The sequence below is a fragment of the Scyliorhinus torazame genome, chromosome 3 (assembly GCF_047496885.1).
Source record: "Scyliorhinus torazame isolate Kashiwa2021f chromosome 3, sScyTor2.1, whole genome shotgun sequence".
Lineage (NCBI taxonomy): Eukaryota > Metazoa > Chordata > Chondrichthyes > Carcharhiniformes > Scyliorhinidae > Scyliorhinus > Scyliorhinus torazame.
The window spans coordinates 183,979,176-184,039,382 of NC_092709.1; the positions used below are offsets into that span (position 1 = coordinate 183,979,176).

The 60,207-nt window shown below is 51.9% G+C and overlaps 1 protein-coding gene across 1 annotated transcript; it reads left to right on the forward strand.

Moving 5' to 3' along the window:
* Nucleotides 1-371: 371 nt before the first annotated feature.
* Nucleotides 372-48,639, forward strand: LOC140409403 (nucleosome assembly protein 1-like 1). Its single transcript, XM_072497847.1, has 2 exons — nt 372-473; nt 47,914-48,639. Exons 1-2 carry the CDS (start codon nt 372-374, stop codon nt 48,637-48,639), a joined length of 828 nt encoding a protein of 275 aa, XP_072353948.1.
* Nucleotides 48,640-60,207: the final 11,568 nt, after the last annotated feature.

Below are 60,207 nucleotides of genomic sequence, written 5' to 3' on the forward strand. Positions count from 1 at the left end.
CTCACCTGACTGTCATCAAAGCATGTAAAGAGACATTCTCACGGCATGGCATCCCAAACATCGTCATGAGCGACAATGGCCCGTGCTTCCACAGTCGTGAATGGTCCACGTTTGCCAAGAGCTACAAATTCAGGCATGTCACCTCCAGTCCGCACTATCCGCAGTCCAATGGCAAAGTCGAAAAAGGGGTGCACATCGTTAAGCAGCTCATCCGCAAGGCCACGGACTCCGCTTCCGACATTCACCTTGCACTACTTGCATACCGGGCGACCCCCTTGACGCCAGCTCAACCGCTGATGAACAGGGACCTGCGGACGATGCTTCCAGCCATACACATGCCCAACCTTGATCACATCCCGGTGCTGCAGAAGATGCAGCAGCTTCACGACAGCCACAAGCAGGGCTGTGACACATATGCCACCGATCTGGACGGCTCTCCCTGGCAGACATGGTCAGGATCAAGATACCGGATGGTAGGTGGTCTGCTCAGGCTGTCGTTGTTCGACAGGCCGGGCCCAGATTCTATGTCATACGTATGGCTGAGGGCTCCATTGTGCGAAGGAATTGAAGGGCACTGCGAAAAGTTGCTTGCCCACAACCACTTTCCCCTCCATTTCCACATGTCGAATTGCCACTTCGAACCATGAGGCCACCAGACGTGCCTCCCACTCACCTGTCAAGACACCGTCATCCCCTCCACCACCTCTCCGGCGGTCGACGAGGATCAGACGCAAGCCTCAGAGACTGGACTTATGAGCATTTGTTTTGTTTGTTCTGTTCTGTATTCCTCAGTCAGTCACATTAGACAGACACATTCACATGTATATCTAAAAAAAAAATTTTTTAAAGGGGGGGGCGTGTCATGATATGCAAACATGCAACCAATGAACACTCAGAATAGGAAACAACCCATGGGCTGTCAGGACTCAGAGGTGGCATCACCACAAGGGGGCAAGAAATAAACACTATAAAAGGGATGAGGCACTCACACCCTGCCTCTTTCCACAGACAGACATCTAGAGAGTTAGACAGGGATGATCAGCAGCAACACACCCCAGCACGTGGCTTAGGGCAAGCTGGTACAGTTAGACTGAGTTACTACAGTTAGATTCGCAGAGAGTCGAACACATTTGAAAACTGTGTTAATAGTTCAATAAACATGTTGAACTCATTTCAGAGTCTGGAGCATCCTTTAGTTAAGACTGCATCAAGTAGCAGCCTGTGTTACCCGAAGCAGCATAACACAACACTCAGGTCCCAGGTGAAATTACAACGGGAATCTGCTAGAGCATCTGAGAAAATATCTTTGCTGTGGTTGAATGTGGGGTTCACTGTGGGCGGACACAACATTGTATCTCTTAACTCCCAGTAACTGCTTTTTGTACTATTACCTTCCCCACCAATAATTCAGTCATGTTCCGACTGCCTGACTGAATGAATCAGAGGGATTCCCTAAGTAGTGTGCATGATGCTTTTCAGATGCTAGTCACAAACCATCTGTATTTTAGGGACAGGTTAACCGTGCTTATTTATTTCTGAGCTGCATGAATGTGGAGGATATGCCAGTTGGGAAAAAACAAGCAACTTTTGCTCCAGTTGCTTATGTCCAATGGTGATTTAAACAAATTGATATACCTTCTGTACAGAGGCTCCATCAAACTCACAAATGCAACAGGTTAATGCACTTGATTCCTATAAAGTCAGAGTTGGATGTCTGGAAGATACTGATGACATTAAAAAAATGATTTCCACCAACAGCTTTATTGCTCTTGTTTGCTGCAAATCTGCTCACATTAATCGAGGGAACTCTGTGACATCTTCTATCGTCGCCCATGATTTTTGTTAAGAATGTTAAGGATTACAAAACCAAGGCTGACAGATATGTTTAAGATACAGATTGGCTAAGCGGGTGTTACCACAAACTTTGGGGCAGGCATCGATTTCCCTGTTGCGTAAGAAAGATAAGGATCCGATGGAGTGTGGGTCATATAGGTCCATATCACTTTTAAACGTGGAGGCAAAGATATTGGCGAGGTACTGGCAGGTAGGCTACAGGAGTGCCTCCCGAAGGTGATAGGTGAAGATCAGACGGGGTTTGTGAGAGGGAGGCAGCTCTTTTCAAACATTAGGAGGGTATTGAACGTGGTTGTGGTACCGGCGGAGGGGAAGTCAACAGAGGTGGTTATGGCATTGGACGCCGAGAAAGCGTTTGACCGGGTAGAATGGGGGTACTTGATGGCAGTTCGAGAGCAGTTTGGAATTGGACCCAGATTTGTGGACTGGGTAAAGCTATTATATAAGGGGCCGAGGGCCAGCATCCTCACAAATAACATCAGCTCAGAGTACTTTCCTCTCCACCGTGGGACTAGGCAGGAATGTTCTAAGTCCCCCCTGCTGTTTGCACTCGCGACTCAGCCACTGGCCATCGCATTAAGAAGTTTGGGGGTATGGAAAGGGATAGTGCAGGGGAGGGGGGCGGATGGAGCATAGGGTGTCCTTATATGCCGATGACTTGTTATTATACGTGTTGGAACCAAGTGTGTCAATAGGGGGAATACTGGAGCTGCTTCTGGTGTTTGTGTCTTTCACAGGGTACAAATTAAATCTAGACAAGAGTGAATGTTTTGTGGTGTCTCAGCCAGGGGTGGGGGCAGGGATGGGGTGGTTGCCACTCCGTAAGGCAGAGACTCACTTTGGATACCTGGGGGTGCAGGTTGCCGAGATTGGGGGGGGTGGCTCCATAGGTACAACATTTCTAGTTTGGTGGGGAGGGTGAAAGCTGATCTGGCAAGGTGGGATGGTCTCCCTCTGTCACTGGCTGGTCGGGTTCAGGCGGTTAAAATGAATGTGTTGCCGCGATTCCTGTTTATTTTTCAATGCCTGACGATTTTCCGGCCAAAGGCATTTTTTAGAAAGATTGAAGGGATGATTACCTCATTCATATAGGGAGGGAAGGTGGCCAGAAATAGAAAGGTGCTACTACAGAGAGGACGGCAGGCAGGGGCTTTGGGTCTTCCGAACCTGATGTATTATTACTGGGCGGAGAATGTGGAGAAGGTATGGAGCTGGGTCAGAGGGGTTGACTCCCAATGGGTCAGAATGGAGGAGAGTTTGGGTAGGGGGTCAGGATTGAAGGCGCTAGTGACAGCGCCGCTCCCGATGGCCCTGGGGAGATACTCAGGGAGTCCGGTAATAATAGCTTAGTTGAGAATTTGGAGACAGGTTCGACAGCGCTTCTGGTTGGGGGCAGGGTCAAGGGAAATGCCGATTCGGGGGAACCATAGATTTGAGCCAGGGAAGTGGGATGGAAATTTTCGGAGATGGGTGGAGAAAGGAATTAAGACACTAAAAGATTTGTTTCTTGCGGATCGTTTTGCGGGATTGAAGGAGCTGGGAGCGAAGTATGGGCTGGAGCAGTGGGAAATATAAAGATACATGCAGGTTCGAGACTTTGCCAGAAATGAGATACAGAGCTTCCCAGTAGAGCCGGCTTCCACATTGCTGGAGGAGGTGCTGACGACAGGGAGAATAGAGAAGGGGGTAGTAGCGGCGGTTTACAGGGTTTTTTAGAGGAGGAGAAGGTGTCACTAGAAGGGATCAAGGCAAAGTAGGAGGAAGAGTTGGGAGAGGGTTTGGAGGAGGGGTTCTGGTGTGAGGTGCTCCGGAGGGTGAACGCCTCCACCTCGCGTGCGCGGTTGGGGCTGATACAGCTGAAGGTGGTGTATAGAGCGCACCTTACAAGGGCGAGGATGAGCCGGCTCTTTGAGGGGGTAGAAGATGTGTGTGAACGTTGTGGGGGAGGCCCCGCAAACCACGTTCATATGTTTTGGTCCTGTCCAAAGCTGGAGGATTACTGGAAGGAGGTGTTTAGGGTAATCTCTAAAGTGGTGCACGTGAAACTGGACCCGGGATCTCGGGAGGCCATATACGGGGTGTCAGGCCAGCCAAGGTTGGAAACGGGCGCAGAGGCAGATGTAGCCTTCGCCTTGTTGATCGCCCGAAGGCTGATCCTGTTAGGGTGGAGATCAACCTCTCCACCCTGTGCCCTGGCGTGGCGGGGGATCCTGCTGTAATTCTTGACGCTTGAAAAGGTCAAATTTGAACTAAGGGGAAGGATGGAGGGGTTCTACAATTCATGGGCGTTATTCATTATGCACTTTCGAGAATTGGACCACATCGAACATTAGGGGGGTTGGGGGCTGGTAGGGTTGGGGGGAGAACTATATGTGTTAATGGTGACTATGAGTGATTCCTAATTCCTCTTTGTCATTTGTTTGTGTTAACATGCGGGATAATGTTTGGGGGTTTGGTGGGAGGATGGGATCGTTGTTATTGATATGAACAGTTATGTTATTGAATCAAATAGAACCGAGTAAATCAAGATTGGGCAACCATGAGGCGCTGTGGGCCATCAGCAGCAGCAGAATTGTACTCAACCATAATTGTAACTCAGCATATCCCCCCACTCTGTCAATACCACCAAGCCTGAGTCAATGAAGAGTGCAGGAGGGGATGTCAGGAGCAGCACCAGACAGACCTAAAAATGAGGTGCCAACGTGGTGAAGCTACAACACAGGACTCATGAATGTCCAGCAGCATAAACAGCAAGCAATAGACAGAGCTAAGCGATCTCACAACCAACAGTTCAGATCTGAGCTCAGTAGTTCTGCCACATCCAATCATGAATGGTGGTGGGCAATTAAACAACTAACAGGAAGAGGCGGCTCCACAAATATTCTGATCCTCAATGATGCTGCAGCCCAGCACATCAATGCAAAAAAATGAGGATAAAGCATTTGCAACAATCTTCAGCCAGAAGTGTTGAGTGGATGGTCCATTTCAGCCTCCTCTGGAGGTCCCTGGCATAAAAGATACCAGTCATCAGACAATTTGATTCACTCCATGTGATGTCAAGACACAGCTAAAAGCAGTGGATACAATAAAGGCAATGGGGCCTGACAATATTCCGGCAATATTACTGAAGACTCGTGCTCCATAACTTGCGGCACCCCAAGTGGCTCCACTGCAGCTACAACATTGGCATCTACCCAGCAATGTGGAAAATTGTCCAGATATATCCTGTACCCAAAAAACAGGACAAATCAAACCCGACCAGCTATCACCCCATCAGTTCCCAATTATCAGCATAGTGATGGAAGGGGTCATCAACAGTACCATTAAGTGACACTTGCTTAGAAATAGCCTGCTCACTGACTCTCAGTTGGGTTTCATCAGAATCATTCAGCTCTTGACCTCATTAGAGCCTTGTCTCAAACATGGATAAATGAGCTGAACGCCAGAGGTGAGATGAAAGTGTGGGAAGAATGTATGAAATTGTCATATTTTATATTTTTGTGCAACAGAGGGAGTGTGGGGCAAAAATTGAACAATAAACACCCTTGTGCACAACCAGTAGGAAGTCTCTGTCACTTTCCTCTGCAATGCATTGCCGCATGCAGGTGATGGATGTGACAGGTAAGGGTCAGACTATGGCATATATTGAGGAGCACAGCTCTCTGCGGGTTTTCATCACCCCTTGCCTTGACAATGACCCACGGACAGTGCGGACACAGACCCAGCACCCTGGAGTGATGTGACACATACCCTGGGAGGGTGGGAAATGGGGATGGCGGGTGGATAAGAATGCGACGATGGTCCAGGCCACGTCCTAGGTGAATTGGACCAGTATGAGGACCTCCCTGGTCCTCCGGACTTGTCGGGCCCTCACTGCTGCCGCCTGTCCTGCAGCCTAGTTGGGCCGCAGGTTCCTTCCCGGCGCCTCATCATCATCTTCATCCCCTTCCCTCTCCCCCTCCTCATCCGAGGTGGCTATATGTTCCTCGTCACCAACCTCCAGCTTATTGTCCCGCTGCTGTGCGAGGTTGTGGAGGACACAGCAGACCACAACAAAACGGGTGATCGTCCGGGCGATGTACTGGAGTGCACCTCGGGAGTGGTCGAGGCATCGGAACCGCATCTTGAGGAGTCTGATGCACTGCTCAATGACAGTCCAGGTGGCAGCATAGGCCTCGTTTCCGCTTCAGTCTCCTGCCTCCGTACTGGGTCATTAGTCAGGTCCTCAGTGGATACCCTTTATCCCCCAAGGGCCAGCCACCCTTCCTGGGATGCTCCTCGAAGAGGACAGGGATGATCGACTGCCCCAGGATGTAGCTGTCATGCACACTCCCTGGGAAGTGGGCACACATGCATAATCTGCATCTGGTGGTTACACGCGAACTGTATGTTCAGGGAGTGGAACCCCTTTCGATTAACATAGGACACCCCCAGATGTCCCGGTGAGAAGGGCAACATTCATGGCACCTATGACTCCCTGGACCTGGGGCATCCCAACGATGGTGGAGCAACCTGCTGCCTGGATATGGCACAGGTGTTGCACCATGTCCTTCTTGAGGCGGGGCCTCCTTCGGCATGCACTGTCAGCCATGTGTTTGAATGACCAGCGATGCCTGTACACCCTGGACCATCGCGGGTCACCCCCTCTGGGTCCCTCCCTGGCCTGATGGGCAGTTGGGTTCTCAGGGTGTGGGGCAGGGTCTGGCACATGGCCACTGCCTCGAGCATCTGCAGACACTGCTGCTGCTGCTGCCTTCTCCGGTGTCTGTCCGCATCACATAGCAGCAGCATCTGCGTCCAACATCCCTGCCATAGCGTTCAGTATCTGTAGATACTTGGGAGGGAGTATTAGACCGAGAAACAGTGGTCGCACCCATCCTGGAACCCTCCATTCCCCCATTAATTACCCCCCCCCCCCACCACCCTACTCGGAACGCCCTCCACCGTACCCCAATGGGCCTCCCTCACCTGGCCCCAGACCCTGTACCCCCGACGCCCGCTCACAACACCTTCCGGACCAGATACTGGTCGCCTCCCCGTGGCACTCACCCACCCTCTGGCCGTGGCCATGTCACTGAAGCTATGTCCCATCCCCTGGGTGCTCAGATGTTGGCTCCTGCGTGTGTGGTGTTGCCTCCCACAGTATTCAAGTACACTGTCCAGGCATCACGATCTGTTTGGGATGCCAGGCAATGACTCCCGCATGCTGCATTGCCTGCCCACCCACGGGAATTCACTTGGGATGTGTGAAGTGCTCAGTTAACCACAATTGCCAATTCCCTGTTTGCAATAGCCTTCAGCTGCACGGCCAGAGGCCTCGGCAGCTGGTGGGGGTTTTGGCCGGTAAGGGGGCAGACGGGCAGGGACAAGGGTACACACAATCCAGGGGATGGCATGGAGGTACAGCGAGTGGTTGCCCTCCCAGCAACCTTCCCCCCTCCCATGGCGGCCCAGTCTTGTGGAGGGTCCCCCAACCCCCAGCTGAGGGTCCCCGATTCTCCAGCGAGCACAGGGGCAGCACTTGCTCAAAACCATCATTTCTGCCTTTGCTCAGTTCTAATGAAAGGTTATTGATATAAAATGATAACTCTGGGCGGTTAAATAGTGGGATAGGTCAAAATCAAGATTTGCGCCGGGCAGGAATCAGTTAGTTATCTAACCGGCCTGCTCCCTTGAGGGCGGCACGGTGCGCAGTTGTTAGCACTGCTGCCGACAGTGCTGAAGACCCGGGTTCGATCCTGGCCCTGGGTCACTGCCCGTGTGGAGTTTGCACATTCTCCCCGTGTCTGCGTGGTTCTCACTCTCACACCCCAAAGTTGTACAAGGTAGGTGGATTGGCCACTTTAAATTGCCCCTTAATTGGAAAAAATGATTGGGCACTCTAAATGTTTTTTTAAAATAACCGGCCCGCTCCCAATGGCAAGTTCTGGATCATGCCCAAATATGGAGAGCATATTATTAACCCTCATTTGCACTAATTACCGTCTCATTAACAAGACAACCTTCAGGAAATTAATCAGCTCCGCAACAAGCAATCACACGGGTGTTGTTTAGTACTCATTTTTTAAAAATTGAAGCTGGCACAATAGCTGCTGAGGGGAAGTGAGGAGGTGAGTAGCCATTTCCATTTTCCAGCATGCAGCCCATGGGCACTGGAGTTCTGCCCCAGTGCTCATCTGAGGAGGTGACCAACCAGGAGGGGTTGGAGGACGAACCCGAGGAAGGGCAGGAGGATAGAGGATGGGTGGTGGTGAGGGTCCGAAATGCCAGGAGGGCCAGACAGGCCTTCATTGTCACCAGATTCTCATAGGACAAGACTCAGTCCGTCAGCTCAACCCCACCATCCCCCCTTCCCCCAATTCCCTCCTCCCCTCCCCAATCTCCCCTTCGTCTTTCCTTCCTTCCTTCACCCGAATGCCCCCCTCCATTTCCTGCCTTATCCGCCAATGCTCCATCCCCCATTTCCTTCCTCCCCCCCCAGACCCCCAACGCCCCCAATTCTTTCCGCTCTCTCCACACCACCGCTCCACGACAACCCTGCTCCCCCCACCAAAGGTATGTGTAACATCACCTCAGGGGGATGGGCCTGTGTTGGCACTGTCAGCGGGTTACCATACAAGGCAGGAGGGTAACGATAACTAGCTGTCTGGCAAACTCTGGTGTTCCTCAGGTTCTGCTGACAGCGTGCTCACACCCACCTCTGAACGGTGTCTGTTTTGGGGGCGTTTGATCATGGATGACTGTGCCCAGGGGGTCTGCGTGGGGGGAGTGGAGGGCAACAAGGGGCGGGGGCGCCCGCTGTGAAGATTAACATAACAGAGGGGGACACATATGGGGGGATTCTCTGTTGGCCGGCGCAAAATCAGGAAACGCGACTGTGCGGAGAATCGATTCCGACGCTGAAATCACAGCGGGAGTCGGTTTCACACAAAATCGAAAGTCTCCGTCACCTCGACAACGGCATCAATGCGTACTGGAACGCATGTACAGTAAACACCCTTTACATATCATTAGCGAGCCCGACCCGGTATTCTCCAAGGCCTCCGAATTCTCAGCCTCCGATGGACTGAATTCCCGGTTCACTCGTGCTTTTAAAAATCATGAAACCGGCACCGAGGCTGATGAGGAGAGAGAGGAGGTATGACAGAGTGGCGCGACCCTGGACCGCTGGGCCGGATACCAGCCGGGCTGACTGGGGTGGGGGGGGCCCTGTCAGGGCCAGGGGAGGGGGAGCTGATGAGGGAATGGGCTGTGTGGCTCCGGTGACCCCCACAGGATGGGGGAGGGTCCGCAGTGCCAACCAGGGCCACTGTGTAGCCTGTTGGACCTGGTTAGGCATGTGGGTACGCACCATGCTAAAATGTCAGCCTTGCACCCCCTGCGCACAGTAGATATTGGAATTCAACCAACAATGGGGGCCTTCCTCCTAGTTGCCGCAGCCCTGGGGTTCGCCCTGCAGGTGGAGCTGCTCGCGGAGGATAAAGCTGCAGCAGCGGAGCATGCAGTCGTGGAGAATGCCCCAGAGGAACAGAAGGTAGCTGCTCAGGATGTAGAGCCGGCCGCCCAACAGGCTGCGGAGGAGGAGGAGGTGCCAAGGAGACGTCGCATGAGGCCTCATGTGTACCGGTAGTGTCTGTCATTCAAGGACCTGCCAGACCGGGCATGCTGTTGTAGACTTTGGCTGAGCAGGGAGACAGAGCAACATATCTGGCAGATAATGGCGCACCTGGCATCGGGGGGGAATGAGGAAGGACACCCACTCTCGATGGCCGTGAAGGTGACGGTCGCCCTGAACTATGCAACAGGGTCCTCCCAGGCACTGAGTGGGGACCTGCCTGGGATCTCACAGAGCTAGGCACACAGGTGCATCCACGATGTCATGGAGGCCCTATATGCCCAGTTGGCAAAACACATCCATTTCAATATGGACTGAGCCCACCAGGATGCCTGGGCAGGGGGGGTTCACCGCCATCGACGGGATGCCCTGGGTGCAGGGCTGATCAATGGGATGCATGTCACCCTATGAGCTCCTGCAGATGACAGGCCGCTCTACAAAAACCGAAAGGGGTTCCAGTTGATGAACGTGCAGCTGATATGTGACACCACATCCCATCCTCTCACCACCCACCACCTCCTCCTCCACCCCCCCACCCCCACCCCCCAATCAGCCCCCTGCCTGCAGCCCCCTCCGTGATGCATACCTGCTGCACTACAGGGTGCGGGCCCTGGGCTTGTGGTAACAGCGGGTCTGGCAATGGGACGGAGGATGATGACAACCCGCTCTGCAGTGAACCTGGTGCTCCACATTATTGGACAACGTCTGACTTCTGCCCACGGTAGCACCTTCCACCATCCACCTGGATGATTCTTGCATGCAAGCTGGCCATTCCTTCACACTGGCCCATCGGTGACAGTGGTGGGGAAAGTTGGGGAGGGATAGGGATTGGGAGTGTCCCGGCCACCAACAACATCCACCCATTCCCCACTTCCCACCCCCCCCCAGCTCCCTGCTGGCCAACCCAGACCAGCCCACCCCTCACACCCATCTGACAGAGCACCGAGGCAGTTTGTAACAGTGTTATCAGGTGTTTAATGTGCACAAATATTCAGATATGTACCCTAGCCCCTATCACTAAACTGTGCCCTGCACCTGTGCCAACTTAACTTCTTCACATTAAGCTATGTCTAGATGATCCCCAGATGGTACATCAGGAGTGGAAGTCCACGAATCCGGCTCCGCCGTCAACACTTAATCTCAGGAATGGGGAATCCCGCTCATGGAATCTGGAAGACTCCAACTACTGCTGAGGTGTTCCGGGCTCCAGAATGTCTGGCAGATTCCATCTTGAACTCCAGAGGCAGCCCCAGACTATGTTCAGGTGAGCCTGACTTCTGCATACCACAATGTTCCACCTGGACCGCTCTGGACCGCTGTGTTTTTCTGCTGGAGTTCCAGAGAATCAGGATTGAGGGGAAGGAGCCAGTCAGGACTTCATCTGCATCCCACGAGTGGATGCAAATCGGTTTCACGTCGGCCTCCAGCAGGTGGCCTGATCTGCCATGACAGTAACCTGCGGAAGGTTCCACAGGGGGGGGGAATTCATGTTGGCATGAAGCCAATTTTTGGATTTCTACCAAATATCACCACCCCCCCCCCCCTCCCCCAACACCACCACCCACCAATGAACCCATTGGTGGGGGCATGCGAGAATTCTGCCCAGTGGGTCTTCGGGTGTGACCTGTACTGTGCCGTACAGTTCTATGTTCTATATACTTACCAGCAGGTGTCACTAGTTCATAATCAGAAGCAGCAACCTTGGGTGCAATTTAACGGTACAATTTCAAAGTGTCATCTTGGGCGCATTTGGCATGGTGTTTCTCAACGGCTGTGTTGGCGACATCATGGCTCGTATTCAATGGCAACCTGATGATATTCTCGCCATTACCGACTCCCTCGCCATCTGATTTGCCTTACTCACTCACGCCTCAGCTTCTTGACACTAACAAGAGGGAACTGCTTTCAAACTCGCCCACACCACTCACTCCCAGTCAACACACAAGCATGCCAGCGCGCAGACCTGCTCTTTGCATTGATGATGCCTGTGGTAGTCACCACTGTTTGTATAATACGTATATGAGAGGTAATACGGTAAGGCTCCTGTACTATAGGTACGGGGGTAGATCCCTGCCTGCTGGCTCCGCCCAGTAGGCGGAGTATAAATGTGTGTGCTCACCGAGCTGCAGCCATTTCGGCAGCAGCTGCAGAAGGCAACACATCTCTGCTGAAGAAAGCCTCGATTACACTCTACTCTTGTCTCGTCATAATTGATAGTGCATCAATGCCAACCTGGCCAAGCTTCTCAACACTGTGGATGAGAGGTGGGCTACTCTGTTCCCCGACGGGGTTGGAGGACCAGCAGCGCCAGCAATTCTGCCTGGGAGGCAGTGGCAACGGCTGTGAGCTCGGGCAGCATGACCAGGAGAACCGGTGTCCAATGTCAGAAGAAGACCAATGACCTCCACCAAGCTGCAGAGGTAAGTTAACACCTCTCCCGTGGCATCAGTTCTGCCTGCCACCCCTCAAATTCCCAAACACCCCCCTCCACAAATCACTGGCAGACACCTCGCACCCTCCCCACCTCTGGTTTTCGTGTTTGTTCCTCAGCACCCCCTGGCACCCATCAGCACAAGCCCTTCATGTCCACATGTGGTGCCCACACATGCCACCTGCTATGCCCCGACACATCAAGCTTGAGGATCACAATGCCCTTTCTTTGTCCCCGCAGAAGGTAGCCCATAATAAGCAAAAAAGGGGGCAAGAGGGGGGCCGGACGGCAGAGATTAAAGTGCTCACCCTCTACGAGGAACAGGCCCTGGAAATCGTGGGGTTGTCCGAGGAGATAGCAATCACCGACAACGAAGTTCGCCTGTGCCACAGAGGTGAGGATCCACTGCCCTTCACCCAGATGGCCTCTGTTTTAATTGAGCTGTTCATATTAGAAAGGATGATTTTTTTCCTCTCACTGACCACATGCCCATTGTCTCGCAGGATCTCCATCTGATGAGGCCGGACCATCCGGAGTCGTTCCCCAGGAGACCACTCAGAGGAGAGCTTCGAGGAGACCACTATCAAGGCATCACAGCCATCACTCCCACACTCCACCAGCGCAGGGACACACACCTCAGTAGGAGACATTAATGGACAGGCTTCTGGCACACAATCTGGTGAGCGCCGCACAGTTGCTAATGCACATCAGGAGGAGACAGGAGTGTCCAAGGGAGTTGGAAGTCTACTGGATCCCAGGACAAAGCTGGGTTCCAGTCAGATGTTGAGCATCTGGACAAGATTTTCCTAGAGCTGATGCAGATGATAGGCCAGAGCTGTGACATCCAGGAGGGGATGTCAGTGACATTCCATCAACTGGAAAGCCGATTGGGAGAGTCCTAAAGGCATCAGGTGCAGGGGATGGTGCTGGCAATGCGTGGCACCGAGGCCAGCACTGCGAGGGTGGCGACCGCCGTGGACAGCCTGGAGCGTCTTGAGTGGTGGTTCCCAAGGCATGGCTCAGTCTGTGATGACCATGGCTGAGGGCCTCGGCATCACCTGGCAGTCACTGAGGGACGTGTCCCAGACATAGGTGGACATTGCCGAGGCACTCCAGAGCATGGTCCAGTCACTGAGGAGCATCGCCGAGTGTGTCAACCCGATGGTGCAGACAATGGGAAGCCTCCATGACTGGCAGCGCCTCTGGCATTCACTCCAACTGCCCCACCCAGGGTGTTCCCCTGGACCTTCAGGCACCATCAGGCAGGAGGAAGTGCGGGAGGCAAATTCGGGGCCTGCCAACAAAGAGACGATGGAGGACTCCAGCTCTTTCAATTCCCCCCTCCTGACACCGGTCCGGCATCTCAAGAGCAGCGGACAGAACAAGGTGGCACGCCGATGCCAGTGACACTGGTAAGTTGGCTGGTGGCTCCCCCCGGCTCCAGGTGTTCCAGAGGACCTCTGCCAAGAGTATCAAAGGCCACAGGGTGTGGAATGCAGCAGGCTGCCTCCACTTCTGATTATGCATCCTGTGGACACGTCTAGATTCAGCAGTAGACCATGAAAGACAAAGAAGAGACCATCCAGGCCCGGTCCCCCCAGAAGACGGCTGCCAACGGGAACTCAGGTCGCAGGGCAAGAATCACAGTGTTAAGTAATGGGCTAAGAGACATTCCAATTGGTTGTCTCATTTATGTTAAGTATCCAATAATTGACAGATATGTAAAGAAGCTTCAGGTGGCCTTTGTGTCAGGTGATGTGAAGATAGAGTTTTGTGCAGAGTCTGTTAGAGTGAAATAAAGGTGTTTGTGAAAAGGAGAAGAACCTTTCACTCTTTGTACAACAGCAGCTAAATGTCTAACAAATAGAACATAGAACATAGAACAATACAGCGCAGTACAGGCCCTTCGGCCCACGATGTTGCACCGAAACAAAAGCCATCCAACCTACACTATGCCATTATCATCCATATGTTTATCCATGGTAGCAGAGAATGGTTGCTGTGCAAATGTGAAGGGTTGAAAGATACAACTTTTCCAGACCAAACCAAGGAGTGAGTGAGAAGAAAAAAAAAGATATATGGCTGAACCTAGGATAAAGATGGCCGGATATGGCTACCACCCCCCCCACCCCCGCTTATTTGGAGAAGTGCAGTAGTTATGTGGACTAAGGTAACTGCCTTGGGAAAGAGAAAACAAGGTATGGCATTAGCTCTTTCTCTACCTTATGACAGCAAACTGTTTTCGGAGCTGGAATTGGAAGAGTTAGACTCAGAAGAAGGTTTGGAGACTCTATTACATTATATGGATAAGATTTATAAGAAGGATGACTTGTTAAGTGCGTATGAAGCATGGTCGGATTTTGATAAGTTCCGGAAAATAGAGGATTTCTCCATTGAAGACTATATAATAGAATTTGTCAGACTATATAAAAAGGCTGCAGAAACACAACTTGTAATTTCCACAATCTCTGTTGGCCTTTAAATTACTTGACTGTGCTAGAGTGGGCAACATGGATAGGCTCCTGGTTTTGACAGGAGTTCAGTTTGCGGATAAGTATACCTTATTCGATCAGATGACAGAAGCTTTAAAAAAGTTTCTGGGGAAACATTCGATTCCGATGGCTCTGGTGACCCAAATAGGTCAGTCTGCAATAAAACAGAATATGGAAGATACACTACTAACAGGATGGCGAAATCGCATGGCTAAAAACAGGTTCGAAGACTATAGAAGGAGATCGGGACCCGGAAATTATGAAGACAGAAACCCAGTTAGAACCTACAATAGGAAGATGCCCGAGGTATGATAAATCGATGTTTTCGATGTGACTCGCAATACCATTATGCTTTCAACTGTTCAACACGTTATAATAGAGTGTTTGAAGCGACACATGACACGGAAGAGTCAGAAGAGGAACAAGATAGTGACCAGAAAGAAGGCATTGTCCTATTAACAAGCAGTTTTATGCCGGTAATGAGGGTGTTGGTTGCAGAATCCTTCAATTGTGCTGTATTGGACAGTGGCTGCACATCTGCTGTGTGTGGAATTGACTGGTTAAAATGTTACCTGGACTCCTTGAATGCTGAAAATCGTAACAAGGTTAGGAATTTGAAAGTTCCACAAGTTTCAGGTTTGGGGATGATAATACTCTGAAGTCGCTGAAAAGAGTGGTGATCCCTTGTAATATTGCCGGAGTAAATTATTTCATTAGCATGGATATTGTATCAAGTCAGATACCTTTGCTCATGAGCAGACTGTCGATGAAGAAAGCACACATGAAACTGGATATGGAACAGGATAAGGCAACAGTTTTTGGAAAGACGGTGGACTTACAATTTACACAGTCGGGACACTATTGTATTCCATTACTGACAAATAATATTTCGCGTACAGTTGTTAAGGATGTGTTAATGGCAGTTGAAAATGGGACTTTAGCTGATAAAAGGCTTGTTGTATTAAAACTGCATAGGCAATTTGCGCATCCATCTCCTCGGAGGCTGAAATTTTTATTAAAGGATGCAGGGGTAAGGGATGAAGACTATACTAAACTGATAGAACAGGTTAGTGATCGCTCTGAAGTTGTAGGAAGTACAGAAGGACAACAGCACGACCGATAGTAACCCTACCTTTGGCCAGGGATTTTAACGACATTGTGGCCATCGACCTTAAGATCTGGGATAAAGCCAAAAATATATTTATTTTGCATTTTATAGATTTAGCAACCAGATTTAGTCAATCAACGATTGTACGAAGTAAAGAAAAGAGAGTAATTCTGGATCAAATCGTGGAAAAATGGATAGGGACAGGAATGGGCCCACCGGCAAAATTCCTTACGGACAATGGGGGAGAATGTGCTAATGATGAGTTTAGGGATATGTGGGAAAACATGAATATCACAGTTATGAATACGGCTACGGAAAGCCCATTTAGTAATGGTGTGTGTAAAAGAAACCATGCGGTAATAGATGACATGCTTCGGAAAGTTTTGGCAGATAGACCAAACTGCAAGCTAAATTCAGCTTTAGCATGGGCGGTACATGCAAAGAATTCATTGCAGATGGTTGGGGGGCATAGTCCCTATCAATTAGTGTTTGGTAGAAATCCCAAAACTCCGTCCATTTTAGATGACCAGCCTACAGCTTGGGATGGGACTACAATTAGCTCTGCCTTTGCTGAGCATTTAAATGCATTACATAGCATTAGAAAATCTTTTTTGGAAGCAGAAGTCTCTGAAAGAATTCGCAGAGCTTTAAGACATTATGTAAGGCCATCAGATACCGTTTTTCAACAATGAGACATAGTAAACTATAAGAGAGACATAGAACATAGAACATTACAGCGCAGTACAGGCCGTTCGGCCTTCGATGTTGCGCCGACCTGTGAAACCACTCTAAAGCCCATCTACACTATTCCCTTATCGTCCGTATGTCTATCCAATGACCATTTGAATGCCCTTAGTGTTGGCGAGTCCACTACTGTTGCAGGCAGGGCATTCCACGCCCTTACTACTCTCTGAGTAAAGAATCTACCTCTGACATCTGTCCTATATCTATCTCCCCTCAATTTAAAGCTATGTCCCCTCGTGCTAGACATCACCAGCCGAGGAAAAAGGTTCTCACTGTCCACTCTATCTAATCCTCTGATCATCTTGTATGCCTCAATTAAGTCACCTCTTAACCTTCTTCTCTCTAACGAAAACAGCCTCAAGTCCCTCAGCCTTCTCTCATAAGATCTTCCCTCCATACCAGGCAACATTCTGGTAAATTTCCTCTGCACCCTTTCCAATGCTTCCACATCCTTCCTATAATGCGGCGACCAGAATTGCATGCAATACTCCCAATGCGGCCGCACCAGAGCTTTGTACAGCTGCAACATGACCTCATGGCTCCGAATCTAAATCCTTCTACCAATAAAAGCTAACACACCGTACGCCTTCTGAACAACCCTCTAAACCTGGATGGCAACTTTCAGGGATCTATGTACATGGACACCAAAATCTCTCTGCTCATCCACACTACCAAGAATCTTACCATTAGCCCAGTACTCTGTCTTCCTGTTATTCCTTCCAAAATTAATCACCTCACACTTTTATGCATTAAACTCCATTTGCCACCTCTCAGCCCAGCGCTGCAGCTTATTTATGTCCCTCTGTAACTTGTAACATCCTTCTGCACTGTCTACAACTCCACCGGCTTTAGTGTCATCTGCAAATTTACTCACCCATCCTTCTACGCCCTTGTCCAGGTCATTTATAAAAATGACAAAGAGCAGTGGCCCCAAAACATATCCTTGTGGTACACCACTAGTAACTGGACCCCAGTCTGAACATTTCCTATCAACCACCACCCTTTGTTTTCTTCCAGCTAGCCAATTTCTGATCCAAACTGCTAAATCACCCTGAATCCCATGCCTCTGTATTTTCTGCAATATCGTGGGGAACCTTATCAAACGCTTTACTGAAATCCATATACACCACATCAACTGCTTTACGCTCATCCACCTGTTTGGTCACCTTCTCAAAGAACTCAAGAAGGTTTGTGAGGCACGACGTACCCTTCACAAAACCGTGTTGACTATCTCTAATCAAATTATTCCTTTCCAGATGATTATACATCCTATCACTTATAAACCTTTCCAAGACCTTGCCCACAACAGAAGTAAGGCTCACTGGTCTATAGTTATTGGGGTTGTCTCTACTCCCCTTCTTGAACAAGGGGACAACATTTGCTATCCTCCAGTCTTCTGCCACTATTCCTGGCGACAAAGATGACTTAAAGATTAAAGCCAAAAGCTCAGCAATCTCCTCCCTAGCTTCCCAGAGAATCCTCGGATAAATCCCATCCGGCCCAGGGGACTTATCTATTTTCACACTTTCCAGAATTGCTAACACCTACTCCTTATGAACCTCAAGCCCTTCTAGGCTAGTAGCCTGAATCTCAGAATTCTCCTCGACAACATTGTCTTTTTCCTGTGTGAATACTGACGAAAAATATTCAATTAGCACCTCTTCCATCTCCTTGGACTCCATGCACAACTTCCCACTACTGTCCTTGACTGGCCCTACTCTTACCTAGTCATTCTTTTAATCCTGACATATCTATTGAAAGCTTTAGGGTTATCCTTGATCCTACCTGCCAAAGGCTTCTCATGTCCCCTCCTGGCTCTTCTTAGCTCTCTCCTTAGGTCCTTCCTAGCTAACTTGTAACTCTCGAGCGCCCTAACTGAACCTTCATGTCTCATCTTTACATAAGCCTCCTTCTTCCTCTTGACAAGTGTTTCGACTGCTTTGGTAAACCACGGTTCCCTCGCTCGACCATTCCCTCCCTGCCTGACAGGTACATACTTATCAAGGACATGCAGTAGCTGTTCCTTGAACAAGCTCCACATTTTCATTGTGCCCATCCCCTGCAGTTTTCCTCTCCATCCGATGCATCCTAAGTCTTGCCTCATCGCATCATAATTGCCTTTCCCCCAGATATAACTCTTGCCCTGTGGTATATTCCCGTAACAGCCTCCCCGAACAGGCGACGGAATGTGGCGACTAGGGGCTTTTCACAGTAACTTCATTTGAAGCCTACTTGTGACAATAAGCAATTTTCATTTCATTTCATATACCTATCCCTTTCCATCACTAAAGTAAACGTAATCGAATTGTGGTCACTATCACCAAAGTACTCACCTACCTCCAAATCTAACACCTGTCCTGGTTCATTACCCAGTACCAAATCCAATATGGCCTCGTCTCTCATTGGCATATCTACATACTGTGTCAGGAAACCCTCCTGCACACATTGGACAAAAACGGACCCATCTAAAGTACTCAAACCATAGCGTTTCCAGTCAATATTTTGAAAGTTAAAGTCCCCCATAACAACTACCCTGTTGCTTTCGCTCCTATCCAGAATCATCATTGCAATCCTTTCCTCTACATCTCTGGAACTTTTCGGAGGCCTATAGAACACCCCCAACAGGGCAACCTCACCTTTCCTGTTTCTCACCTCAGCCCATACTACCTCAGTAGACGAGTCCTCATCAAACGTCCTTTCTGCCACCGTAATACTGTCCTTGACTAACAATGTCACCCCTCCCCATCTTTTACCACCTTCCCTGAGCTTACTGAAATATCTAACCCCCGGCACCTGCAACAACCATTCCTGTCCCTGCTCTATCCATGTCTCCGAAATGGCCACAACATCGAAGTCCCAGGTACCAACCATGCCACAAGTTCACCCACCTTATTCCTGATGCTCCTGGCATTGAAGAAGACACACTTTAAACCACCTTCCTGCCTGCCGGTATCTGGTGTATTACGTCAGTTGAAGGTCCTGTGCGGTGAGGAGGTCTTGTTCAAGCTTGTGCATGAAGATGTTGGCGTATTGAGGTGCGAGTTTGGTCCCCATGGCTGTTCCGTGTGTCTGGATGAAGAACTTGTTGTCAAAGGTGAAGACATTGTGATCCAGAATGAAGCGGATGAGTTGCAGAATTGCATCTGGAGATTGGCAGTTGTCGATGTTGAGTACTGAGGCTGTTGCAGCAATGCCGTTGTCATGGGGGATGCTGGTATAGAGTGCTGAGACATCCATTATGACGAGGAATGTTTCTTGTTCAACTGGTCCATGGTTGCTGAGTTTATGTAGGAAGTCCTTCGTGTCGCGACAGAAGCTGGGCGTACCTTGTACGATGGGTTTCAAGATGCCCTCGATGTAGCCAGAGAGGTTCTCACACAGGGTCCCATTGCCTGAAACGATAGGATGGCCTGGTGTGTTGGCCTTGTGTATTTTTGGGAGGCAGTAGAGATCTCCAATGCGGGGAGTACGTGGGATGAGAGCACGTAGGGTGCTCTGAAGGTCTGGATCCAAGGTCTTGATCAGTCTGTTAAGTTGGTGGATGTGTTCCTTGGTTGGATCTGCGGGTAACTGTCTGTAGTGTTCCTGGTTGTTGAGTTGTCAGTATACTTCTTTGCAGTAGTCAGTTCTGTTCAGTATGACGGTGGCCCCTCCTTTGTCTGCTGGTTTGATGACGATGTTGTGGTTGGTCTTGAGAGTGCGGATGGCGTTGTGTTGTGCTTGGGTGACGTTCGGGGCTGTCTTGTGAATGCGACTGATGAATCTAGCATTGACTCGACTCCTGACGGCTTGAGCATACATGTCGAGTCTAGGGCAGCGGCCTTCCGGAGGGGTCCAATACGACTCTTTCCTCTTCAGTCGCTGCACCGCAAATCTCTCAGTCTGCTGTTCTGGTTCATTGGTAGTCTCCTTGGGTTCGCTGTTGGCCTCTTGTGGTCTGTGGAAGAAGTCCCGGAGCCTCATTCGCCTGATGAATTCCTCCGTGTCTGCCGTGAGACTGATGGGGTCCATTTTGGTGGTGGTGCAGAAATTGAGCCCTCAGCTAAGGACTTTGATTTCGTCTGGTTGAAGGGTGTAGTCCGACAAGTTGACAATAGATTTCCCTGTATTGTTTTCTACTGTGGTACCGGGGGTGGCTTGGATGCTGCTGGTGGTGATGCGGAGTTTCTCAAGCTTCCTGTTCTTGGTGTTTATATAGGTGGCATAGTATCGTTGTCTCATCTGTTTGGCGGTGTTCCGGAGCTGGTCTGCTGCGTCCTGAGCGCAAATTGGGAATATGGCCTCTATCTTGGTTTCCAGGTTGCGTCGTCTGCTGTAGAGCTGGTGTACGAGGTGGTTGAGGAGTGTGAGAGAGGTGCGATGGCAGAGTCTCTCAGCGTAGTCTTTGTTGTAGGTCGACTTGAGTGGGTTTGTGATCTGTAGCCCTTTCGGGATCTTGTCTGCTTTCTTGCATCTTTGTAGAAACTTAATGTCAGTGTCTATATGCGCGATCTTCCTGGAGATCCTCTCCACTTTGAGCCGGCAGTTTGCGGTGTCGATTGTAGCCATGATGTGGAGATGCTGGAGGTGTGATACTATACATACACCCTGACTCACTCTGTAGATGTTCATCAGTGGAAAGAGGTGGAGTGCCTCGTGCCTTTTATAGTGAGATACCACCCCTGAGTGTCCTGCCTGCTCATTGGTCATGTCCTGTTCTCTGTGTTCATTAGCTGCCTGTCTGTGCCTGTCTGTATATCATTATCTGCAAGTCGCATATCATGACAGGTTAAAGGGCCGGTCAAGAGGGCTCGCGTGTTCGTGCATTTGAGGGGCTGAAGGCGGACGTGGCATTGTTACAAGAGACACACCTAAAGGTTACAGACCAGACTAGATTGAGAAAGGGGTGGGTTAGCCAAATATTCCACTCAGGGCTGGACTCAAAGACCAGAGGGGTAGCGATTTTGATTAATAAACGGGTGGCATTCGAGGCAGGGTTTTGTGAGGGCCACGAAGAATCCAGCACGAGTTGTAGAATAGAAAGAAATAACATTTATTTACAATAACATATACATACACAACAGCAGCAGAAACTCCCTTGCTGCTCACTCCTCTGTAGCTGGTTCCATACTGGCCAGCTCTATTTATGCAGGGAATCTGCTAATGATTTGTCTGCCCCCTTCATTAGGGAAGTTCATACTCCCTAAGGATTGTGGGATTGCCATTAGTCCCCAGCCAGTGGTAAGCAAGCAGGTTATAACATCCCTCCCCCTGCAAAGTCCAAGGAATCCACCAAAGACCCTGGCGAAGGAGGGCGTCGGACTTGTTTTGCCGCAGGCCATTTGCACGAGGCGCTGGATCGGGCGGCGTGTAATGAGACAGAGTACAGCGCTTCCGTGATGAATGGCATAACGGTTGTGCATCCACGGCCGGTGGGCCCGAGGACTCCCCATCTGAGGCGTTCTGTGTCTCCATCTCGGAGTCGGAGTCCGCTGCCTCCGTCATCTTGGCGTCTCTATCTCCACGTGGTTCTGCAACGACCAGCGCAGGCTTTGAGTGTGGCACCAGAGGAAGATTGTGCGGAATACTCTCCACTGTGTCTGGTCTCTGTGGCTGTAGAAGTAAGCTCCGGGGGTGGGGAATCTTTGGAAAAAATGGTCTTCTGGACCAAACGTGGTCTACATGCTTACGCTGGAGCCGACCCTGGGCTTGCACCTGGTAAGAGATAGAGCCCGTTCGGCGAAAGATAACGCCAATGATCCACGGGGCACCACCAGCAAAGTTCCGAACGAACACTGGGTCACCAGGCGCAAACTGACGAATCGGCTGATGCCGAGAAAGGCCATGTCCCTGCCGTTCTTGAGTGCGGCGTACTTTTGCGCCAATGTCCGGGAAAACTATGCTAAGGCGGGTGCGAAGTCTCCGGCCCATTAGGAGTTCCACGGGAGCTACCCCAGTCACCGCATGTAGAGTGGTCCTATATGAAAACAAAAAATGAGCCAGTCTCGTGTCCATAGACCCGGAAGACTGCTTCTTTATGCCCCGTTTGAATGTCTGCACTGCGCGTTCCGCCAACCCATTGGAAGTCGGGTGATATGGAGCGGTGCGGATATGGCGTATGCCGTTCATCTTCATGAACCTCGCAAAATCCGCACTTGTGGACGGAGTGCCATTGTCCGTGACCAGCACCTCGGGGAGGCCATGCGTACTGAAACACAAACGCATCTTCTCGATTGTTGAGCAGGACGTTGTGCCTACCATCTTATGCACCTCTAACCATTTAGGCTGGACATCGATTAATGGAAGGAACATGGATCCTTGAAAAGGGCCGGCGAAATCTGCATGCAAGCGTGCCCAAGGCCGTCCTGGCCATTCCCAGTGATGTAGGGGCACAGCCAGTGGAAGCACCTGATGCTCATGGCAAATGGAGAAGATTTGGGCCACCTTCTCAATGTTGGTGTCGAGGCCTGGCCACTAGACATAACTCCGGGCCAACATTTTCATTTTGGTCACACTCGGATGCCCATTGTGCAAGTCCCTTAGTATCAGCTCCTGTCCTTTTTCCGGGACAATCACACGCGTCCCCCACAAGAGGATACGGTCTTCCACGTTAAATTCTGACAGCTTGTAGGAAAATGCCCGCAACTCGCCTGGGAGCTGTCTATGTTGCCCACCATACAGGACTATGTGCCGAACCTTTGACAGAACTGGCTTCGTCTGGGTCCATTCATGCATCTGTGATGCCGTGACAGGCAAGGTGTCCATAAAATTTTGGGTTGCAACCACCTCAATGGCCGTGGGGGTCGACATGGGGCCGGTCGACAAAGGCAATCGGCTCAGTGCATCGGCATTCGCTATCTGGGTCCCTGGTTTATGCTCCAGAGAATACTCGTAGGCAGTGAGCAACAAAGCCCAGCGCTGGATCCGTGCGGAAGCCATGGGCGGTATTTGCTTATGCTCTTGGAAAAATCCTAGCAGAGGCTTATGATCAGTCACAATAGTGAAGTGGTGGCCATACACATACTGGTGGAAGTGTTTTACCATAAAGACCACCACCAGGCCCTCCTTCTCGATCTGCACGTACTTCTTTTCCGCTGCAGTCAATGTGCGGGAGGTGAAAGCTATCGGCCGCTCGGCCCCGTACTCCATCTTGTGAGACAGGATATGCCCCAATACCATACGGGGATGCATCACACTTGATGAGCAAAGGCTTTCCAGGATCATAGTGGGTTAGTGTGGTAAACCACTGTTAGTATATTATATGTATTGTGGTAAACTGTTAATGTATTGCATGTATTATGGTAAACCACTGCCTGAATGCTCCGCCTCCCCTCGGGCTCGGTATAAAGGTGGCTGACCTTCGGCCCTGCCCAGTTTGGGGTCAGAGGCCAGGAGGCTTTCTATTTAACTTATTAAAGCCTCAGTTTTGTTCACTACTCGTCTTGTGTTGATTGATGGCACATCAATTTAATAAGCTAAACTTTTAAGATGAATTCATCGCTCAAGCCTGATCGCCTGGAGCTGGACCCACAAGCAGCTGATGCCACTGCAACATTCGAGCACTGGCTAAGCTGCTTCGAAGCGTACCTCGGATCCTCCACCGAAGACGTCACCGACCTCAAAAAGCAGCAAATACTCAACGCACGGGTGAGCCCGCAAGTTTTCCTTCTTATCAGAGACGCACCCTCGTATTCGGAGGCAATAATGCTGCTGAAGGTGACAAATCCCAAATTTCTTTACCCGTCAGTCTGGCCTCAATAAAAGTCGAGATGGATTTGCAGGTACAGCATTAGTTATTTTATTTGACTTGCAAACCTTTCTCAATTCACAGCAAGTACAAAGCACATCTTGCTTCGTACACCTCTGGAATCAAGTGAGTCTGTAGGACAAAGGGATCTCTACTACTCACACAACTGGCATCAAGTTTCACATACACGATTCCCATAGGTCATCCTATACCCCTCCTGACCTATCCATACACTCTAATTGGTTCACATCCAATCCCTTCCTCTGGCCCCTATTACCCAGCATCCTTTTCTCCTCCTTTGGTGGACACACCTCCTCCTTGCTTTGCCATGCGGTCTGAAATCCTTTGTCTGTGAACTCACCAGAATGAGACTGGCCTATCTCTACATTACATTAACTAATATCTCTAAAGTAACTATTTTATATCACATTCGTCAAAGGGACAGTACGTAAAGGCAGTAAACGAGGTGTATGCTGGGCACCTCCTTGCCATGAGGTGACAACGCCCTGGAGAATCACAAGCCAAATTCCTGCGTGCCTTGCGGGTACTCGGCCGGAACTGTGCTTGCCAGGCGGTATCGGCTGTCCAACACACGGAGCTGCTGATTAGGGACGCCTATGTCACGGGTATTAAATCCAAATGGGGTAAACCACTGGTAGTATATTATATGTATTGTGATAAACTGTTACTGTATTACATGTATTGTGGTAAACCACTGCCTGATGGCTCTGCCTCCCCTCGGCCTCTGCCCCTGTTCGGGATTAGAGGCCAGGAGGCTTTCTGTTTAGCTTATTAAAGCCTCAGTTTCATTCAATACTCGTCTTGTGTTGGTTGATGGCACATCAGTTAGTAACCCAGACAACGACAATTGTTTTACCCGCTGGAAAGTGATTTCTTGCAGCTGACCCCAAACCCAAACTCACCATCGCCGGTGCCAGAGCAGAAGAAATCTTTTAAAAATTCAAGTTCTCCAAAGGGCAAAACAGGAGCGACTTCCAGGCAGTCCTGGGCAAATTCGGCAAATACTGTGAGGAAAACACACTCCAACCAGCAAGGAGAGGTAAGAGAAGCGCCAGTACTTACCACGAGGCCGAGATCCCGGAGCAGAAAACAATTTTGATCGGTGGCCATCTTTCTAAAGATGGTCTCGCAGTTGCACGAGAAGCGCACAGAACGGGAAGGTCCGTTTGCGTGAGACGCCGCGCATGCGCAAACACGAAAACGGCCCCCGGTACAGGAACAGCGATTTGCTCATGTGCAAACGCTTCCTACGTATGATGTCACATGCGTCATGGCATCAGAGGCCCCGGAGCACGCCCATTTAAAGGGAGAATGTCCCAAATCAAAGAAAAAATCTTTTAAAGCCGTAAAACAACCTTCCTTCACCTGGAATGACAGCACAATGCCTCAAATTGAACGAGGAAATGAAATTAACCTCCGAAGAACCCCGCAAAAAGCAGTTACCTTCGCCCAAACCGATGATTCTGACCTTGAATACTTCGAAACCGACTTTTACATTTTCCCAGGACCACGCAAACCCAATGCCAGCTCCGACACAAAACGTGATGATGTGGTCTTGGAAGACAGTGACTCAGGCGAACCTTTCACCTTGGGAGGCTACCCCAGTACCAAATCCGATCCGCAATTAGACGTATTGCACATTGATGACCCCGACGACGGGTTCTTCGGATTTGAGGACCTTCAGCCCAGCAGATATGACATCCTGACTCGTGAGTGCAGGATTATGCTGCGGCCCGAAACCAAGAGACAGAGAGCGGTACAAGCCCACAGAGAGCGGCCTGCTGCCACACAGCGCGTGGTCCACGCACCGCTCAGGGTTCCCAACTCTACAAAAGAAGACACGCAAGACTCCACACCACAGTCCTTGCATGAACAAGAAGTGACTCCAGTGTCACAAGCCTCCGCAGCGAGCTCGTGGACAGCCTCGACGATAGAAGCAATGCAAGACTCCGACGCGCAGTCCTTGCAGGAACAAGACCATGAGGGTCTAGCAACTCCTCTGACCAAATAGCGGCAGACGTTGCAAGTCTGCCATGCTCCAGTAAACAGCAAGCAGACTATGACAGTCTACCACGCTCCAGTGCACAGCAGGACGACCATGACGGTCTATCATGCTACAGTGAAGAACAAAGCGACGATGACAGTCCAAGCCCAAATGAAGGACAACAGCAAGACAATGACAGTCCACCCACATTGGTTGCGCCACCAGATGAAGACTCTGACAATTTACCCAACCCAAGTGAACAACAAGCAGCTACTGAGGCTCTACCCATGGTATGTGAGACGAGTGACAACAGCATCCCACTTCCCATGCAAGATGTGCAAAGCGACAGACCTCAGCTAGTGTGTACAGAGGCACTCAACGATCACTGTGAGACCACTGGTGACTCCGGTGACACCATGATACTTCGACCCTCATTCGCTCGAACCTCTCCACAAGTCAATGCATTCCTGCATGTTCCGACTCCAGACGTGCAGCTTCAAGAAATCTCAGCTGACTCCAGTGAACCTGCCAAGACTCCGGACGGGGAGCATCAACAAACCGACACTGACTCAGTTAAGACAGACCAGACTCCAGATGGGGAGCAACCAAACGCCGACTCTGATTCACGTAAGCTGAACTTTATTCCAGACAGGGAGTGCTGCAACCTCAGTGATGGCACGCTCAGGGTGACAACAGATGCCACAACGACAGGAGATGGATCACATAACAATTACACAGGGTCAGTAATAACAAGCAGTGGCAACAGTCCAAGAGGAATACACCAATATTCACCACAGCTATATCCACACATTTTTTCCACACCAGCAGTGCAGCCAATGACAGCTCATGCTGGACAAACCCAGTATTCAGACATGCAGCAGCCAGCACTCTATGCAGCATATTCTCAAATAGGCCAGCACTACGGATTGCCCCAAAATGGAATCAGGATCGAAGGAGGACTTCCGCAAGCGCAATCTGCACTACAGATTGGATGCCTTAGTTACAGCCCAGGATTTGTTGCACCCCAGCCTGGCCAGGCGACATATTCCTATCAGATGCAAGGTTCTAGTTTCACACCATCACCAGGTATTTATGCGAGCAGCAATTCTGTTTCCAATTCAATAAGCTTCAACGGTACTCCGCAGGATCACCCTTCCTGCACAGCATGTGGCCAGAACCAGTATGTACAGTCTTATCCAACTTCAACATATGGCACATCCATGACCTCGAATGATACTGTTGATGGTACCTCTTCAACGTCAACACCTTATCAGCTACAAGATGCCATCCGACTGCACCATCACAAACATCGAAAAAGAAAGGGACTCCAAATCAGACAGCGGTGATTTGACCACTTCTTGGTTCCTGTGGCACAGGGACGTTGATTTGGACTTATTGTTTAATCACTGTTCCCATGACTTGTATATACCTTAACTTATCTACCTGTTTTTTGTTCAATTTTCTTAAAGTGTACAGAAAATATGTAACATATAAAAAAGGGGGATGTGGTGATGTGCATCACTGTGGGTACACGGGTGGTTAATGTAAATACATGTAGGCTAGCTAGACACTAGCGGGAGCACCAGAGATATCACACACACCCACACACACTCAACCAATAGATCAATTAGATAGGGCACGACCAATGGACATTCACGACACACACAGGTGACACAACCACAGGGGGGGCATTACACCAACCCATATATAAAGGACACCACATGCATGATCTGCCTCTTTCCAGTGGAGACAGTCAGTGAGTACAGACACAGGGTTGATTCAATATTACGCCCACCACGTGGATTGCAGCAACTGGTTAGTCAGTCTGGGTAGCTATCGTAGGATTAGCAATAGTGTTGAACCCGAGTAATAGAAGTGTAAATAGTTTAATAAACGTGTTGAAGTTATCTCCACGTCTGAACCTTCCTTTGTCAAGTGCACCACAAGGAAGCCGCTTATGCTATACCTAGAGCATAACAAATCACAGATGGGAGGGCGGGAGAAGAGACTGGCAAAGCCGCCGTTTAGAATGATAGGAAGGAGCTTTCAATATCTGGGAATCCAGGTGGCCCGTGAATGGGAGGCACTGCACAAGTTAAATCTATCCCAGCTTGTAAAACAAATGAAAGGGGACTTTAAGAGATGGGACATGCTCCCGCTATCACTGGCGGGGAGGGTACAGACCGTGAAAATGACAGTTCTCTGTTAGTCTTTCAGTGCCTCCCCATCTTCATCCCGAGAGCCTTTATCAAGCGGGTGAATAAGGTTATTTCGGGATTTCTGTGGGCGGATAAAACCCCCCGAGGAAGAAAGTGTTACTGGAGCGCAGTCGGGGGGAGGGTGGGTTGGCGCTGCCGAACTTTTGTAATTACTACTGGGTGACTAATATAGCCATGATTAGGAAGTGGGTAGTGGGGGGGTCGGTGTAGGAGCAAATGGAGGTGGCGTCATGTAAAGACACAAGTTTGGGAGCACTGATAACGGCACCTCTTCTGTTCTCGCCGGCCCGATACTCCACATGTCCGGTGGTGGCGGTGGCTCTGAGAATCTGGGGGCAGTGGAGGAGAGATAAGAGAGTGGAGGGAGCATCGGTTTGGACCCTGATTTATAATAACTATTGGTTTGTACTGGGTAGGCTGGATGGTGGGTTCCGGAGGTGGCAAAGGGCAGGAATTAGGAGGATGGGGGATCTATTTATAGAAGGGAGCTTCTCCAGCTTGAAAGCTTTGGAGGATAAATTTGAATTGCCAGCAGGGAATGGGTTTAGGTATCTGCAGGTGCGAGACTGCTTGAGAAGGCAGGTTCCGGCCTTCCCGCTACTGCTGCCATGGTGGATACAGGACAGAGTAGTCTCCAGTACCTGGGTGGGAGAGGGGAAGGTATCAGATATCTACCAGGAACCTTTGGAATCGGAGGAAATTCCGGTGGAGGAAGTCAAGGGCAAGTGGGAAGACGAGCCAGGGAGAGAGATAGAGGCGGGTCTGTGGGCGGATGCCCTAAGCAGAGTTAATACATCCTCATCATGTGCCAGGCTTAGCCTGATACAATTCAAGGTAGTCCAGCGGGCACACATGACGGTGGCCCAGATGAGCAAATATTTTGGGGTAGAAGACAGGTATGCGCGGGAAGCCCAGCAAATCATGTCCATATGTTTTGGGCATGCCCGAAGCTTAGAGGGTTTTGGCAGGGTTTCACTCGGATGATGTCCACGGTACTCAAAACACAGGTGGTGCTGAGTCCAGAGGTGGCGATCTTTGGAGTGTCGCAAGAGCCGGGAGTCCAGGGGGCGAAAGAGGCCGATGTTTTGGCCTTTGCCTCCCTGGTAGCCCGGAGATGGATCTTATTAATGTGGAGTGACTCGAAGCCCCCAAGTGCAGAGACCTGGGTCAGTGACATGGCTGGGTTTCTCAGTCTCGCCTTAAGAGGGTCAATGTTAGGGTTAATGGTGGCAGCTGTTCGTCGACTTTCTCGGGGAAAATTAAAATGTCAGCAGAAGCAGAATGCCAAAGTCGGGGGTGGGGAGGGGGTGCCAAACTGTTGTTTTAGGGTTGGGGTGTGTGAAGATTGCGATGGGGGTGGAAATGTTTATTGTACCATGTTTATGTCGCTGTTATTGTTATTATTATAAAAATTGCAAATACCCTAACAAATATATATTTTTTTAAATGGCGCCATACCTGGACTGATAAAGCGACTGTTAAGGGGCGAGCATCGGCACCATGTGGAACACAATCGCTCCAATGAGGAACAATGCTGGATTCGCTGGGTTCGTGATTAACACTCAGGAGGCTGACAAGCTGCAGTCGTGTATAAACATTGCTGTGGCGTCTGCAGTGGAGGCCATGGGGGCGAGGGTTTTGGCTATGGATCAATATGTCCAAGGCGTGGGGCAATCTATGCAGGCAGTGGCAGAGGCCCAGGACAGGGTTACCACCTCACAGGCAGCCATGTGCCAGTGCTACCTGGACATTGCAACGGCATTCCTGAGCGTGGCCCAGTCACAGCGGGCCATGGCTGGCAGTGTCGGCGACATTTCCCAGGTGCTGGCCGACGTGCCACAGATGCAGAGGGAGGTGGCCGCCCAGTCACAGAGGGAGATGGCGCAGTCACTGGCTGGTGTGTCACAGATCCAGAAGGTGGTGGCACTGTCAAAGCATGATTTGGCACAGTCCCAGACGGAGATGGTCCACTCCCTGTGTTCCATGGCCGCGAGCATGCGGACCCTGTTTGTAACGAGAGTGGGCCTCCAGTTCCTAGCCTGCAGATACCTGAACTCACTCCCCCTCGGCAGCTCTCCCCTCTCCCTTAGCTCCTCCAGACTGGCAAACCCTTCCACCAAATACACCACGGCGACTTCCTATTCTTCGGTCCCACCGCCACGTCCAATGCCCGCTGCTCTGCCATGGTGAGGGGCCATAGTTCCGGCAGTCCTGCTCCATTCTTTTCCAGCTCTCTGCAGTTATGAGCAGTCTTCTCCTGCAGGGGATGGGAGGGTACACTCCAACGCATGCAGCCCAGGCTGGGATGGGATGTGTGTGGAGTTAAGTGTGTTTTTGTGGCTGCAGCTTGTCAGCCTCCAGAGTGTCAATCATGAACCCGGCGAAACCGGCACCGTTTCTCATTGGAATCGATTGTGACACGGCGCTGGTGCTAACCCCTTAACAATCGCTGAATCGGTCCAGGTGTGGTGCCAGTTTTGTGGCCTGCTGTGACTCCAGCCCTGCGACCTGGGTCCCCGTTGCCGGCCATCCTCTGGGGCGACCAGTCCCGGATGGTCTCTTCTTGGTCTTTAGTGCTCCTGGAGGGGGAGAGGGGGGGACAGAAAGTGCACAGTGTTAGAAGGTCAAATGCATGCCCCCCCGGGGGTGGGGAGCTGGTGCTTCAGTGACCAGGGCACCCGGCCATGGCGACTGGTATGGGTGCCGGCATGTGGTGCAGGGAGGGGGTTTGGCCGCCGTCAGGTTTTGGGGGGATTGGGATTACAGGTGTGTGGGAATGGGGTTGGTGCCAAGGGCACAGTGCTGCCTACTCACCCTGTCGCCCTGAGAAGGTCTTGCAGTTTTTTCCAGCAATGCTGTCCGCTCCGGACTGCCTCTGCCACCTGCGGCCAGGCATGGTGAATGGCGGTGTCTCGCAGCCTCTTTCCTGGGCCATGGTACAGGGTGACTCGCTTCTCCTCCATGTCGTCCAGGAGGGTCTCAAATTTGCCATACTTAAATCTCGGGGCAGCTCTGCTTGCAGCCATCCTGTTGGCTGGGATGGTGTGTGTGGTGAAGTGTGTATATGCGGCTGCAGCTTGTCAGCCTCCTGAGTGTCAATTGCAAATCCTGCGAATGGCATACCATTTCTGATTGGAATTGGTTGTGTTCCACATGGCGCCGGTGCCAGTGCCTTCACAGTCGTTGAATCGCACCAGGTGCAGTGCCAGTCCACGAATCCTGCCCCAGCGTTGACACTTAGTATCAGAAACGGAGTATTCGACCGAAAGAGTCCAAGTAACAGGAAATACATGTTAGATAGGCACTAAAGCTCACTTCCCATGTCTCCGTGGGTTTCACCCCCAGAACCCAAAGATGTGCAGATAAGGTGGATTGGCAAAACTAAATTGCCCCTTCTTGGAAAAAAAATAGTTGGGAACTCTAAATTTTTAAAAAGGCACTAAAGTTCAGTTCTGATGAAAGGTCATCGTTAACTCTGTTTCTCTCTCCAAAGATACTGAGTCCTTTATTGTGTATAATAAATTCAGTATTAGGTTTTCTTAGCAATGCCTTACAACACTGCGGGAATTCCAGTAACCAATAAACAATCAACCCATGAGATTCACTTTTGTAGCACACAAAGACTCCGTGAGACGAATAGAGTGAAGTTAGATGAGGCTTTATTAAGCGTGTCTGTTCCCCCGCAGCTCGATTGTAGAATGGCCTCCGGGGGAGGACTCCGGCTTCTTATACTCCGCCTTCAGGGCGGAGCTAGAGGTCAACGGCCAACCAGGACCCAGGATCTGTCAGCCAATGACATTAGGGCTTCCAGTCCCACATGACCCCTAATACATACTACCACATTCACCCCTTGTCAAAAATGAACCCGGCGGGGTGATGCTTCGCATGGTGGTAAGGGTTTACAGGGCTGGTCCTGGGAGGAAAACATTCATATGGCAATACAGTATGTACAATTTTGTCCTGTTTCAACTATTTACAGAAGGTATCGGGAGAAAAGCAAAATGTTCTTGTGAAAAGTCCATATATTGATTTAGATCGACGCCACGAGTCGGTCGGGCGGTCTGGTCGTCCGTGTCGATCGCCTCGGCCCCGGTGGTGGTGGTGGTGCTTGTACCGGTGTTGTCGTCTCCGGGAGCCTTACGGTTTCAGCTTGGGCTTTATTCTTGGTTGGGCCTGAGGGGAGGGGAACCGATCCTCCTGGGAAGGGGGCGGTCGCGGGGTGCGGCGGTGGCAGGAAGGGGGGGGGGGTTGGGTGAATGGTGTCGGGGGGGTGTGTGTGTTGCCGGCGGGCGCCAGATCCCGCAGGGAGACCGTGTCCTGTCGGCCGTCGGGGTACTCCACGTAAGCGTACTGCGGGTTCGCGTGGAGGAGGTGAACGCTTTCGACCAACGGGTCCGCCTTGTGTGCCCGCACATGCTTTCGGAGCAAGATAGGTCCTGGGGCCGCCAGCCAGGTCGGCAGCGACGTTCCAGAGGAGGACCTCCTAGGGGAGACAAGGAGACGCTCATGAGGCGTTTGATTAGTGCTCGTACATAATAGCGACCGGATGGAGTGGAGAGCGTCCGGGAGGACCTCCTGCCACCGTGAAACTGGGAGGTCCCTGGACTGTAGGGCCAGTAGGACGGTCTTCCAGACCGTGCCGTTCTCCCTCTCTACTTGCCCGTTCCCCCGGGGGTTGTAGCTGGTCGTCCTGCTTGAGGCTATGCCCTTGCTGAGCAGGAACTGGCGCAGCTCGTCACTCATGAAAGAGGACCCCCTGTCGCTGTGGACGTATGCGGGGCAACCGAACAGTGTGAAGATGGTGTTCAGGGCTTTAATGACTGTGGCCGCGGTCATGTCAGAGCAGGGAATGGCGAATGGGAAGCGGGAGTATTCGTCCACCACATTAAGGAAGTATGTGTTGCGGTCGGTGGAGGGGAGGGGCCCTTTGAAATCCAGACTAAGGCGTTCAAAGGGGCGGGAAGCCTTAATCAGGTGCGCACCATCCGGCCTGAAAAAATGCGGTTTGCATTCCGCGCAGATGTGGCAGTCCCTTGTGACTGCACGGACCTCCTCTAAAGAGTATGGGAGATTGCGGGACTTGATAAAGTGGAAAAACCGAGTGACCCCCGGGTGGCAGAGGTCCATGTGGAGGGTTTGGAGGCGGTTAATTTGTGCGTTGGCACATGTGCCGCGGGATAGGGCATCGGACGGCTCGTTCAGCTTTCCGGGACGATCCAAGATCTCGTAGTTGAAGGAGGAGAGCTCGATCCTCCACCTTAAGATCTTGTCATTTTTGATTTTGCCCCGCAGTGCATTATCGAACATGAAGGCTACCGACCGTTGGTCGGTGAGGAGAGTGAATCTCCTGCCGGCCAGGTAATGCCTCCAATGTCGCACAGCTTCCACAATGGCTTGGGCTTCCTTTTCCACTGAGGAGTGGCGGATTTCTGAGGCGTGGAGGGTTCGGGAGAAAAAGGCCACGGGTCTGCCCGCTTGGTTAAGGGTGGCCGCTAGAGCTACGTCGGAGGCGTCGCTCTCGACCTGGAAGGGGAGGGACTCGTCGATGGCGCGCATCGTGGCCTTTGCGATATCCGCTTTGATGCGGCTGAAGGCCTGGCAAGCCTCTGTCGACAGAGGGAAGGTCGTGGTCTGTATTAGGGGGCGGCCCTTGTCTGCGTACTGGGGGACCCACTGGGCGTAGTATGAAAAAAACCCCAGGCAGCGTTTCAGGGCTTTTGAGCAGTGCGGGAGGGGAAATTCCATGAGGGCGCGCATACGTTCGGGGTCGGGGACTATTATCCCATTGCGCACTACGTAGCCCAGAATGGCTAGCCGGTCGGTGCTAAAAACGCACTTGTCCTCGTTGTACGTGAGGTTCAAGGCTTTGGCGGTCTGGAGGAATTTTTGGAGGTTGGCGTCGTGGTCCTGCTGGTCGTGGCTGCAGATGGTTACATTGTCGAGATACGGGAACGTGGCCCGTAATCCATGTTGATCAACCATTCGGTCCATCTCCCGTTGGAAGACCGAGACCCCGTTTGTGACGCCAAATGGGACCCTTAGGAAATGGTATAATCGCCCGTCTGCCTCGAAGGCTGTGTACTTGCGGTCACTTGGGCGGATGGGGAGCTGATGGTAGGCGGACTTGAGGTCCACGGTGGAGAAGACTTTATATTGGGCAATCCGATTGACCATGTCGGATATGCGGGGGAGAGGGTACGCGTCTAGTTGTGTGTACCTGTTGATGGTCTGGCTATAGTCTATGACCATCCTTTGTTTCTCCCCTGTCTTCACTACTACCACCTGTGCTCTCCAGGGACTATTGCTGGCCTGGATTATGCCTTCCTTTAGTAGCCGCTGGACTTCGGACCGAATGAAGGTCCGGTCCTGGGCGCTGTACCATCTGCTCCTAGTGGCGACGGGTTTGCAATCCGGGGTGAGGTTCGCAAACAAGGACGGGGGTTGCACCTTGAGGGTTGCGAGGCCGCAGATAGTGAGTGGGGGTATTGGGCCGCCGAATTTGAACGTAAGGCTCTGTAGATTGCACTGGAAATCTAATCCCAGTAATGTGGGGGCGCAGAGTTGCGGAAGGACGTGTAGTTTGTAGTTTTTGAACTCCCTCCCCTGCACCGTTAGGGTAACTATGCAGAAACCTTGGATCTATACGTAGTGGGATCCTGCAGCTAGGGAAATCTTTTGTGCGCTGGGATAGGTGGTCAAGGAACAGCGTCTTACCGTGTCGGGGTGGATAAAGCTCTCCGTGCTCCCGGAGTCGACAAGGCATGGTGTCTCGTGCCCGTTTATTAGCACCGTTGTCGTCTTCGTCTGGAGTGTCCGGGGCCGAGCTTGATCGAGCGTAATTGAAGCGAGACGTGGTTGTAGTAGTGGAGCGTTTTCCTCGAACCCCGTGGAGCCGTCGACACTGGGGTCCGTTGTTGCCGTCCAAGTTGGCGTCGGGGATTAACAAAATGGCTGCCCCCATACATCGCACACGGCTGGGGGGTCACAAGATGGCGGCGGGGGTGGACTAAATGGCCGCCCCCACGCGTCGTACAGGTCTGGGGTGGTCCAAGATGGCGGCGCCCTTCCTCCCCTCGTGGTGGCCAGGACCCAAAATGGCGGCGTCTGCGGGTCGCACATGGGGCGCTGGGGGGGTTGGGAGCGTTAGGACCGCGCGTGGCTCCCTCATCTCTGTGGACAGCAGTGGTCGGGACCCAAATTGGAAGCGCCGGCGGGTCATACGTGGGGACGGGGGGGGGGCGGGGGTTGGGGAGCGTAAGCGGCGTGCAGGGCTCCCTGTTCTCCCGGGACCGCGGTGGTCGGGACCCAGAGCGGCTGCGCCTGCTGGTCATACATGGGGTGCTGGGGGGGTTGGGGAGCGTAAACGGCTTGCAGGGTTCCCTGTTCTCCCGGGACAGCAGCGACCTCGCGGGAACGGCACACAACCGCGAAATGGCCCTTTTTCCCGCAGCTCTTGCAGATTGCTGCACGGGCCGGGCAGCGCTGCCGGGGGTGTTTCGCCTGGCCGCAGAAATAGCAGCGGGCGCCCCTGGTGCGACTTGGCGTTTGGACCGCGCAAGCCTGTGGGGTGTCCGGGGGGGGGTGGGTTTGTCGCGACGGGTACGTACGGAGCCCAATGGGCTGCCGCGCGGTCGGGGCCGTAGGCGCGGGTATTACGCGCGGCCACGTCTAGGGAGGCTGCTAGGGCCCGTGCCTCTGAGAGTCCTTGCGACTCTCTTTCTAGAAGTCTTTGGTGGATTTGGGAGGAATTCATACCTGCCACAAAAGCATCGCGCATTAACATGTCCGTGTGTTCATTTGCGTTCACCGAAGGGCAGCTGCAGGCTCGTCCCAAAATCAGCAGCGCGGCGTAGAATTCGTCCATCGATTCTCCGGGGCCTTGCCGTCTCGTCGCGAGCTGGTAGCGAGCGTAGATTTGGTTAACTGGGCGGACATAGAGACTTTTCAGTGCTGCGAACGCCGTCTGGAAATCCTCCGCGTCTTCGATGAGGGAGAAAATCTCCGTGCTTAACCTCGAGTGCAGGACCTGTAGTTTTTGGTCTTCTGTGACCCGGCCAGTGGCCGTTCTGAGGTAGGCCTCGAAACAAGTCTGCCAGTGCTTGAAGGCTGCTGCCGCGTTCACTGCGTGGGGGCTGATCCTCAGGCATTCCGGGATGATCCTGAGCTCCATAGTCCTTTTAAGACACGCTTAATAAATTGTAGCGCACAAAGACTCCGTGAGACGAATAGAGTGAAGTCGATGAGGCTTTATTAAGCGTGTCTGTTCCCCCGCAGCTCGATAGTAGAATGGCCTGCGGGGGAGGACTCCGGCTTCTTATACTCCACCTTCAGGGCGGAGCTAGAGGTCAACGGCCAACCAGGACCCGGGATCTGACAGCCAATGACATTAGGGCTTCCAGTCCCACATGACCCCTAATACATACTACCACAACTTTAAAGTTATTTTATAGTTCACGAGTCAACAGAGAGGAGCTAATCAGATTTACGATTTGTTTCTGTCAAATGGAGGATGAAAACAATGTTAACTTTTAAATCGAGTGAAAATTTTTATTGTGTAAAGATCAGGGGCGCAATTTAATGGAAAAGCTTCTAAGTGTCAGTTGTTTTTTTAAATAAATTTAGAGTATCCAATTATCTTGTTTTCCAATTAAGGGGCATGGCCATTCCACCTACCCTGCACGTCTTTTGGGTTGTGGGGATTAGACCCACGCAGACACGGGGAGAATGTGGAAACTCCACACGGACAGTGACCCATGGCCAGGATCGAACCTGGGACCGCGGCAGCAGTGCTAACCACTGCACCACCACCTAAGTGTCAGTTGTGGCGGGTTTTGCTGGAGGCTTCCCACCGCTATCGAACAACACTGAGTTATTTTTTGGGGCGCTGGGGAGTTTCTCATCACTGGGAGCTGAACTCAGAGATCGGGCCACCATTTTGAAAGGGTGCCCCAATCTCTAAGTGAGCTTGTGGGTCCTCCACCCTTGGGCAATGTCACCCTCACATAATTGGGCATTACCTCTCCTGCCCCCCCCCCCACCACTACGACATGAGGATACCCTGCTATGGCCCACCCTTCCAGGACGCCCACCCGTCACACCCCCCCCCCCCCTCAAACACCCAGAGGCTCTTCTTACCTGTCCTGCACTCTCTCCCCCAACCCTTCATATCCCCCTCCGTCCTCCATTCATGTGCATAGCCCCCCTCAGGGCCTGATGCTTGACAGTGCCACCCTGGCACCCTGTCACTGCCACCCTGGCACCCTGACAGTGCTCCTGCTGGCTTGGCAATGCCACCAGGTCACCTTGGCAATGCTAGGGTGGCAGTGCCAAGATGCCAAGCTGACAGTGCCAAGATGCCAATGTTCCAGGGGAAGGGACAGGGGCAACGTTGCCCTGTCCCTGACCACCCTGGGGCCTCCGCTGGCCTGGGAGCCCCTCCCCCCCCCCCCGCCCCTCCTCCCAGGTGATGTTCTGCCTGGTTCATGTTTGTGTGGACCAGTACAAAATGGTGCCCGGCTGCAGCCGGGATGTTGGGAGATATCAGATAAGTAGCTAAGCGATCTACTGGCCAACTAATTTGAACGTGACTTGGTCCCACCCATTGTGGGCGGGATGTCGATGCCTCGTGGGACTTGGGTAGATCCCAAGTCTTAGCTGTTGGGAAGCCCACCGGGCACCTACCAGTCATGTCGCGCTCCATTGGGGCGCAGCGTGGCCGGTAGATCACACATATTTGATTCATTTAAATATTTGGAATCTTTAGATAATGGGCGGAATTCTCCAAAAATTGCGCAGAGTGCTCGATCAGGTGTGAAATTTGTTGGTTTCAGAGTTGCCTTCTCTGGCCAGATCAAGCAGCAATTTCAAAGTGCTGGCCAGGATTACACAGCCAGCTCGGTGGCTAAACCCGCTGGCAAAACCGAGATTCAGAGATCAGGGCACCACTTTTAAAGGCCACCTTGATCTCTGTGGTGAACACCACTAGTGGTATATTATATGTATCACGGCACTGCCCGTATATTAGAGGTACAAGGGTAAATCCCTGCCTGCTGGCTCCGCCCAGTAGGCGGAGTATAAATGTGTGTGCTCGCCGGTGCTGCAGCCATCCTGGTTCCAGCTACAGGAGGCACAACATCTTGTTCAATAAAGCCTCAATTGTTCCACCATTCTCGTCTTGTGGTAATTGACGGTACATCAATTTATTGAACAAGATTTTTTAAACTATGGATCTCCGCATCAAGCCTGATCGCCTGCAGCTGAGCCCTCAAGCAGTCAATGCCACATCCACCTTCGACCACTGGCTAACCTGCTTCGAAGGCTACCTCAGATCAGCCGCTGAAGAACTCTCAGACTCGCAGAAGCTCCAAGTCCTCTATTCACGGGTGAGCCCTGACATTTTTACCCTCATCCGGGATGTGCGCACCTACTCCGAAGCAATGGAGCTCCTGGAGGGACATTACGTTCGGCTGGTGAATCAAGTGTACGCCAGGCACCTCCTGGCAACGAGACAGCAACTACCCGGGGAGACTCTGGACAATTTCTGGCATGCCCTGCACATCCTAGGTAGGAACTGTAACTGCCAGGCAGTTTCGGCAGTTCAGCACACCGACCTTTTAATTAGAGACGCTTACGTCACGGGCATGAAGTCTGCGTACGTCCGCCAGCAGCTACTGGAAGCGGGTATGCTCGATCTTGCAGGGACTAGGCAGCTCGCTAATTCGTTAGAAGTGGCCTCCCGTAACGTTAAGTCCTACGCCCCCGAACGCGCAGCACCCTCGTGGGCATCGTGGGCGCCACCAGCTGCCGACACCAGCTCACCGCAAGCCTGCGCTGCGCGGCAACAAGCCAACTCTGGGGGGCCCAAGTGTTATTTTTGCGGACAAAACAAACACCCCAGGCAGTGCTGCCCGGCGTGCAGCGTGACCAGCAACGAGTGTGGAAAGAAAGGACACTTCGTTTCTGTTTGTCAGGCCCGGTCGGTCGCCACTGTTTCCAGGCCCAGCATTTCTACACCCCCCACGTGCGACCCTGGGGCGCCGCCATCTTCCCCTTCGCAAGCCACGTGTGGCCCGTGGGCGCCACCATCTTCCTCACCGCAAGCCACGTGCGGCTTGTGGGCGCCGCCATCTTTGATGCCGCCCGCCATGAGCGCCCCGTGGGCGCCACCAACTTCGGCACCATTTTGGAACGCGCCTCAGGACCTCTGCTTGTCTGGCCGTTCATCGCCTACCGCTACCTCCACCACCGCTGACCAACCCGGGACCTCCCAGAATCTTCCGCAGCTCGCCTCTATCACCCTGGACCAGTCCCGGCCCCGCAATCTCGGGACCGCGACGACGACCGTGAAGATCAATGGGCACGAGACGACCTGCCTCTTTGACTCCGGGAGTACAGAGAGCTTCATCCACCCCACTATGGTAAGGCGCTGCTCCCTCCCGGTACACCCCGTCACCCAGAAAATCTCCCTGACCTCCGGATCCCATTCCGTTGAAATCCGGGGGTACTGTGTCGTGACCCTCACCGTCCAGGGCATAGAGTTCAGAAACTTCAGGCTCTACGTCCTGCTCCACCTCTGCGCTGCCTTGTTGCTCGGCCTGGATTTTCAATGCCATCTCCAAAGCCTTACTCTGAAATTCGGCGGACCCCTACCCCCCCCTCACCATCTGTGGCCTCACGATCCACCTTCCCTGTTTGCGAACCTCACCCCGGACTGCAAACCCGTCGCCACTAGGAGCAGACGGTACAGTGCCCAGGACAGGACCTTCATCAGGAGGAGGTCATTGAGGCCAGCAACAGCCCCTGGAGAGCTCAAGTAGTGGTAGTGAAGACTGGGGAGAAGCACAGGATGGTCATTGACTACAGTCAGACCATCAATCGGTACACGCAGCTCGACGCGTACCCCCTCCCACGCATATCTGACATGGTCAATCAGATTGCGCAGTATCGACTTCCGGGTGCGGCGATGACCAGCTGAGTCGCACGTTTCGGCAGCTCCCGGTGGAACGGACTTTTGGGCTCTTAATAAGAGCCCCAAAAACAATTTTAACGGCTAAAAGTACTGTGCGGTGAACCAGAAGGGAATCCCCCCTGGATACGGATGAAAAAAGGAGAGGAAGGTGGCCGGATTGCGGTGGATCCTTTAGAGCAGCGGCAAGGAAGGCAAGCAAAAACCAAGATGGCGTCGGAAGGTGGCAGTTTAATATGGGGCCCTGAACAACACGAGTTTCTGAAACGCTGCGTGGAAGAACTCAAAAAGGAAATGAAGAAGAAGCTGTTGGCCCCGATATTACAGGCGATCGAAGGGCTAAAGGAGGAGCAAAAGACCCAGGAGCGAGAGCTTCGGGTCGTGAAGGCAAAGGCTGCCGAGAATGAGGACGACATACAGGGCCTGGTGGTGAAGACGGAGATGCACGAGGCACACCATAAACGATGTGTGGAAAGGCTGGACGCGCTGGAGAACAACGCGAGGAGGAACAATCTAAGGATTCTTGGTCTTCCTGAAGGTGCGGAGGGAGCGGACGTCGGGGCATATGTGAGCACGATGCTGCACTCGTTAATGGGAGCGGAGGCCCCGGCGGGTCCGCTGGAGGTGGAGGGAGCATACCGAGTGATGGCGCGAGGACCGAGAGCAGGAGAAATTCCTAGAGCCATAGTGGTGAGATTCCTCCGTTTTAAGGACAAAGAGATGGTCCTTAGATGGGCAAAGAAAACTCGGAGCAGTAAGTGGGAGAACGCGGTGATCCGCGTATACCAAGACTGGAGTGCGGAGGTGGCGAGAAGGAGGGCGAGCTTTAATCGGGCCAAGGCGGTGCTTCACAAAAAGAAGATAAAATTCGGAATGCTGCAACCGGCAAGACTGTGGGTCACATATCAAGGGAGGCACCACTACTTTGAGACGGCGGATGAGGCGTGGACTTTTATCGTGGAAGAAAAATTGGAATGAGCGGGTTATTAAAAAAAAAGAACGTTTGAAACAAAGTGGTGGGGCGAGTATGGGGGGCGAAAAGGGGGGTAAAAAGGGGGGAAAGAGGAGTTTTATGTTATTAATCCTGCGATGTGGTAACTTTTCTCTCTTCCACAGGAGGTGGTGGGGGGAGGAAAGGAGGTGGAGGAGATGGGGCGTTGGCCATTGGGGGCGGGGCCAAGGGGGAAGCGCAGGCTCGGTTCCCGCGCTATGATAATCATGGCGGGAATAGGGAAGCAGGAAGGAGGGGGCGTCGCACGGTGCGAGCCGAGGTCACGGGGGGAAGCCGAGGTCGGCCAGAGTTTGCTGACTTCTGGGAGCAACATGGGGGGTGTAACTACGCTAGTGGGGGATCTAGTGGGGGGGGTGGGAGGGGGGAACTATTGGGCTGCTGCTGCTGGGGAGAGGGGGGAGCTGGTATGGGGTGGGATGGGCGGGGGGGCACCGCCTGGGGGGGACACAGCTGCGTGGGAACCGGGTGAGGAGCTGGAAAAAGGGGATGGCTAATCGACAAGGGGGGGGTAAAAAGCCCCCCTACCCGGCTGATCACGTGGAACGTGAGAGGGCTGAACGGGCCGATAAAGAGGGCACGGGTACTCGCACACCTTAAGAAACTTAAGGCAGACGTGGTTATGTTACAGGAAACGCACTTGAAACTGATAGACCAGGTGAGACTACGCAAAGGTTGGGTGGGGCAGGTGTTCCATTCGGGGCTAGATGCGAAAAACAGGGGGGTGGCTATATTAGTGGGGAAGCGGGTAATGTTTGAGGCAAAGACTATAGTGGCGGATAGCGGGGGCAGATACGTGATGGTGAGTGGCAAACTACAGGGGGAGATGGTGGTTTTGGTAAACGTATATGCCCCGAACTGGGATGATGCCAATTTTATGAGGCGTATGCTAGGACGCATCCCGGACCTAGAGGTGGGAAAGTTGGTAATGGGGGGAGATTTCAATACAGTGTTGGAACCAGGGCTGGACAGGTCGAGGTCCAGGACTGGAAGGAGGCCGGCAGCAGCCAAGGTGCTTAAAGATTTTATGGAGCAGATGGGAGGAGTAGACCCGTGGAGATTTAGCAGACCTAGGAGTAAGGAGTTCTCGTTTTTCTCCTATGTCCACAAAGTCTATTCGCGAATAGACTTTTTTGTTTTGGGAAGGGCGTTGATCCCGAAGGTGAGGGGAACGGAGTATACGGCTATAGCCATTTCGGATCACGCTCCACACTGGGTGGACTTGGAGATAGGGGAGGAAACAGAAGGGCGCCCACCCTGGAGAATGGACATGGGACTAATGGCAGATGAGGGTGTGTGTCTAAGGGTGAGGGGGTGCATTGAAAAGTACTTGGAACTCAATGATAATGGGGAGGTCCAGGTGGGAGTGGTCTGGGAGGCGCTGAAGGCAGTGGTTAGAGGGGAGCTGATATCAATAAGGGCACATAAAGGAAAGCAGGAGAGTAGGGAACGGGAGCAGTTGCTGCAAGAACTTCTGAGGGCGGACAGGCAATATGCGGAGGCACCGGAGGAGGGACTGTACAGGGAAAGGCAAAGGCTACACGTAGAATTTGACTTGCTGACAACGGGTACTGCAGAGGCACAGTGGAGGAAGGCACAGGGTGTACAGTACGAATATGGGGAGAAGGCGAGCAGGTTGTTGGCCCACCAATTGAGGAAAAGGGGAGCAGTGAGGGAAATAGGGGGAGTGAGGGATGAGGAAGGAGAGATGGAGCGGGGAGCGGAGAGAGTGAATGGAGTGTTCAAGGCATTTTATAAAAAATTATACGAAGCTCAACCCCTGGATGGGAGGGAGAGAATGATGGGCTTCCTGGACCGGCTGGAATTTCCCAAGGTGGAGGAGCAGGAAAGGGTGGGACTGGGAGCACAGATTGAAACAGAGGAAGTAGTGAAAGGAATTAGGAGCATGCAGGCGGGGAAGGCTCCGGGACCGGATGGATTCCCAGTTGAATTTTACAGGAAATATGTGGACTTGCTCGCCCCGCTACTGATGAGGACCTTTAATGAGGCAAAAGGAAAGGGGACAGCTGCCCCCGACTATGTCTGAGGCAATGATATCGCTTCTCCTGAAGAAGGAAAAGGACCCGCTGCAATGCGGGTCCTATAGACCTATTTCCCTCCTAAATGTAGACGCTAAGATTCTGGCCAAGGTAATGGCAATGAGGATAGAGGATTGTGTCCCGAGGGTGGTCCATGAGGACCAAACTGGGTTTGTGAAGGGGAGACAGCTGAATACGAATATACGGAGGCTGCTAGGGGTAATGATGATGCCCCCACCAGAGGGGGAAGCGGAGATAGTGGTGGCGATGGATGCCGAGAAAGCATTTGATAGAGTGGAGTGGGACTATCTGTGGGAGGTGCTGAGGAGATTTGGTTTTGGAGATGAGTATGTTGGATGTGTGCAGCTGTTGTATAGGGCCCCAGTGGCGAGTGTGGTCATGAATGGACGGGGATCTGCATACTTTCGGCTCCCAAGAGGGACAAGGCAGGGATGCCCTCTGTCTCCATTATTGTTTGCACTGGCAATTGAGCCCCTGGCAATAGCATTGAGGGGTTCCAAGAAGTGGAGGGGAGTACTTAGAGGAGGAGAAGAACACCGGGTATCTCTGTACGCGGATGATTTGTTGTTATATGTAGCGGACCCGGCGGAGGGGATGCCAGAGATAATGCGGACACTTCGGGTGTTTGGAGAATTCTCAGGATATAAACTGAACATGGGGAAAAGTGAGTTGTTTGTGGTGCATCCAGGGGAGCAGAGCAGAGAAATAAAGGACTTTCCGCTGAGGAAGGTAACAAGGGACTTTCGTTACTTGGGGATCCAGATAGCCAAGAATTGGGGTACATTGCATAGGTTAAATTTAACGCGATTGGTGGAACAAATGGAGGAGGACTTCAAGAGATGGGACATGGTATCCCTGTCATTGGCAGGGAGGGTGCAGGCGGTTAAAATGGTAGTCCTCCCGAGATTCCTCTTTGTGTTTCAGTGCCTCCCGGTGGTGATCACGAAGGCTTTTTTCAAAAGGATCGAAAAGAGCATCATGAGTTTTGTGTGGGCCGGGAAGACCCCGAGAGTGAGGAAGGGATTCTTACAGCGTAGTAGGGATAGGGGGGAGCTGGCACTACCGAGCCTAAGTGAGTACTACTGGGCCGCCAATATCTCAATGGTGAGTAAGTGGATGGGAGAAGAGGAGGGAGCGGCGTGGAAGAGATTGGAGAGGGCGTCCTGTAGGGGGACTAGCCTACAAGCTATGGTGATGGCCCCATTGCCGTTCTCACCGAAGAAATACACCACAAGCCCGGTGGTGGTGGCGACTTTGAAAATTTGGGGACAGTGGAGACGGCATTGGGGAAAGACGGGAGCCTTGGTGGGGTCCCCGATAAGAAATAACCATAGGTTTGCCCCGGGGAGAATGGATGGGGGATTTGGAATATGGCAAAGAGCAGGAGTAACGCAACTGAAAGATCTGTTTGTGGAGGGGAAGTTCGCAAGTCTGGGAGCGCTGACCGAGAAATATGGGTTGCCCCAAGGGAATGCATTCCGGTATATGCAACTGAGGGCTTTTGCGAGGCAACAGGTGAGGGAATTCCCGCAGCTCCTGACGCATGAGGTGCAGGACAGAGTGATCTCAAAGACATGGGTGGGGGACGGTAAGGTGTCAGATATATATAGGGAAATGAGGGACGAGGGGGAGATTATGGTAGATGAGCTGAAAGGGAAATGGGAAGAAGAGCTGGGGGAGGAGATTGAGGAGGGGCTGTGGGCGGATGCCCTAAGCAGGGTAAACTCATCGTCCTTGTGTGCCAGGCTAAGCCTGATTCAATTTAAGGTGTTACACAAGGCGCATATGACTGGAGCACGGCTCAGTAAATTTTTTGGGGTAGAGGATAGGTGTGCGAGATGCTTGAGAAGCCCAGCGAATCACACCCACATGTTCTGGTCATGTCCGGCACTACAGGGGTTTTGGGTGGGGGTGACAAAGGTGCTTTCGAAAGTAGTGGGGGTCCAGGTCGAACCAAGCTGGGGGTTGGCTATATTTGGGGTTGCACAAGAGCCGGGAGTACAGGAGGCGAGAGAGGCCGATGTTTTGGCCTTTGCGTCCCTAGTAGCCCGGCGCAGGATACTGTTGATGTGGAAGGAAGCCAAGCCCCCGGGAGTGGAGACCTGGATAAATGACATGGCAGGGTTTATAAAGCTGAAACGGATTAAGTTCATCCTAAGGGGATCGGCTCAAGGGTTCACCAGGCGGTGGCAACCGTTCGTCGAATACCTCACAGAAAGATAGAGGGAATGGAAAAGAAGAAGGTAGCAGCAGCAGCCTGGGGGGGGGGGGGGGGGGGGGGGGGGGGGGGGGAGGAGGAACCAGAAGGACTCTCAGGGTTGTTAATATATATGTATAATATGTATAGGTCGTTGCTATAAATAATTGTATATTGGACTGTTAAATCATATTTTTGGAGAGTGTTTATCTGAGACAAGGCAGTTGCCATTTAGTTTTAGTTTTCGTTTTTGTTATATATTATTTATTCTTTGTTTATAAAACAGGTCATTGTTATTTATACGGTTATATTATTATGTAAAGGATACACAATGTACTGTGATGGTTGACCAAAAATTTTCAATAAAATATTTTTTAAAAAAAGATTGCGCAGTATCGAGTCTTTTCCATAGTAGACTTGAAGTCCGCCTACCACCAGCTCCCTATCCGCCCGGAGGACCGCCAATACACTGCGTTGGAAGCAGATGGCCGCCTCTATCACTTCCTTATGGTTTCTTTCAGCGTTACTAATAGGGTCTCGGTCTTCCAGCGAGAGATGGACCAAATGGTTGACCGGTACGGCTTGCAGGCCACCTTCCCGTACCTAGATAACGTCACCATCTGCGGACATGATCAGCAGGACCACGACGCAAACATCCAAAAATTCCTCCAGACCGCCATACTCCTTAATCTCACATACAAAAGGAGAAATGCGTGTTCCACACCAACCGCTTAGCCATCCTTGGCTACGTAGTGGAAAATGGAGTACTAGGGCCCGACCCCGACCGTATGCACCCCCTCCTGAAACTCCCTTTCCCCCACTGCCCCAAGGCCCTGAAACGATGCCTGGGGTTTTTCTGCTATTACGCCCAGTGGGTCCCTAATTATGCAGACAAGGCCCGCCCACTCATTCAGTCCACAGTTTTTCCCCTGACGGCTGAGGCCCGCCAGGTCTTCAACCGCATCAAGGTGGACATCGCCAAGGCCACGATGCACGCGGTCGACAAATCCCTCCCCTTTCAGGTGGAGAGCGATGTATCGGACATAGCTCTGGCCGCCACCCTCAACCAGGCGGGCAGGCCCATGGCCTTCTTTTCCCGCACCCTCCATGCCTCCGAAATTCGGCACTCCTCTGTTGAAAAGGAGGCCCAAGCAATTGTGGAAGCTGTGAGACATTGGAGGCATTACCTGGCCGGCAGGAGATTCACTCTCCTCACTGACCAATGGTCGGTTGCCTTTATGTTTAATAATACACAGCGGGGCAAGACCAAAAATGACAAGATCTTGAGGTGGAGGATCGAGCTCTCCACCTATAATTATGAGATCTTGTATCGCCCGGGGAAGTTCAACGAGCCCCCTGATGCCCTATCCCGCGGTACATGTGCCAGCGCATAAGCGGACCGACTCCGGGCTCTCCACTATGACCTCTGCCACCCAGGGGTCACCCGGTTCTTCCATTTTATCAAGGCCCGCAACCTGCCCGACTCCATTGAGGAGGTCAGGACTGTCACCAGAGACTGCCAGGTCTGCGCGGAGTGCAAGCCGCACTTCTATCGGCCAGATAGAGCGCACTTGGTGAAGGCCTCCCGCCCCTTTGAATGCCTCAGCGTGGACTTCAAAGGACGGTCTGGAAGGCCGTCCTACTGGCCCTGCGGTCTAAAAATCTCCCGGTCTCCCGCTGGCAGGAGGTCCTCCCCGACGCGCTCCACTCCATCCGCTCGCTCCTCTGCACCGCGCCTAATGAGACCCCTCACAAATGTGTGTTTGCCTTCCACAGGAAGTCCACCACCGGGGTCTCGCTCCCAACATGGCTGACAGTTCCTGGACCCGTCCTTCTCCGGAAGCATGTGCGGACCCATAGGCCGGACCCCTTGGTAGAAAAAGTCCACCTCTTACATGCAAACTCACAGTACGCCTATGTGGCACACCACGATGGGCGCCAGGACACAGTCTCCCTCCGGGACCTGGCACCTGCTGGATCCCCACCCACGACCCCTGACCTGACACCGCCCCCCCCCCCCCCCGGTTGCCTCATTCGCCCCTGCGCCACTCATCCTCCCTCCAGCGAATCCCACCTCAGCCCCTACCCCAGCAGGATCCATCCTCCCACTGGATCCACTCAGGTGTGACGAAGACGAGGACAACACGCTCCTGGAGTTGCAGGTGACCAAGTCGGCGCCCACATCACCACCAGGACTGAGGCGATCGGGGAGGAGGGTTAAGGCCCCCGACAGACTTAATTTGTAATGTTTCCCCACCCACGCCGGACTCTTTTTTAACAGGGGGTGAATGTGGTGAACACCACTAGTGGTATATTATATGTATTACGGCACTGCCCGTATATTAGAGGTACAATCCCGGCCTGCTGGCTCCGCCCAGCAGGTGGCGTATAAAAGTGTATGCTCTCCTGCGCTGCAGCCATTCTGGTTCCAGCTACAGGAGGCACAACACCTTGTTCAATAAAGCCTCGATTGTGAGTTTTCCGAAAGCATCTACAAGATGTAAAGGTAACATTTTCAGATCCTGGACAGCCAATGAGTTTTACTCTGGAATTTAAGTTTGAGTCAAATGAGTATTTCACAAATGAGGCAGTAACAAAGACATACCAGATGGAGTCAAAGTCTGGTGAGTCAGACGTTTTCTTCTTTGATAAACTAAAAAGCACGGGATCCACAGGGTGCCAGATCGACTGGAAGAAAGGAAAAAATGGCACATTGAAAACCATTAAAACGAAGCAGAAGCATAAGGGTTGGGGAACTGGTAGAACAGTTATGAAAACTATATCAAATGACTCTTTCTTCAATTTCTTTAGTCTTCCTGAAGCTCCAGAGCATGGAGAGCTGGATGAAGGTTCTGCAGCAAGTCTCGCTGCTGACTTTGACATTGGTCACTTCTTGCATGAACACATAATTGCACGTGCAATGTTGTACTTCACAGGAGAAGCTATTGCAGACGATGATGATTACGATGGTGATGATCACGATGATGATGATTACGATGAGGAAAGTGAAGAATCAGATGATGAGCCAGAAGAAGAAGACTATGAAAATTTATTTAGTTTATTTGGCAGTAGTGACGAGGTGATCACAAGTATCACCCAATCTGCGCAGGACAGCGATAAGTGTGAGAGCGCTAAGAGGGCGCGTGCAGAGGCTGAAAGTGAGATTGCAGCAGCAGATAAATCAGCTGAGAGCAAATCAACTGCAAACTGGTAACTGAAGAGGTAATCCCCATTTTGGAGAAACTGGCTCCAGAGAAGTACGATGAAACATTCTATGCCCACAGAATGATTCCTGCAGTGGATTCCCCAATACTCGAGGCCAGTCCACCAAAAGACTTGCAGGAAGAACAGATGGATATATCTTTGTGCAGTTCTCCAACGAAAGACGAAGCATGTATTGTCATATTAAATGAGGATGAGTCACTAATTGAGGCTGAAACACAAAGTGAAGAGGCAACAATGCCTTGTGTTGAGGACATTGATCTGGCTAAATTACCGGAATGCGAGAGTTTGCAGATCATTCCTGAAGTCGCAAACCTGCCTGCAACTGCAAAAGCGACAAAGCGTATGCCAACATTGGATGCCTCACCAGTTGATGGCCATTCGGCACAGTGCTCGACGCAAGCACTCTGGATCAACCAAAACTCCTCAATCCAGCAAAGGCTCCAGAATCAGCTATTGTGGCAGAAGAGCCAGAATCGCCTTCCACAGCAGTAGATCCAAAGACAGCTATTACAGCAGCAGATCCAGAAACAGCTACTGCAGCAATGATCCAACAGCAGTTACAACAGCAGAAGATCTAGAAACAGCTATTGCGGCAAAAGATCCAGAAGCGGCCATTGCGGCAAGGGATCCAGAAACAGCTAATCCCTTGGCCGAGACCAGTAACAAGGATGATGCTCTAGGTGCACAGGCAGATGTGAGTGTGAACCGTACCAACTTCACGGATGATGCCACTAAAGTCAAGAAGAAAAGGGGACGGAAAGAGTGGATTATTCAAAAGAGAAGGGAGGGAGGGGCAGCACGGTGGCGCAGTGGTTAGTGCTGCTGCCTCACGGCGCCGAGGTCCCAGGTTCGATCCAAGTTCTGGTTCACTGTCCGTGTGGAGTTTGCACATTCTCCCCCTGTTTGCGTGGGTTCCGCCCTCACAACCCAAAGATGTGCAGGGTAGGTGAATTGGCCGTGCTAAATTGTCCCTTAATTGGAAAAAATGAATTGGGTACTCTAAATTTTAAAAACAAAAAGAGAAGGAAGGGTAAGAGAAGAGTCGAGGACATAATTGGTCGACCGGGTAACAGCCGTGACAGTGAATACACAAGCATCAACCATAAGGCCAATATACAAGAACACACACTGAGTAGGAAGCATCGCTTTAAAAGGCTGAAAGAGTTGGTTACTCAAAGACCAGCCAGAAAGCCGATCTTTCGAAAAATGAAGCAAGATCAAGTATTCGATCAAGGTTCAGGAGACCAATAAGACAATGTCTTTTCGAACGTGTAATAAATTGTGTACAAGGAACACACTTGAAATTATTATGCATATCATGTCTTGTAAAGCACAGTTACATTTGTAAATGTTAACACCTCCAAAGGAAGGGGGATGTGGTGATATACATGTGCATAGTAATGTACATAGTTATTTAGTAATGTATATCGTTATCGATACGACCTCCAACCAGCAGGTGGCGATAGAGATCTACCATGTAACTCCAGAGTTCCGGCAGTTGGTACCAAGTCTTACTAGAGGACAGTCACACTAGAAGTAGCTCCAGGAGAATTCACTGAATCATTTATTAGTAACCATTTGTATTAGAGTTTGTTAGTTATCATTCCACATTTTATTCTGTTAATAAACTATCCTACTAGTCAAAGAACTAGATGTTCTGTGTGCATCTGTACCACGGCTATAACATAGAACATAACACTCTGCTGATGGACGGAGGCTCATTAGCTGAGACTCTTGGAATCAACCCTTAAAAGCTGACCCAGATTGGACTGACATGATCGGCAGTCCCAGTTGGGACCAATGTGCTGTACGCTGTGTTGCAGCCTTTCTTTTGGTTGGAAATAAACTGCAATTTTGATTCACCTTCTCAGGTCTCCTGAGCTTTTATAATGTGGTTGAAATCTAAATTTTAGGGGCTGGATTCTCCGTTCCTGAGACAAAGTATTGACGCCAGCGAAGGATTCGTGGATTTCCACAGCAGCAAAATTGGTGCCGCAGCTGGACCGATTCAGCGACCGTTGAGAGGCTAGCACTGGTGCCACGTGGAACACCCTCTCAGCGTCATACTGAAGAGCCCCTCTAAAGTGGTCCAGGCACCTGAACCGCATTTTCAGGCCGAAGCACCACTCGATCACGGCTCTGTTCGCTGCATGGACGTCATTGTAGTGGATCTCCGCGTTGGTCTGTGGCACACCTCCGAATAGGTGTCATCAGCCACAACCGCAGTGGATAACCCCTGTCACCCAGGGGACAACCTCCCATCTGCGGAGGGTGTTTTGAACATATCAGGAAATGTCGAGAGTGCCCGAATGAAGACGTCATGCACACTGCCCGAGTATCTGGCACAGCTGTTCATCGGGTGGAACCCTTTTAGTTTGTAGAGTGGTCATCTGCAGGTGCTCGTAGGGGGTCATGCATCCCTTTGATCACCCCCTGGATCCATGGAATGTCCAGTAACCGGCCCGGTAACCCACAGTCGCGCCTCTCTGTGTCGTACCTCCTCTCTCTCCCCCTCGTCAGCCACAACGCCGTTTTCACGATTTTTGAAAGCACAAGTGAACCGCGCCGTGGGAATTCGGGCCATCGGAGGTGGAGAATCGCGGAGGCCCCGGAGAATATTGGGTCAAGGCCACTATTGATATGTAAACGGTGTTTACTGTCCGTGCATTCCGGAACGCATTGACGGTGTTCTCAAGGCGACGGAGAATTGCGATTTGACGTCAAATCGGTGCCTGCCATGATTTTGGTGTCGGAACCGATTCTCTGCCCAATCGCGTTTCCCGATTTCAGCGTCGGTCGACAGAGAATCCCACCCAAGAAATTCCATGGAATGAAAAAAAGTCTTCAAAAATGAACTTGGCTGGGCGGGACGGTGGCGTAGTGGTCAACACTGCTGCCTCACACCGCCATGGACTCGGGTTCGATCCCGGCCCCAGGTCACTGTCCATGTGGAGTTTGCACATTCTCCCCGTGTCTGTTTGAGTCTCACCCCTGTGATGAATATCACGTTCGCCGCAGAATTCAGTTTGAAATATGGCAACAGAAATTAATACAATCAGCATTTTAATTCAACGTGGAATAATACCACTTCAGCTAAAGGTCATATAGAGGTTACCACCTGCTGGGAGAAACTCGGAGCTGGTTTCAAAGGCTCATTAATACAAACAATTACAGGATAAGAAAGACCTTCCTTTGACACGCCATAAATTCTTTGGGATCACTCACTACACCTATAAATATTCAAAACATGAGGATAGGAAATTCTTCAGATAAATAATACACAAATCCTTCCTTAACTATATAACTCTTGACACTTAGAAAAACACCCACAAAGAAGTGTCTGTTTTGGTATCTGAAGAACATGGCAACACTGAAAAAAGACAGGCCTCTATAAGAGTCCCCTTTGCCAATATATCTTAAGACACCTGACATTCACACAGACACTACGATCATTAAAACATATATTGATGATAATACATCAAATTAGCCATTTGGCTATAGGCAATTAACCAACAATAAGTGACAAGATAATAGATGCAGTCCTTGATTGATAAGAGAATTTTATGTACGTAAAAAGAGGGGCGTTTTAGCAGAGAGGTACCTTCTCACTCCCCTGCAGGAGTGTGGGTCAAAGCTTTGTTTTTCAAGCTTGCCTCGTCAGACAAAACCTCAGGTTTTGTAAGTATGTTTCTGTTAGACTTCTTATAAATATATTAGAAATTGACAAGAGATACTTTAGGATTTTCCATGTTTCAGATATCTCATTCTATTGAGAGAAGTTAATGTGTTAGCAGATAACATAGGACTGTTAACAATTTTATATTATTAACAGATAACTAAAGACTGTTAATCAATTTATATTTTTAACTCTGTAATTCTGTATGTATCTATTGGGAGTATTTTTACAATAAAAATACTTTGATTAAAATTATACTGTGTAAGAATTACTCTCAAAGTTTAAACTCCTAGACACTCAGTTAGGAAGCCTTAAATGGCTAGGACCGATGACGATAGAGGTAAAGATTTAGTTATGAGTGACGCATCTGAACTTTCCCCATAAAACGTAACTGAAATCCCGTTTAACTGTCTGAGACCCAGAAAAACTTTCTCCCTTCGTGAAATCTATCCTGAGTCTTGGCAGGAAAACAGGTTTCCCTCTTTTGGTGGGTTAACCTAGAGCATAGGTTATTAATAAAGTATCATCAGGTCCGGAATAACCTAAATCCTTCACACCCCCACAACCCAAAACGATTTGTAGGGTCGGTGAATTGGCCATGCTAAATTGCCCCTTAATTGGGAAAAAAGAATTGGGTACTCTAACTTTATAAAAAAAAGAAAATAAATGAACTTGGCAGAGTTGAAAGATTCATTGGGAGTTGTCTCCACCTCTGTCAATATTTATTTGAAAGTAATTTTCCATTCAACACTCACTCTTTTCCCTTCTCAAAGAGTTTATTCTATTTTACAGCATGCACCGTCCAAGCATTTCATTAACTACAAGCTGTTAGTGTTTAGCAGGAGGGCATGGTAATGTTTTCTTAAATCAATTATTGGAAATATTGCACTTCTTTCACTGTGAAATGTGGCTTATTTAACCTTGGATTTATAAACTACTTTCTGAACTTTACCCTCTAACAAAGGGAAAGGGGCTCACTTTCAATTCCTGAGATGATAATTCAGTCTGCTCTTATCTAAATTACCACTGGATGACTTATTGTCACTGCTAAAGTATCATGTAGCGATGTGGAAAATATATGATGAATATCCACAAGTAATATACAGCTTTGCCAATAAAATCTTGACCTGCAATTGTTAAGTTTTTCCCTTTTAATATGTAACAGAAAACACCTCATGATAAGCACCTATTCAAAGACACATTTGTAAAATTTATCAGAAAGGACTTATAGAGCTAATATCAAATTAGATGCCTTTTGAATAATTTGACTATACTTTGTTGGTGTTCTGGTTTTAAATGTGCTCAGGAACCTAAGATGATAGTCACTGACCTCAGATGTAATAAAGTAAAGTCAGTAGACAAATTATTTGGGATTCCAGTTGTTCTGGGTTATTTCTGAATCTATAAATACTGATCTATGGCCTGTAACTTCCTCAGTGGCAATTTCCGGCTGATTGCCATTCTGAATGGACTTACCCGTGTTGAAATTCCAAATGTCTCATCAACCTTCCTCACTCAGCTGGATGAGACAGGAGCAGCGAACCGTGCCCCGGCTACATCAGCATAGAGTAATTGGGGCACAGGGCAGAAAGGAATGCTCCTTATTTACAGCACGAGCTGCCGTAAGGAAGATGGTTGATGGGGCAATTTAAAGGGAGCGGGTGAGTTCCAAAGTAAGCGGTCAGGCAATTGGGGGGAGACTAGGAAGGGGGTGGGGGAAGAGGAGGAGACCAGAGGTGGGTGTTGGGGGGCATACTGGGGTAGGGGTGGGTGAGGCTGGGACGGTGAGGGCGCGGGGCAGATAGGACAGGTGGTTGGGGTTGGAACAGACAGGAGGGGATGTGCTTGCCCGGAGAGGTGGGCGTAGAGCAGGCCGGAAGGGAGCAGTGTTGACCAGGAAGGGGAGGTCATACAGAAAGCGGAGGTTTGAACTGGAGTGGAGGAGGTCAGACTGGAGTGGGATTCGGAGCTGCGGGGAGGAGGGATCAGACCAGGATGGGGTGGTTGGACCGGGAGGTGGGTTAGGTTGGCCTGGGTCGGGTCATGACGGGGCGGGGTGGTGGGGGGAGGGGAGGGTTGTGGTGGTCAGGCCGGGAGCGGTGGTTATGTCTGCTTGAAGAGGAGTGCAGGGGTCGTACGGTCAGGGTTGGGGTGTCGGTTGTGTGGTCGGTCCCCTGGGGATTCGTGTGTGTTGAGGGTGTCCCATGCGGGACTGGGTCTGGGTGTTCTAATAGTTACTTTGAAGTTCAAAGTGCTTTCTTTCCCCTCTAACTCTTTAAGATTAACTATCAGGGCAAAATAGGCACAACCATATTGTAGTGCACAAAGACTCCATGAGACGAATAGAGTGAAGTCGATGAGGCTTTATTAAGCGTGTCTGTTCCCCAGCAGCTCGATAGTAAACTGGCCTGCGGGGGAAGACACCGGCTTCTTATACTTCGCCTTCAGGGCGGAGCTTGAGGTCAACGGCCAACCAGGACCCGGGATCTGTCAGCCAATGACATTAGGGCTTCCAGTCCCACATGACCCCCAATACATACTACCACATTCACCCCTTGTCAAAAATGAACCCGGCGGGGTGATGCTTCATATGGTGGTAAGGGTTTACAGGGCTGGTCCTGGAAGGATAGAACATTCACATGGTAGTACAGTATTGGACAGTTCCGTCCTGTTGCAACTATTTACAGAGGGTATAGGAAAAAAACAAAATGTTCTTTGAACAGTCCATCTTTGTTTTACATCGACGCCACGAGTCGGTCGGGCGGTCTGGTCGTCCGTGTCGATCGCCTCGGCCCCGGTGGTGGTGGTGGTGCTTGTACCAGTGTTGTCGCCTCCAGGAGCCGTACGGTTTCAGCTGTCGGTGCAAAGGGGAGGGGGACTGATCCTCCTGGGAAGGGGGCGGTCGCGGGGTGCGGCGGTGGCAGGAAGGGGGGCGGTTGGGGTGATGGTGTCGGGGGGGTGTGCGTGGTGCCGGCGGGCGCCAGATCCCGCAGGAGACCGTATCCTGTCGGCCGTCGGGGTACTCCACGTAGGCGTACTGGGGGTTTGCGTGGAGGAGGTGAACCCTTTCGACCAACGGGACCGCCTTATGTGCCCGCACATGCTTTCGGAGCAGGATGGGTCCTGGGGCCGCCAGCCAGGTTGGCAGCGACGTTCCAGAGGAGGACCTCCTAGGGAAGACAAGGAGATGCTCGTGCGGCGTTTGATTAGTGCTTGTACATAATAACGACCGGATGGAATGGTGAGCGTCCGGGAGGACCTCCTGCCACCGTGAAACTGGGAGATCCCTGGACCGTAGGGCCAGTAGGACGGCCTTCCAGACCGTGCCGTTCTCCCTTTCTACTTGCCCGTTCCCCCGGGGGTTGTAGCTGGTCGTCCTGCTTGAGGCTATGCCCTTGCCGAGCAGGAACTGGCGCAGCTCGTCACTCATGAAAGAGGACCCCCTGTCGCTGTGGACGTATGCGGGGTAACCGAACAGTGTGAAGATGCTGTTCAGGGCTTTAATGACTGTGGCCGCGGTCATGTCGGAGCAGGGAATGGCAAAAGGGAAGCGGGAGTATTCGTCCACTACATTAAGAAAATATGCGTTGCGGTCGGTGGAGGGGAGGGGCCCTTTGAAATCAAGACTGAGGCGTTCAAAGGGGCGGGAAGCCTTAATCAGGTGCGCTCCATCTGGCCTGAAAAAATGCGGCTTGCATTCCGCGCAGATGTGGCAGTCCCTTGTGACTGTACGGACCTCCTCTAAAGAGTATGGGAGATTGCGGGACTTGATGAAGTGGTAAAACCGAGTGACCCCCGGGTGGCAGAGGTCCTCGTGGAGGGTTTGGAGGCGGTCAATTTGTGCGTTGGCACATGTGCCGCGGGATAGGGCATCGGACGGCTCGTTCAGCTTTCCGGGCCGGTACAAGATCTCATAGTTGAAGGTGGAGAGCTCGATCCTCCACCTTAAGATCTTGTCATTTTTAATTTTGCCCCGCTGTGCATTATCGAACATGAAAGCTACCGACCGTTGGTCAGTGAGGAGAGTGAATCTCCTGCCGGCCAGGTAATGCCTCCAATGTCGCACAGCTTCCACTATGGCTTGGGCTTCCTTTTCCACTGAGGAGTGGCGGATTTCTGAGGCGTGGAGGGTTCGGGAGAAAAAGGCTACGGGTCTGCCCGCTTGGTTAAGGGTGGCCGCTAGAGCTACGTCGGAGGCGTCGCTCTCGACCTGGAAGGGGAGGGACTCGTCGATGGCGCGCATCGTGGCCTTTGCGATGTCCGCTTTGATGCGGCTGAAGGCCTGGCAAGCCTCTGTCGACAGAGGGAAGGTCGTGGTCTGTATTAGGGGGCGGGCCTTGTCTGCATACTGGGGGACCCACTGGGCATAGTACGAAAAGAACCCCAGGCAGCGTTTCAGGGCTTTTGGGCAGTGCGGGAGGGGAAATTCCATGAGTGCGCGCATACGTTCGGGGTTGGGGCCTATTATCCCATTGCGTACTATGTAGCCCAAAATGGCTAGCCGATCGGTGCTAAAAACGCACTTGTCCTCGTTGTACGTGAGGTTCAAGGCTTTGGCGGTCTGGAGGAATTTTTGGAGGTTGGCGTCGTGGTCCTGCTGATCGTGGCCGCAGATGGTTACATTGTCGAGATACGGGAACATGGCCCGTAACCCATGTTGATCAACCATCCAGTCCATCTCCCGTTGGAAGACCGAGAGCCCGTTTGTGACTCCAAAAGGGACCCGTAGGAAATGGTATAATCGCCCGTCTGCCTCGAAGGCGGTGTACTTGCGGTCACTTGGGCAGCTGGGGAGCTGATGGTAGGCGGACTTGAGGTCCACGGTGGAGAAGACTTTATACTGGGCAATCCGATTGACCATGTCGGATATGCGGGGGAGAGGGTACGCGTCTAGTTGTGTGTACCTGTTGATGGTCTGGCTATAGTCAATGACCATCCTTTGTTTCTCCCCTGTCTTCACTACTACCACCTGCGCTCTCCAGGGACTATTGCTGGCCTGGATTATGCCCTCCTTTAGTAGCCGCTGGACTTCGGACCGAATGAAGGTCCGGTCCTGGGCGCTGTACCGTCTGCTCCTAGTGGTGACGGGTTTGCAATCCGGGGTGAGGTTCGTAAACAAGGACGGGGGTTGCACCTTGAGGGTAGCGAGGCCGCAGATAGTGAGTGGGGGTATGGGGCCGCCGAATTTAAACGTAAGGCTCTGTAGATTACATTGGAAATCTAATCCCAGCAAGGTGGGGGCACAGAGTTGGGGAAGGACGTTAAGTTTGTAGTTTTTGAACTCCCTCCCCTGCACCGTTAGGGTAACTATGCAGAATCCCTGGATCTGTACGGAGTGGGATCCTGAAGCTAGGCAAATCTTTTGTGCGCTGGGATAGGTGGTCAAGGAACAGCGTCTTACCGTGTCGGGGTGTATAAAGCTTTCCGTGCTCCCGGAGTCGACTAGGCATGGCGTCTCGTGGCCGTTAATTAGGACCGTTGTCGTCGTTGTCTGGAGTGTCCGGGGCCGAGCCTGATCGAGCGTAACCGAAGCGAGCCGTGGTTGTAGTAGTGGAGTGGGGTCCGTTGTTGCCGTCCAAGATGGCGTCGGGATGGACAAAATGGCCGCCCCCATACATCGCACGTGGCTGGGGGGTCACAAGATGGCGGCGGGGATGGACAAAATGGCCGCCCCCATGCGTCGTACAGGTCTGGGGTGGTCCAAGATGGCGGCGCCCTTCCTCCCCTCGTGGTGGCCGGGACCCAAAATGGCGGCGTCTGCGGGTCGCACATGGTGTGCTGGGGGGTCTGGGGAGCGCTAGGACCGCGAGCGCTAGGACCGCGCGGAGCTCCCTCACCGCGAGCTCTTGGACCGCGAGCGCTAGGACCGCGCGGAGCTCCCTCACCGGGGACAGCGGTGGTCGGGGCCCAAGTCGGCAGCGCCGGCGGGTCAGGCGTGGGGCCACGAGCGCTGGGACCGTGCAGAGCTCCCTTGCCGGGGACAGCGGTGGTCGGGGTCCAAGTAGGTGGCGCCGGCGGGTCAGGCGTGGGGCCGCGAGCACTGGGACCGTGCAGAGCTCCCTTGCCGGGGACAGCGGTGGTCGGGGCCCAAGTCGGCGGCGCCGGCGGGTCAGGCGTGGGGCCGCGAGCGCAAGGAGCGCGAGGAGCTCCCTCACTGGGGACAGCGGTGGTCAGGGTCCAAGTAGGTGGCGCCGGCGGGTCAGGCGTGGGGCGCGAGACGGGGGTTAGGGTGGCGTTAGGGACGTGAAAAACCCCCTCCTCTCCGTGGGGAGTGTTGGCCGGGACCCAAAGCGGTAGCGCCGGCGGCGGGTCATACGTGGGCTGCGGGAAGGGGGGTTTGGGAGCGTAGGCGGCGTGCAGGGCTCCCAGTTCTCCCGGGACCGCGGTGGTCGGGACCCAGAGCGGCTTCGCCTGCGGGTCGTACATGGTGTGCTGGGGGGGTTGGGGCGCATAGACTGCTTGTAGGGCTCCCTGTGCTCCCGGGACAGCGGCGACCACGCGGGACCGGCACACAACCGCATAATGGCCCTTTTTCCCGCAGCTTTTGCAGATAGCTTCGCGGGCCGAACAGCGCTGTCGGGGGTGTTTCGCCTGGCCGCAGAAATAACAGCGGGCGCCCCCGGTGCGACTCGGCGTTTGGACTGCGCAAGCCTGTGGGGCATTCCGGGAGGGGGTGTAGGGGGTTTGCCGCGACGGGTACGTACGGGGCCCAATGGCCTGCCGCGCGGTCGGGGCCGTAGGCGCGGCCACGTCTAGGGAGGCTGCTAGGGCCCGTGCCTCTGAGAGTCCTAGCGACTCTGTTTCTAGAAGTCTTTGGCGGATTTGGGAGGATTGCATACCTGCCACAAAAGCATCGCGCATTAACATGTCCGTGTGTTCGTTTGCGTTCACCGACGGGCAGCTGCAGGCTCGTCCCAAAATCAGCAGCGCGGCGTAGAACTCGTCCATCGATTCTCCGGGAGCTTGCCGTCTCGTCGCGAGCTGGTAGCGAGCGTAGATTTGGTTAACTGGGTGAACGTAGAGACTTCTCAGTGCTGTGAACGTCGTCTGGAAATCGTCGGTGTCTTCAATGAGGGTGAAAATCTCCGTGCTCACCCTCGAGTGCAGGACCTGCAGTTTTTGTTCGTCTGAGACTCGGCCGGTGGTCGTCCTGATGTAGGCCTCGAAGCAAGTCTGCCAGTGTTTGAAGGCTGCTGCCGCATTCACTGCGTGGGGGCTGATCCTCAGGCATTCTGGAATGATCCTGAGCTCCATAGTCCTTTTTAGGCACGCTTAATAAATTGTAGCGCACAAAGGCTCCATGAGACGAATAGAGTGAAGTCGATGAGGCTTTATTAAGTGTGTCTGTTCCCCAGCAGCCCGATAGTAAACTGGCCTGCGGGGGAAGACACCGGCTTCTTATACTTCGCCTTCAGGGCGGAGCTTGAGGTCAACGGCCAACCAGGACACGGGATCTGTCAGCCAATGACATTAGGGCTTCCAGTCCCACATGACCCCCAATACATACAACCACACATTCGAAGTTAGCGATTTAGCCCAGAGAAATTGTCCAGAGGAAGTTAGCACTTCTGGATAATTGTCCGGTAAACCTAGAGGAATACTCCAGAATAACTGTCCAGAGGAAGTTAGCACTTCTGGATAATTGTCCGGTAAACCTAGAGGAATACTCCAGAATAATTGTCCAGAGGAAGTTAGCACTTCTGGATAATTGTCCGGTAAACCTAGAGGAATACTCCAGAATAATTGTCCAGAGGAAGTTAGCACTTCTGGATAATTGTCCGGTAAACCTAGAGGAATACTCCAGAATAATTGTCCAGAGGAAGTTAGCAATTCTGGATAATTGTCCGGTAAACCTAGGGGAATACCCTAGGCCCTGATTGG

Bases quoted from the DNA above. Each gene is read 5' to 3' on its own strand.
- LOC140409403 (XM_072497847.1), top strand. From the start codon at position 372: ATGCAGCAGCTTCACGACAGCCACAAGCAGGGCTGTGACACATATGCC. The intron at 474-47,913 runs GTAGGTGGTCTG...GTTTTCCGAAAG, and splicing joins CAGGATCAAGATACCGGATG to CATCTACAAGATGTAAAGGT.